Source organism: Magnolia sinica, chromosome 5 (genome assembly GCF_029962835.1).
Source record: "Magnolia sinica isolate HGM2019 chromosome 5, MsV1, whole genome shotgun sequence".
NCBI lineage: Eukaryota > Viridiplantae > Streptophyta > Magnoliopsida > Magnoliales > Magnoliaceae > Magnolia > Magnolia sinica.
This window is the reverse complement of record NC_080577.1, coordinates 93,012,136-93,084,224: the sequence shown is the minus strand read 5'-3', so window position 1 is coordinate 93,084,224 and position 72,089 is coordinate 93,012,136. Positions and strand designations below refer to the sequence as shown.

At 40.7% G+C, this 72,089-nt stretch overlaps 1 protein-coding gene across 1 annotated transcript; it reads right to left on the bottom strand.

Moving 5' to 3' along the window:
- Positions 1–19,698: 19,698 nt before the first annotated feature.
- LOC131246313 (probable inactive leucine-rich repeat receptor-like protein kinase At3g03770) lies at positions 19,699–67,050 on the bottom strand. Its single transcript, XM_058246288.1, has 7 exons — positions 65,098–67,050; positions 59,302–59,435; positions 52,787–53,027; positions 52,075–52,286; positions 51,904–51,956; positions 51,049–51,160; positions 19,699–20,161 (listed from the first exon to the last, which is right to left on the bottom strand). Exons 1-7 carry the CDS (start codon positions 66,446–66,448, stop codon positions 19,928–19,930), a joined length of 2,337 nt encoding a protein of 778 aa, XP_058102271.1. The 5' UTR covers positions 66,449–67,050; the 3' UTR covers positions 19,699–19,927.
- Between the last annotated feature and the right edge of the window lie 5,039 nt (positions 67,051–72,089).

Here is a 72,089-nt window from a genome sequence, read left to right as displayed (position 1 = left end):
CTCATAGTAATCACCAAACCATCCCAACTGTCTGGCAAACTGGACAATATCAATAACGCCCTGACCTCGTCCTAAAAAATAATTTCAACGGATTCCAACTGGCTCGTGATTGTATTGAACTCGTTTAGATGTTTAGCCATGCTCTCACCATCTGACATCTTCATGTTGAATAGCTGTTTCATAAGATGAACCTTGTTGGACGCTGAGGGTTTTTCATACATGGTGGATAGGGCTTCCATTAATTCTTTTGTAGTTTTCATCTTGGATATATTGAAGGCGACGCTCTTAGACAAAGAGAGTTGGATCGTTCTCAAAACCTTCCAATCCAATGAAAACCATTCAGCATTTGTCATCTTTTCTGGTTTCTTCTCTTTTCCTCCTAGAGGAATATAGAGGTCCTTTCGATATAGATAATCCTCCATCTGCATCTTCCAAAAGGTAAAGTTTGAACCATCAAACTTCTCAATTCTAGTCTTCCCTTCTTCCGTCATTGCTCCCAATAGAACTAAACCAATTGCTCTGATACCAGTTGCTGCGTAGCACGCTAACAACGTAGTGAACCGAGATCTAATCTCCGATCTCACCCATAAAAGATAAACAGAAAGAAATATAAACTAAAAAAAGAATCAAAGCATTCCACACAAACCACAAGACAAGATATACGTGGAAAAACCATAACACGGGTAAAAAACCATGGATGCAAACTTCCACTATGAAGAAAAACGAAGATTACAAGGCAATATACTAACCTCTTCCTTGGAAGTACAGAAAAAATCCTTTACCCACACCTTGGAAAAACTCTCATGATACCTAGAAAAGCCCTAGGAACCCCTATTTATAGTTTAGGCAACTCCCCTTTCGCACCTCTGCAAAAACCGACTCAAAAATCCGCAGTCCGCATTAAATCCAGAAATGAATCTGCGTAAGACTGGTCGAGTAGGCTACTCGACTAGTCGAGCGAACCCCTTGACTAGTCGAGCATGGGCCTTGACAGGTCGAGTACCGTAGAACTAAAAAACCTATGCTCACTGGACTTTGAGTCGAGCCAGTCCATGACTAGTCAAGTGCCCTACTCAACCGGTCGAGCAGGGCACTCGACTGGTCGAGCGGCCCCTAGATGTAGCTCCACATCTCAACAACATCATGTTGCCAACCGTACTTGAATAAGGCATATGAAACATATCCTGCTTTTTAAAATCGATTTAGAATATTGTTCAGAAGAAAGCTTAAAATGACCGCGTGAAGAACACTAACCGGCTTTGCCCCGTCCACCCATACTTTACCAATACCTTTTCAAGGTATTCATTATGAGATAACCAAAGCCTGCTCCTTTTCTTGTCTTTGTGTATATCAATGCTAAAAACCCTCATTGCAGCTCTAAGATCTTTCATCTCGAATATCTTTAATAACCGAGTCTTTAGTAAGTCGATCTTAGATATGCTATGACCGGCGATTAACATATCATCAACATATAAAACTAAGATGTAACGCCCTGAAAATCGAGGGTCGAGTAGAAGTCCAACTCACGAGTTCCAACGTATCACTTATGCAACATATATAATGATGATTAAATGTTATCTGTATTAGTGCATAAAACATGAATAAGATTAAGCCAAATCAGCAAAACATAATCCAGGGACAGTTGTAATACGCAAGTAGAAGACTAACTCAAATATGTTGTAACGCCCTGAAAATCAGAGGTCGAGTAGAAGTCCAACTCCCGAGTTCCAACGCATCACTTATGCAACATATATAATGATGATTAAATATTGTCTATATTAGTGCATAAAACATGAATAAGATTAAGCCAAATCAGCACAACATAATCCAGGGACAGTTGTAATACGCAAGCGGAAGACTGACTTAAATATATATAACTTTATAAATCAGTATAGGTCCCCAAAGTATGTATGCATTGCCAGGTCAATAATTACATATATTATTTCAAAATACAAAATGTCAAAAAAATATAATAGTTCACTACAAGTACAACCCTGAAGCCCCGCCGATCAGAACGGTTTATATAAACCCGCCTGAATACTGCATATATGAGAAAACATTCTCATCATCTGCGAAGTCCGCCTCTGCCTCCTCAGTCGGGTCTCCATCTACAACTAAGACAGAGTCTGGTTGGTGTTTAAAACACCGTCCCGTAACGTGGGAGTGAGTGATCAACTCAGTGAAACAAAAAAGCAAAGGCTAACATGTTCTCAATTCAGTCAAGCAGTAATGATAAAACAATATAATCAAACATCCCTAAGTACTCTGATTAATGCAAGAATAGTATGTATAAATGATGCATGCCCTCGCCTGCACTCCCTCTGCGATCTTCATCTAACGGTCGAGCATGTCAGTCACTTCCTCGTGCTCTCCACTCAACGCCAAATGGCACATGCAGTGCGGTGCATGAGCGTGATTACCAAGTTCTTATTAGTCCTTTTCATACAACAGGATTGGAAAGCTAAGGTACCTCCCTTATATCAATTCCCAAACGATGATCCATTCTAGGGTCGTCAATCCTAGTAAATCTCATACGATGTTACGGTTCTAGGTCGCTACAAAGGGCTCGTCACCTTATCATTGTAGGCCTAGTTTATACTCTTGTTGCTACGGAAAGGCTCGTCGCCTCTACGTAGTCTTAGAGTATGCTCGAGGTCACTACAAAGGGCTCGTCACCTTATCAGTGTAGGCCGACAGCTCGAATACAGTCTCCCATACCACCGTATTCGACTCATGAGGCTATGTTGCTCACTGGACACTACGGGGAGGCTCGTCACCCCAACGTAGGCCGACAGCTCGACCACGGTGTCCCGTACCACCATGCCCGGCTCATGGGTCTTAGTGGATCGAGGTACCAAGGTTAAAGGGATTTTCACTGGTGAGTTTGGTATCTTATATTCAAGCAGTAGCGTCCATATATGGTGAACATACATCGGGTCAATCGGGTTACTTGACGAGCTCGACTAGTACGAGCACACCTCGAGTTGATGGACATGAAGGGCGTAACCACTCCGTGTGGCCTAACCACTGCCGACAACTAAAGTGCGACTCAGGTTCATCGAACGCATCTTGTGTGGTGAAAACAACCTCAGCCACCTAATCGAGATCTGTTACCGATTGCCTGGACTACGTCATAGTCCTAATCACACTCAGTTGTAGTTTATATATCACATATGATATGCAAAGCAGCATTACACAACAGGTCAACCATTTCAAGCATTTAGCATTTCATGAAACACATAGTATACATGTTATCTTACCTAGGCATTACTTCCATAAATCACATAGTAGGAAGATAGGTTACATAAAGGAAACTATAGTTATAGAGAAGGGGATTAAGAATCCTATTTCAACACTCTCATTTCAAACATTTAAACAAGCATTTCCTCATATAGGCATTTCATCAAACACTTACACTACACATATCACATACATAGATTAATTTACTTAAAACGTATATTATAGAAAATCCTTTCACATAGGAGTTGCAACACATACAACGATCATGTATTACCAAACATCCATCATAATAAGTACTAATCATAATTCCATATTCAATCAGACATTTCAACAAACACTTAGTCTACACACTTCAACATACATGATGTATGTTGGTTATAATAGGTGTTAGGGCAAACCCTTTCACCATGGAGTTGTCACATATACAACAACCATATATCCACGATGGATAATCATGGCAAGTACGAATCCAAATTTCATACTCATTCAATCATATCAACAAACATAAGAATGCACTATATTTAACATAGTTCGTATATATGTGTAAAGTACGGGAAACATCGTGTCTAAGCATGTGATAGCAATTCAAGTCAGTCATAAATCATTAACTGACATTAAAAGCCTTGAAAACCATAACCTAAACATTTATAGTCTGCACCTTTTGCCGGTAAACCCATAACGGATTCATTTTAGACACTTAGTCTTTGTCAATGACGGATTGACGACCTATAGTATGAAATAGGTTAGCTATTTCATTACTTATAATGTTTGAAATCCTATAACAGGTTAGGGTTAGGTTTTCTTACCTAAGAACGGAATTGGAATCGCCCGTATAGCGATACAGATAGGATGGCTAAGTGCATGGAGCAACGGGATCGAATCCCAGGATGAAATCTCCAACTCTCACTCTCACTTTCTCTCTTTTTCCTTTCCTTTTCCTTTTCTCTCTTCCTTAGGGTTTCAAAATTCGTATGGAATATTAGAGAGGGGGTTTGAGGCCCTTATATAGGCCCAGGTTTGATGAAAATGGCCCCATGGCCAAGGTATACTTAGGTTATATCCAAAAAGCGTCTGTTTCAGCCCAACGGAGCACTTCTAGTGGCCCCTTTTCTGCGTGCGGTCGGACTTAGGCTCCCTGACATTGGATCTAGGTCAGGCTGAGTTTTCGCTCCGATCGGGTTTACAGATCGACCGTGGCGGACCAGTTTCAGTTCAACGGTCACAGGCACTCGATTAGGGCCACAAGTGCATTGCCATGTATGGGACATTTTTCCTGATCCAAGGGTGTATTTGGGTCAGATTCTGACGGTCTGAATCCTTATATTTGGCCCGCAAGCGATACGACTCAGTTTACTTAAATTCAGAATTTACTTCTAAATATATTCACGTTTTTCACACACTTTGCTCCAGGCTCAAGTTGTGTATTTTCACACACAATTAGGACTTGATTTCCAAGGAGGTTGTTAAGTCCAGTAATGCGGTCATAGCTGTATAGTTTTACGGTTATCAGACTTTCGACGTGCGGTCCAGGTCCGATACGAAGTTTCGGTGTGCTTCCGAGAGCAACCGGGTTTAGGGATGGATTCTAGATTTCAGGGTAATGTAGTGTCAATGATTCTGCACGGTTTGGGTCTTGCAGATCATATTTAAAGTGATTAGTACTAATTTCACAAGTACTCTAGTTTAGCACTTGCTAATACTAGCCTAATTTCTAAAGGATTTGGACCCAGTTGATTTCTTCTTGAAGTGGTACTCGGGTCCTTGTACGGATTTTTTTGAGACGTTACAATCTACCACCCTTAAAGAAAAATTTCATCCTCGAAATTAGTACCTTTTCGTACTCCTCAAGAATCTGAGGGTAGTTTTTTTAAACCTCAGCTTTTGTTTCCCAAGTAGCCTCTTCCTCCGTGTGGTGCGTCCACAGTACCTTCACAAGTGGGATAACCTTGCTACGCAGCACATGTTCCTTCCTATCTAGGATACGCGTCGGTCGCAGTATATATGTAGTGTCCTCGCTCAATTGTACCTGCTCCCATCTGATAATGTGGAAAGGATTGGGAACGTATTTCTTCAGCATAGAAACACGAAATACGTTGTGAACGCCTACAAGTGGAGTGGGCAAAGCAAGGCGGTACACTACAGCTCCCACTCGATCAAGTATCTGGAATGGGCCAATGAATCGAGGCGTGAGCTTCCCTTTCTTACCAAACCAAAGGACTCCCTTCATGGGGGAAACTTTAAGGAACACATGGTCCCCAACCTCGAACTTTAACGGTCATCGTCTCGTATCGGCGTAGCTCTTCTATCTGCTCTGTGCTGCCAAAAGTCGGTGCCTGATAATGTTGACTTTCTCTGAAGTTGCCTGAACTAACTCTCGGCTAATCAGGCTCTTCTCGCCAACCTCTGCCCAGCAATGCGGTGCCCTACACGGACGCCCATACAGTGCCTCGTAAGGAGCCATGCCAATACTCGCCTGGAAGCTGTTGTTATAAGCGAACTCTACATAAGGAAGACAATCATCCCAACTGTCCTTGAAATCCAATACACAGGCTCGCAGCATATCCTCCAAAATCTGATTCACCCGTTCCATCTGCCCGTTAGTCTATGGGTGGAACGCGATACTGAACTTCAACTTCACACCCATCACTTCCTGGATACGAGTCCAGAAGATAGATGTGAATCATGTGTCTCGGTCCGACACGATCTCTAAGGGAACTCCATACAGACGTACAACCTCCTTGATGTACAACCTGGCCAACTCGTCTGGAGAGTTCGAAACTCTGATAGGGAAGAAATGAGCCGATTTCGTCAACCGGTCCATGATCACCCATATGGAATCATAACCCTTCCTCGTCTTTAGTAATCATGAGATAAAGTCCATAGAGATGAAATCCCACTTCCATTCAGCTATGGGCATGGGCTGAAGAAGTCCAGGAGGTCGGCGATGATCTGCCTTGACTTACTGGCATGTGAGACAACGGGACACGTAATCTGCTATGTGGGCCTTCATATTGTCCCACCAGTACGTTCTCTTCATATCGCGATACATCTTCGTACTTCCAGGGTGCATCGCCATCTTCGAATTATGCGCAGCCTCGAGAACTTCCTTCCTCAGGTCGTGAAGATTTGGGACGCATAGGCGGCCACGGTAACGCAAGCCCCCATCTGTACCAACTCTCCACTTGGCGTCCTCATTGTCGCTAGCCTGCTCTCGAAACCCAGACAATCGTCCATCGCCCTTCTGGGCCCTGATGATCCTATCATCAATAAGTGGCCGCACATGAACGTACGCGACTCTCTCGAACGGCTCCTTCACGGTGAGCTTCTGCTCGAAGTCTCGCACGAACTCTACCATACCCCATTTTGCCACCATCAGTGGAGAAGCAAACTCTATGGTCTTCTTGCAATGCATCAGCCACAAGGTTGGCCTTACCAGGATGGTAAGAAACCTCGAACTTGAAGTCCTTCAAGGTTTCCATCCATCGCCGCTGCATCATATTCAGGTCCCGCTGAGTGAATATATATCTGAGGCTCTTGTGTTCGTAAAAGAGCTCGAACTCCTCTCTGTAGAGGTAATGTCTCCAGATCTTCAAAGCAAAGATGACAGCAGCTAACTCCAGGTCGTGCATAGGGTAGTTTTCCTCATGTTTCCTCAACTGTCGCGATAGGTAGGCAATAACCCTGTCCTTCTGCATCAAAACACCACCCAAACCAACGCGAGACGCATCCGTGTATATCGTATACTTGATCCCTTGCTCTGGCAATACTAGCACAGGGGCGGACGTCAACTTGTCTTTCAACTCCTGAAAAGCTACCTCTGCCTTTTCATTCCAAGCGAACTTAAGATCTTTTCGAGTCAACTGAGACAAAGGTCTGGCTATCTTGGAGAAGTCCCAAATGAATCGTCGATAATAACCTGTCAGCCCAAGAAAACTCCTTACCTCAGTAACCGAACCAGGCTGCTCCCAGTCTTGAAGTGCGGCTACCTTGGCAAGGTCCACAGCTATCCCTTCCCTAGACACCACATATCCCAGGAACTTGACTTTCTCTTTTCAGAAGTCGCACTTCTTGTACTGGGCGAACAATTGGTTCTTCCTCAGAGTTTCCAAGATTGCCCGCAGGTGCTCCTCGTGATCTTCCCGACTCTTGGAGTATATCAGGATGTCATTAATAAACACAATGACGAATCGGTAAAGAAATGGCCGAAATACCCTGTTCATCAGGTCCATGAACACGGCCGATGCGTTCGTAAGGCCGAACGACATTATGAGAAACTCATAGTGTCCAAAACTGGTCCTGAAGGCCGTCTTCTACACGTCCTCATCCCTGATGCGCAACTGGTGATACCCCGACTGCAAGTCAATCTTCGAGAAATACCTTACCCCCTTCAACTGATCAAACAAGTCATCTATCATGGACAAAGGATACTTATTCTTTATCGTCACTTGGTTCAATCTGCGATAATCAATACATAATCGCAGAGATTCATCCTTCTTCTTTACGAACAACACGGGTGCTCCCTATGGAGACATGCTGAATCGTATAAAGCCTGCATCCAACAGATCATCAATCTATTTTCTCAGCTCCTCCATCTCACACGGAGCCATGCGATAGGTCGGAAGAGACACAGGTGTCGTACCAGGCATTAAATCGATCGTAAAATTGATTTCGCGCTGAGGGGGTAGTTCAGGTATCTTCCTTAACACATCTGAGAACTCTTGGACCATAGGAGTATCCTCAAGTGCTGGACTATGAGCATCCTCCAGCATGGAAGCATAACAATCAATGCGATAGGTCCAACTGACCTGCACTGGGAATTAAAGGTCGTGCCCTCTGGTCCACAGGCTATCACCACTCTAGTATCGCAGTCGATCTCTGCCTTCACCTCTGTGAGCCAATCCATGCTGAGAATGACATCATAGTGATGTAATGGAGTGACAATCAAGTCGAGGAGCACTGTCCCACTCAGTACATCTATCGAACACCCCTTACAGATCTTGGTAACGTCCGAGAAAGTCCCTGTGGTGGTAAGGATTCTCACCCCAACCATAGGACTAGTTTCCAACCCCAGCCGCTTGACTGTTGTGCATTATATGATAGAGACAGTGGACCTGGTATCCACTAATAAAAAGACTAGAGTACCTTGGATATGTGCCGTAACATCAAAAACTATAGGTGGTGTAGGTGCTGCCTCTGATGCTTCAGCTGTAAGTGAGTGCACTCGAGCCTACTGAAAACGGTTGGGCTGAGGTAACATACGCCGTTGAGGCGGCCTAGATCGAGGTACGGGTGACCGGAATGATGGATGAGCTGGTGTCGAGCGTAGAGGTGGTGCTGATATAACCTGGGGAAGCTGGCGGTTGATCCTCTGGGGTGGTGAGAAGCCGCTATCCCTCATCCTGGTGAAGTAGTTCACCTCCGTGTGGCCTGGCCTCTTGCAGTAGGCACACCACACATCAGGTCGCCTCACTAGGGCAGGTGAAGCCATCAGCCTCGGTGGTGAGTCTGCCCGCGGCATCTTCTCAAGGAATGGTCTGCTCGGAATCTCTGGTCGCGGCCTAGGAGCCATCGGTACTCACATACGGGACTGCCTGTCCCCGTCCTGCTCAGCTCTCATGGACATGCTCACTAGCTCAGCATAGCTAGGTATGCTAGTGCAGCACATCTTCGAGTGAATATCGAGTTGCAGGCCCTCAGAAAAATGCCGCATATGCATCGGCTCATCTGCCAAAATCAACGGGGCTTACCTGCCCAACTTCGTAAATCTGTTCTCATACTCTGCCACTGTCATCCCTCCTGTCGGAGGCGAAGGAACTCACTCTTCTTCTCGTGGCGATAGGTGATGGGATAGTATTTCTCGTGGAAGTGGGTCTCAAAGGCTGCCCACGTCCATATGTGTCCGACCGCAATAGTACAGAGGACGTTGTCCCACCATAAGTTGGCCTCTTTCTCGAACATGAAGGTGACCAACTCCACCTGCTCAGGCTCTGTGCAGTGCAGCGGCTTTAGCATCTTAGAGATGCGGTCAAGCTAATACTCGACCTCCTCGGGTCTCTGAGTACCCGCAGAGGTAAGGGGCTGTAAGCGATGAAATTGCTCAAAGTGGCCGCTGGCGCCTGCATTCCTAGCAGGGGGCGTAAATGAAGTAGGCGGAGCCACACCCATGCTCTGGGCAAAAATCCTCGCCATGGTGGTCAAAACTGTTGTTACTGCTGTGCCTGCTGTTGTTGCTGCTATGCCTGCTGTTGCTGCTGCTGTTATACCTGTTGCTGCTGTAGCAACAACATCATCTGTTCCAACCTATCAGTAGGGGGAGCTGACTGAGGTCCAGATGGCGTCAAAGAGGACGCACGGTTCTGCTCTGGAACCGGTGGTACAATAGGTGTAGGCCCATTGGTGGGGCTAGTGGCCGGCTGAGAATCCGGCATGGTGTCAAAGGGAGACGGGCCCGAACTGGGGTCCGTATGGCTATCGCTTAGGGGAGGTGCCCCATCAAACGACTCGCCAATAGTGAGACGTGCCATACTCCGTGCAGCCTTAGGTGGCATTCCCTATCTACAACATAGGGTGCAACCCAGGTCAGATTCTGCATACCCATAAACTCAACCACACAGCATTTACACACAGTTTAAAGAAACTTCATGCATTCCATTTACCCAAAATTATCACGATACATGAGATACACATTACATGAATCATGACAAGAAATGCATATGAGCTATTACAAGCAAGGCTGTAAACATTAAAATAAACTACCAAACACAAACACACTTCCTGCCTACTACACTACTAGGCCTGTCAACATTAAAACACAAACATTTTAAAACAAACTACAGAGTGACGGCAAGGATGACTAGGCATCCGAGTCTGGCGACGGAGGAGAGGCGCCCTTATCCTGCAGGCAACACAGGATAGTTTTCAAGGTGCGGGTCACCTTCTTAAACTTGTGCTTCACGAGAGCCTGGACATCAATGATCTTCTATCGCAGGGCAACCTGACCCTCCTCAAGTCGAGCTAAGCGAGCTTCCCTAGCAGCCCGATCAGTGTCATGCTTCGGTGCTGTAGGAGGGGAGCTCTCATCCGTGTCCTGAGCCTCCACCTCTTCTCCCTGTTTCTCCTCTATCGCTTCCCTGCTTTCTTCCTCGCTCCCATACTCCTCACTAGCCGTCTCGTCCTCACTCTCATCGAGTCGGGCTTGCCACTGCCGTGGCCCAATTTCCGTCTGATTGAGAGTAGTTTCATTGATGAAATGGGTTGCACCGGCATTTTCACCTCCAGTCTATACCCAAACTCACATGCAATCTTGCATATGAGTCGGTTGAATGAGAGCGAATCAGACGCTCTAGTGGAGCGTGCAGTAAGAACTATTTGTCGTAGAAATGTGTAGGCACGTACAACTTCTCTCCCTACCCCACTTGGTATAGGAAATCTACCATCAAACGAGTGCACTCGCTGCGATTGCTCCACCTGGGGTACACGTTGTACGTGAAGATGTGGTGGAGCATGCGGAAGTCGTCCATCATATTGGTCGCTAGGAGGCTGTTGTTTGGATCCAGTGGGCCAGTTGTCCATAAAGGAATCACGTGCGATGGTCCCTTTCACGTGCACTCTTCAAATTCTTCTCGCTTGCATGGGTCTCGCCAAGCGGCATTCTCATGAGTCGGGCTATCAAGCTAGCATCAATTGTGGCCTCCCGATCTCTACCCACTGGGATCTTGAATTGCAAGGGATCCAAAATAGGCTCTCGAATGTGGGCGTAGAAGGCTCGGACTGTGCCCACATTTGCGCGGTACTCACCCTCGAATACAGGACCCCACCCGGCCTCGACCAGGCGGTCCATCACCAGATATTGCCCAAAGAGCCTCTCATCCACATGAGCTTCAAAGAAGATCCTACGACCCTGAAATCTCCCATGAGGCAGATCCGCCAGTAGGGCCCTTTCGAGGGGAGCCCTGGGATCAAGCTCCCGCTTGATCCTTATCTCTCGATTGACGCTTGCACTTGCGGTGGCGCCTCTCGGCCTCCTTGAACAAGTAGGGCGACTAGGCCTAGCTTCATCCACAAGAGCCCTTTTCTTCCCCATGATAGACAGAATGGTGAAAATTGAGAAAATGGCCGTCATAAGCTCGAATAGAGCCATTGGAGTGGAATGATAGGTGGAAATAGGATGGGTTGTTGAACTTGAAGGTATGTGAGATACAAATAAGAGATTTGTGCACTCAAATCGAAGGAAAAGAGAGAGATAGGAGGGGGTTTTGGTGGAAAACGATGGAGGGGTGTGTGTGTTGAAGGAAAATGACGAAATGGGTGGATGGAGGGGAGATTTGAGAGAGAAACAAGAAATTTTTAGAGAAAAAGGAGAGCTTGGAAGGGTATGTTATGAAGAGGGGGCGTGTTAGGAGGGGTTAAAATCGACCCACCCTACATCAGTGGGCCATAAATGCCCTAGAGGCGTCGGCCCGAACCAGCCCGCCCGGCCAGCGAGGCCCTCGCCCACCTCTGGATAAACCGGCGATGGCTCGCCGATGGGATGAGGTCCTCATGCACCCTAGACCTTAAAAACATGTGGGTCTCATCCTGGGTCCCCCTAGAAGTGTCCCCTTTGGCCCCCGACTCCCTCTTGAGTCGTTTTGAGTCATTTTAAGTACTTTCTGATGTACATTCGCATTTATCGATTGTTAAAAGCTGGGATGGGGTAAATCATGGTCTAAACCCAGTGATCGATGGTCTAGGGGTGATCCAGGGTCGTCTTAAGTAATCAAGGATGTGTACAGACCCGATCTCAGCGATCGTTTTCGGTAATTTTCGCCAATTGGCGAAACTGGAAAAACTAAGTTTGTCTCTACATTTTTCTTGCACCCTCCTAGGTCTAAATGCGTCAACGCACGTCGTGTGACCATAACCCAAGTCCAGTTTAATCCAAATCATGCTTTGATACCAACTTGTAACGCCCTGAAAATCGGGGGTCGAGTAGAAGTCCAACTCCCGAGTTCCAACGCATCACTTATGCAACATATATAATGATGATTAAATGTTGTCTGTATTAGTGCATAAAATATGGATAAGATTAAGCCAAATCAGTAAAATATAATTTAGGGACAGTTGTACTACCCAAGCGGAAGACTGACTTAAATATATATAACTTTATAAATCAGTATAGGTTCCCAAAGTATGTATGCATTGCCAGGTCAATAATTACATGTATTGTTTCAAAATACAAAATGTCAAAAAAATGTAATAGTCCACTACAAGTACAACCTTGAAGCCCCGTTGATCAGAACGGTCTATATAAACCCGCCTGAATACTGCATATATGAGAAAGCATCCTCATCGTCTGCGAAGCCCGTCTCTGCCTCATCAGTCGGGTCTCCATCTGCAACTAAGACGGAGTCTGGTTGGTGTTTAAAACACTATCCCGTAACGTGGGAGTGAGTGATCAACTCAGTAGAACAATAACGCAAAGGTTAACATATTCTCAATTCAGTCAAGCAGTAATGATAAAACAATACAATCAAACATCCTTAAGTACTCTGATTAATGCAAGAATGGTATGTATAAATGATGCATGCCCTTGCCTGCACTCCTTCTACGATCTTCATCTAACAGTCGCGCATGTCAGTCACTTCCTCGTGCTCTCTACTCAACGCCAAACGGCATATGCAGTACGGTGCATGAGCATGATTACCAAGTTCTTATTAGTCCTTTTCATACAGCAAGATTGGGAAGCTAAGGCACCTCCCTTATATCAATTCCTAAAAGATGATCCATTCTAGGGTCGTCAGTTCTAGTAAATCTCATACGATGTTACGGTTCTAGGTCATTACAAAGGGCTCGTCACCTTATCAGTGTAGGCCTAGTTTGTACTCTTGTTGTTACGGAAAGGCTCGTCGCCTCTACGCAGTCTTAGAGTACGCTCGAGGTCACTACAAAGGGCTCGTCACCTTATCAGTGTAAGCCGACAGCTTGAATACAATGTCCCATACCACCGTATTCGGGTCACGAGGCTGTGTTTCTCACTGGACACTATGGGAAGGCTTGTCACCCCAGCGTAGGCTGACAGCTCGACCACGGTGTCCCATACCACCATGCCCGGCTTATGAGTCTTAGCGGATCGAGGTACCAAGGTTAAAGAAATTTTTACTGGTGAATTTGGAAGTACGAGCGCACCTCGAGTTGATCGACATGAAGGGCGTAAGCACTCCGTGTGGCCTAACCACTGCCGACAACCAAAGTACGACTCGGGTTCATCGAACATGTCTTGTGTGGCGAAAACAACCTCAGCCACCTAATCGAGATCTGTTACCGATTGCCTGGACTAAGTCATAGTCTCAATCACACTCAGTTGTAGTTTATATATCACATATGATATGCATAGCAGCATTACACAACAGTTCAACCATTTCAAGCATTTAGCATTTCATGAAACACATACTACACATGTTATCTTACCTAGGCATTACTTTCATAAATCACATAGTAGGAAGATAGGTTACATAAAGGAAACTATAGTTATAGAGAAGGGGATTGAGAATCCTAACTCAACACTCTCATTTCAAACATTTAAACAAGCATTTCCTCATACAGGCATTTTATCAAACACTTACACTACACATATCACATACATAGATTAATTTAAAACGTATATTATAGCAAATCCTTTCACATAGGAGTTGCAACACATACAACGATCATGTATTACCAAACATCTATCATAACAAGTTCTAATCATAATTCCATATTCATTCAGACATTTCAACAAACACTTAGTTTACACACTTCAGCATACATGACGTATGCTGGTCATAACAGGTGTTAGGGCAAACCCTTTCACCACGGAGTTGTCACATATACAAAAACCATATATCCACGACGGATAATCATGGCAAGCACGAATCCAAATTCCATACTCATTCAATCATATCAACAAACACAAGAATACACTATATTTAACATAGTTCATATATATGTGCAAAGTGCGGGAAACATCGTATCTAAGCATGTGATAGCAATTCAAGTCAGTCATAAATCATTAAATGACATTGAAAGCCTTGAAAACCATAATCTAAACATTTATAGTCTGCACCTTTCGCCGGTAAACCCGTAACGGATTCGTTTTAGACACTTAGCCTTTGTCAACGGCAGATTGGCGACCTACAGTATGAAATAGGTTAGTTATTCCATTACTTACAATGTTTGAAACCCTATAACAGGTTAGGGTTAGGTTTTCTTACCTAAGAACGGAATTGGAATCGCTCGTATAGCGATACAGATAGGGTAGCTAAGCGCATGGAGCAACGGAATCGAATCCCAGGATGAAATCTCCAACTCTCACTCTCACTCTCTCCTTTTCCTTTCCTTTTTCCTTTTCTCTCTTCCTTAAGGTTTAAAAATTCATATGAGGCGAGAGAAAGAGGGTCTAAGGTCCTTATATAAGCCCAGGTTTGATGGAAATGGCCCCAGGGCCAAGGTATACTTAGGTTATATCCAAAAGGCGTCTGTTTCAGCCCAACGGAGCACTTCTTGTGGCCCACTTTCCACGTACGGTCGGACTTAAGCTCCCTGACATTGGATCTAGGTCAAATTAAGTTTTCGGTCTGATCAGATTTACAGATCGACCATGGCGGACCAGTTTTAGTTCAACGATCATCTTCACTCGATCAGGGCCACAAGTACATTGCCATGTATGGAAAATTTTTCCTGATCCAATGGTGTATTTGGGTTAGATTCTGACAGTCTAAATCCTTGTATTTAGCCCACAAGCGACACGACTCAGTTTACTTAAATTCAGAATTTACTTCTAAATATATTCACGTTTCTCACACACTTTGCTCCAGGCTCAAGTTGTGTATTTTCAGACACAATTAGGACTTGATTTCGGAGGTGGTTGTCAAGTCCAGTAATGCGGTCATAGCTGTATAGTTTTGTGGTTATCGGACTTTTGACGTGCGGTCTAGGTCCGATACGGAGTTTCAGTGTGCTCCCGAGAGCAACCGGGTTTAGGGATGGATTCTAGATTTCAGGGTAATGTAGCGTCAATGATTCTACACGGTTTAGGTCTTGCAGATCATATTTAAAGTGATTAGTGTTAATTTCACAAGTACTCTAGTTTAGCACTTGCTAATACTAGCCTAATTTCTAAAGGATTTGGTCTTGGGTGATTTCTGTCTAAGGTGGTACTCGGGTCCTTATATGGATTTTTTCGAGACGTTACATAAGATAATGAATTTCTTATCACTCAGTGTCTTGTAATAGACACAATGATCATATTTACTATTGGTAAACATCTGACTCACCATGAAAGAATCTAACTTTTTATACCACTGCCTAGATGACTGTTTCAGGTTGTACAATGACCTCTTCAACTTGTAAAACTGGCTCTCTACCCCTTTTATTTTGAAGCCTTCTAGTTGCTTCATGTAGATCTTATTTTTCAATTCTCCATGTAGGAAGGCAGTATTCACATCCATTTGCTCCAGCTCGATATCGTATTGGACAACCAGTGTCAACACGAATATGATAAATACTTATTTCACCACAAGTGTGAATATCTCAGTGAAGTCAACACCTTCTCTCTGAGCATATCACTTTGCTACCAACCTTGTCTTATACCTATCATGTTTCTTCTTAAAGATCCACTTGCACCCGATCACTTTTCAGCCAATGGAAAGCTCCACCAGCTCCCACGTCTCATTCTTATACAATGAGTCCATCTCATCATTCATCGTAGCCCTCTACTTTTCGGCATCCAGCTCATCGAGAGCCTCTTGAAGAGTAGACAGATCTCCCTCATTAATAATGAGGGCATATGCAATATTAGAGTCATTCATGTATCTCGCTGGTAACCTGCGATCCCGCGGCGGATTCCTTCTCATAGGTAACTGCTCCACCTAATCCTATACCTCTGCCTACATCTCTGTATCAGCCTAAGTTTTATTGGTGTCTACTTGGACATCCACAAACAACTTTGCTGTCTCCCCATGTCATCCTTATGGAACAAGGATCCCTCGTCAAATTAGATGTCACGACTAAGGATGATTTTCCATGTGACCCGGTCATACAACCTGTACCCTTTCACACCACCACCATAGTTGACAAAGATGTACTTCTTGGTTCTTTGGTCTAGCTTATCTCTCTCGACTGACGATACGTGAGAGTAAGCATCGCAACCAAATACTTGCCGTCCCGAGTAGTCTACATTCTGATCACACTCCACACTTCCTCTGTAATCTTATAATCAATGGCTGTAGAAGGAGACCGATTCACCGAGTAACAAGTTGTGTTAACGGCATCAGTCCACAGGTCCTTGCCCAATCTAACATTACTAATCATGCATCGAGCCTTCTTTAAAAGAGTCTGATTCATCCACTCAGCCACGTTGTTCTGCTTTGGTGTGTGTTGTACTGTGTTATGCCTCACGATCCATTCATCTTTGCAATATTGATTGAATTCTCCCGAAGTGAATTCCTCATCATTGTTTGTCCTTAGTACCTTCACTTTTCACCCTGACTACTTTTCTACCATTGTCTTCCACTGCTTGAAGTTGGTGAAAATATTGAATTTATGTTGCATAAAAAAAACCCACACTTTCCTGAAATAGTCGTCAATGAACGTGATGCGTGATAAACCATGACGACCCTCAACCGGAAACCACGGGCGCTCGCTCTCATACATCAGAATGCACATAGTTAAGAACACCCTTACATACATGATTACCAAATTTAAAAGACAACCTAGATTGTTTACCATATATACAATGCTTGCATATACTCAAATCAAAACTTTTGAAAGCTGAAATTAAACAACAATCGGAAGGTACCTTCATGCCCCGCTTGCTCATGTGACCTAGACGTGCATGTCACATATGTGCATACGTGGAACCCGCTACAGACGTTGCAGCTCCACCTGATGAAGTGCTCCCGATCAACCTATACAGGTTCCCATTCCTCTGTGCCTTCATGACTAAGAGTGCCTCCTTTGAAATTTTGAGAACATGATCAAAGCCGGTGAATCTATACCCAAGTGCCTCGAGTGCTCCAAGAGATATCAAGTTCTTCCTCATATCAGGAATGTGTCTCACCTCGGTTAAGGTACGCTCAATGCCATCAAACATCTTAATGCGCACCAATCCAACACCCACTGCATTACAAGCATTATTATTGCCCATAAATACCTGGCCACCATCGTACTCTCTATCATTGGTGAACCAACTTCGATGAGGAGTCATGTGATATGATACCCCAGTATCCAAAATCCACTCATCCTTATGATCATCGTATAAGTGTCCAACCATGGACACAGACAACACATCATAACCACTTGTACCTTCATCAGACTCGGCAATATTGGCCTCTTTGGAAGAAGCATTTGAATTCTCTTTTTTTGCTTTAGGATTCTAACAATCCTTAATGTGCCCAAACATCCCACATTTTCAGCACTTTAACTTGTCTTTGCCTTTACCCTTGGATTTGGACCTAGATCGAGAAGATTCATTGTCCCACTCAGAATTTTGTCCCCTTATAACTAACGCATTAATAGAGGTGCCCACGTCACCGCTTTTCTTTCTCACCACTTTTCCATGAAGGGCTGAGATAACAATATCGGCACTAATGGATTAACGTCGATCTATCGGTACATAACGAGTCCTTGAATGACTCATATGAGGTCGGAAGAGAATTCAACAAGATCCATGCCTAATTCTCATCTTTCATCATTTCCTCCACATCTAGTAATTTGCAAATTATCTCATTAAAGTTACGAATGTGAGCCTCAACATCAGCCCCCTCTGCCATCTTCAGACTGAACAGCTGAAGTTTCAAGTAGATGCGATTTTCAAGAGATTTCTTCACATAGATGTCATCTAATTTCGCCCATGTACTTGTTGCAGTTTTCTCTCTCATGACATTATAGAGGATCTCATCCATTAGACACAATTGGAAAGAGGTTCTCACTTTCTTATCCATCTTGTTCCGTTCTTCATATGTTATAGTTTCTGGTCGCTTCGTAAGGAGTGCATCATCTAATCCTTGCTGAATTAGGGTTGTCTTGAGCTTCTATAGTTCAAAATTATTTTTTCCGGAATATTTTTTAACATCGAACTTAGGATTAGAAGCCATTAATATTATGCTTTCATATTCAATCTGTTTCTCAATGTTATGCTTCGATACCACTTGTTGGGGAACTGTGGAAGTACACAAAGATGAATTAAGTAAAGTACTCTAATCGCATAATCAAGTTCAAACACAACCAATCCGATTTTTACGTGGAAAAACCCTTATGGGAAAAAACTACGGCGCAAAGCGACATATATGCATTATGAAAGTAGAAAATTACAAGAGATGGAATTAGAGATTACCCGTTTTGAATAAGCCTCGAATCTCCCTTACAAGCCCTTAAAACCTTTGGAACAAATTAGAAAACTCTAAGATACTCACTATTCCCGATTACACACATATATATAACCTCTATGATAATCACAATCAAAATAGGAAACAAATCCCACACTTACGTAGTTCTGCGGGCGCACTCTCGATGGCACCTTCAATGACAGTTCAATGGCATTGACAGACTGTCAATAGCATCGAGAAAGTTCCAAAACTATCCAGCAATAGAATATGGAATTTATAGAATTTTCCAATGGCATCGAGATCCTTCAATGGCATCAACGGACCTGTTAATTTACAGATTTAAGGCATCAACAACAGTCATGTTTCAATGGTCCGAACCGTTTACGTTATTGGACCTGTAGAGGATGGAGGAAAGGAAAATTCTTAAATTAAACCATTTCAAATGTTTGATTATTTAACTCTTGTTTACAACGCCTGCCCAACGCTGGGGCTTGTGCTTAGGCGATCGAGGCCATGTCAACCCTGGCCCAGCCTAGCCCATGTTGATCAAACCCTAACCGCTGGGAAATGAACTACTTTGCACATCCAATCGTTCGATCAGTGATCGATCAACCACATTTTTCAATATACAGACGGCCCACCTACAACACTAAATTCTACATTGGATCAACACTCACCCCACATTTTTCAATATACAGATGGGCCGCCTATGACACTCTAAATTCTACATTGGATCATCACTCATCCAAAATCCCATTGAGCCGACTCGACGGAGTTTCGAGTAGAATAATGGCACGTATAGCCCGGCGGATGTAGAATGACACACATGACATGCTGTCATACAATTACAAGATCCTTGCCATCCATCAGGGATGCCTCACCGTAGAGATGCCCCAGTGCAATAATCAGACCAGTCCACTCATCAGGTGGTCTAGTGTACAAAATGGACGGCCGAAAAAAATGGTTCAACCATCCATTTTATTCCATAAACTGCCCCACCTGAAGAGTGTATCAAGTTGATTATTGGAAGGGCATCCACATAATGGGGTGTACCTGATTGACAGCTCAGACCTTTTGAGTTTTTCACAATTCAATTCAATTGTGCATCCAAGCAGAAGAAACTGAAGGTGGAAACATGCAAAATCATGTAATAATGTCTTTTATAATACACTTCCAATGAATAAATTTGAAGGAGAAAGGGAGCATACTCGATATGCCCATTTACATGTTTACAAAGGCCCGAAAGCATGCAATGATGTGTAGACTCCGTCGATTTCCTCTCCTTATCTATACCCTCGAAAGGAAGAGATTCCGAAGGCAAGCTCCTACAATTTGGACCCCATTTACAGCTGGGATATGACTTCAGATCTCTGATCGCCATCTGCAGTCGCCTGCACTTGTGCTGCATACTGCAAGTTCCATAGAACGTCTTCTATGGATGGACGAGCCGATGGTTCAGAACATATGCATTTGTTGGTTATGGAGATTACAATTGATAATGATTCTTGCGCAGACGTCATGAGTACAATCGGGTCCACAATGCGCTTCCGCCCATCTTGGCTATTGAATGATGAAGCCTGTAAAAATATAAGAAGTAAAAATAAAATCACAAATTCAAAGATCTAAGGTCGGACAGCCGAAAAAGAAATCAGTATACAAATGAAATTACAACAATAACATGCGGTGAACTGAAAACAGATTTATTTATTTTTATTATTTTTTTTTTCAAGTTCGGAAAACAACCGTAATGATTAAGGGCCCAAAATTACAAAATCACTGTACTATCTGCCCACACAACAAGATATCTCTCCAAGCTTGGAAGAAGAGGAAGAAAAGTGGCCACAGCCATTTGAAATGTGTTCAAGATTAAACAATTCATAGATCTACCAGTTTTTCTTTGTATTAATGCATCTTGCAAGAATTTGAGACCAAACAACTGCCCGCACATTCGACAGCAAGAAGGATACTTGATTGCATTTACAAAAACCAATAAGCTACAGTATCGCCATTTCTCTCCATAAATATTTTAAGGAAAAGAAAGCCATAAGAGAACCAAGGTGAAACAAAACCATATTTTTGACAAGCGGGGAAGAAGGCAATCTATCATTATTATTACAATTGAAAATGTCAATCTTAGCTCCTTTTCTTTTCTTCTTTTCTTTTTCTTATTTAGTAACACATTTCTCTAACAAAAATAAGAAATAAATCATAAATGGCAGACCACTTCAAGGTGGAGAGCTACTTATCGAATACCTTATAGGGAATGGTTTCGAGATGTCTACTCTTAAAGTGTTGGGATTTGTTCTGCGGAATCACACAGAGATGGATCTAGGATAATAATCCAAAAGCACCAAGCAAATACAAGAGAACACAAAGATTTAACGTGGAAAACCCTTTTGGGAAAAAACCACGGCACAAAGCGACAGAAATCCACTATAAAAGCATAAATTACAAAGAGAAAAGACTCATTGATTCTAACAAGCTTGAATCTCACCCTTGCTACACCTTTTACAACCCTAGAACCCCTTCTAGAAACCATTTTGAATACTTTAGAAAGCCTTAGGATGCTTTAGAAAGGCCCTAGGAACTCCTATTTATAGTTTAGGAAACCCCACTTTTGTACCGACTTGGAATAGTCCAGAAACCACCTTAAATTTATGCAGTTCGTGTGCTGTCTGCGTAACCTTCGACGAGTCGAGGATCACGGAAATTCCAATATACTTTGTTGCTAGACTTCGAGCCGAACTTTCTTGGGCTAGTCGAACATTTTCAGATTTAAGACATCTTTTAACAACAATCTCCACCATGTCTTCAATCTTCAAACGTATAACTTCTTGACCTCTTCTCTTATCTCTACATCACATCATAGCTTCAATCAATGCTTTTTATGCACACTCCGTCCTCCTATTACGCCATCGCCAAGCCCAGAGAAGTTGCACAAAACTTGAACTTCTCTGTAGGAACGACCTTGGTGAGCATGTCTGTCGAATTCACGCTGGTGTGAATCTTCTCCAAAGTTACACCTCCTTCTTCAAACACCTATTGGATAAAGTGGTGACGAACATCAATGTGTTTAGTACGTGAGTGGTAAACAAAATTTCTAGCCAAATTGATAACGCTCTCGCTATCACAATTAACCGGCATGGCCTCCTGCTGAAGCCCCAACTGATTTATCATGCTTCTTAACCAAACACCTTCCTTAAACACTTCCGTTACTGCCATATATTCTACTTTGGTTGTGGAAAGAGTCACCACGGACTGAAGCTTCGACATCCAACTAATTGCTCCACCCGCTAGTACAAACGAGTAACATGAAGTCGACTTTCTGGAATCCACACTGCCTGCGTAGTCTGAATCCACATACCCTACCAACTTTGCTCTTGTCTTCTCAAAAGTTAAGACATAGTCTTCTGTACCTCGAATGTATCAAAGTAACCATCTCACTGCCTCCCAATGTTGCTTGCCGGGGTATTTGCTCACAACACCGATTGCCTGTGAAATAACTGGTCTAATATAGACCATGGCATGCACTGCCAACCGCATTCGAATAAGGCTCATAAGACATATCCTGCTTTTCCTCATCTGTTTTGGGACATTTACCTAAGGAAAGCTTGAAGTGAGCTGCGTAGGGAACGCTCACCGGCTTTGTCTGGTCCATCACATACTTGATTAATACCTACTCAAGGTATTCTACCTGTGATAACCAAAGCCTGCTCCTCTTCCAGTCTCTATGAATATCAACACCGAGAATTATCTTTGCAGCCCCTAGATCCTTCATCTCGAATGTCCCTGTTAACTGAGTCTACAGTACATTGATTTCAAACACGTCATGATTGGCGATCTACATGTCATCAACATACAATTCCAGGATGATGAACGTATCATCGCTCAGTGTCTTGCAATAGACACAGTGATCGTATTCACTCCTAGAAAATTTCTGACTCACCATGAAGAATCAAATTTTATACCATTGCCTAGGTGACAAGTTGTACAACGACCTCCTGCAAACCTTGTTCTCTGCCCCTTTAACTTTGAACCGCTCTTGTTGCTCCATGAAGAACAATACTTCCAATTTCCCATGCAGAAGTGCAGTCTTCACATCCATCTGTTCCAGCTTGAGATCGCATTGGGCAACCAATGCCAATACGAATCTAATAGACACCTGCTATACCGCCGGCGCGAATATCTCTGAGAAGTCAATCCCTTCTCTCTGATCATAACCATTCACTACCCGCCTGGCTCTGTATATATGCTGTATCCTTTTGAAGATCCACTTGCATCCAATTGCTTTCCGGCCCACTGGAAGCTCCACCAGCTCCCATGTGTCGATCTGGTACAATGAGTCCATCAAATCGTCCATAGTCACCTTTCACTTCTCAGTGCCAGGCTCACCTAGAGTCATCTGAATAGTAGACAGATCCCCCTCGTCTGTAACGAGAGCGATATTGGAGTCATCCATGTACCTCGCTGATAACTTGCGATTATGCGGTATGATTCTTCTCACAGGTGGCTACTCCACCTACTCCGTATCTTTGTCTGCGGGCCTCAGGCTTCATGCCCAGCCCGCTCATGTGGCCATGCCCAACTACCACACACGTGCAAAGGTGGAATCCGCTACAGCCACTGCAGCTCCACCTGTTGAAGTACTCCCAATTAACGGGTAAATGTTACCGAATCTTTGCGCTTTCATGATTACGAGTGCCCCCTTAGATACTTTAAGGGCATCATCAAATCCGGTAAACCTGCATCCTATTTCCTCAAGTGCACCGAGAGAAATCAGACTTTTTTTCATATCAGGAACGTGCCTAACGTCAGTCAAGGTACGCTCCATCCCATCAAACATCTTGATGTATACCGTACCAACAGCCACAACATTACAAGCATTATCATTACCCATAAACACTTGTCCACCATCGCACTCTTTGTAGCTGGCGAACTAACTCCGATGAGGACATGTGAAAAAATGCTCTCGTATCTAGAATCCACTCGTCCCTATGATCATCGTATAAATGTCTAATCGTAGACACAGACAAGACAGTACCTTCACATCCACTTGTACTTTCATCAGACGTGGCAGCGTTGGCCTCCCTGTATGAAGCCTCAAATTCTTCTCTTAGATTTAGGATTTGTACAATCCTTCTTCATGCGTCTTTCCATCCCACAATTCTAACACTTTAACTTACCTTTGCCTTTGCCCATGGACTTAGATCTTGACCTTGAAGATGTCGTACCATGCCCAAAATTTCTGCCTCTTATAAACAATGTATCAGAAGATGTCCCTACGCACCATTTATCTTTCTCATGGCCTTCCCTTGATGAGATGAGATAACGGCGTCCACACTTAGAGATTTATTTGTTGTGCACAATGAGTCCCTAAATGACTCATATGATACCGGAAGGGAATTCAGCAACATACATGCTGTTCCTCATCTTTGATCACTTCCTCCATATCCAGCAGTTTGGAAACCAATTTATTAAAGTTGATGATGTGGGCCTCCAGATCTCCACCCTCTGTCATCTTGAAGTTACACCACTGTAACTTCAAGTGTAGGCGATTTTCAGAGGATTTTTTCGCATAGATATCCTCTAACTTCGCCCCATAAACTAGCCACAGTTTTCTCCTTCAAAACATTGTAGAGAAGCTCATCCATGAAACATAAACGGATCGAGGATAAGGCCTTCTTATCAAGGGTATTCCAATCACCATCAGTCATAATAGACTTTCGCTCCTTAAGAGCACCGTCTTCACCTTGCTTGGCTAAGGAACTGATCATCTTGATCTTCTATAACTCAAAAGTTATTTTTCCTTGAGTACTTCTCAATATCATACCTAGTGCTTCCCATTGATGCTAATCCTGTAGATCCAGATCCGTGCCCCAACAATAGCTTTGATACCACTAGTTCGGATTCGTTCTGCAGAATCGCACATAGATGGATCTAAGATAGCAATCCAAGAGCACCAAGCAAACACAAGAGAATACAAGGATTTAACGTGGAAAACCCTTTCGGAAAAAAACCACGGCACAAAGCAACAGAAATCCACTATGAAAGCATAAATTACAAAGAAAAAAGACTTACCCGATTCAAACGAGCTTGAATCTCACCCTAGCTACACCCTTTGCTACCCTAGAACCCCTTCTAAAAACCCTTTTGAATACTTTAGAAAGCCTTAGGATGCTTTAGAAAGGCTCTAGGAACTCCTATTTATAGTTTAGGAAACCCCACTTTCGCACCGACTTGGAATAGTCCGGAAACCGCCTCACATTTACGTAGTCTGTGTGCTGTCTGTGTAACCTTCGACGAGTCGAAGCAGATCTTTGACGAGTCGAGGATCACGGAAATTCCAATATACTTTGTTGCTGGACTTCGAGCAGAACTTTCTTGGGCTAGTCAAACTTTTCCATATTTAAGACATCTTTTAACAACATAAAGAGTCGCTTTGACAAGGCTACCTCATGGAAATTTAAATGATTCACCAAACATGTTGTCATCATTGTGCATAAGGTTACTATGAACTTGTCTTTCTAAATTCAAGATGTTAGGTACCTTTACCAATGCACCGAAAGTCCTAGAATGATGGAATGCATCGAGCCTTAAACCATTAGAGTCACATTACCATGCTCCTCAGCCAACGACTGCAACCCTGTAAACCTTGTAGTGGCTCTTACACTGATACAAGTTGCCCTTTCCACTAGTGGTCCCTTTCGGAATTCAAACACTAAATGTGGTGTTTGCTCCGATACTGACTGTTCAATAACCTATGAATACGGCAAAGACCCCAGAAATGATGGTGTTGGCTCCAATACTCAAGGGCTTTTGGTGTATTTGATAGCTACCTAAAATTTGGTATTGGAGCCAACACCATCATTTCTGGGGTCTTTGCCGTATTCATAGGTTATTGAACAGTCAGTATCGGAGCAAACACCACATTTAGTGTTTGAATTCCGAAAGGGACCACTAGTGGAAAGGGCAACTTGTATCAGTGTAAGAGCCACTACAAGGTTTACAGGGTTGCAGTCGTTGGCTGAGGAGCATGGTAATGTGACTCTAATGGTTTAAGGCTCGATGCATTCCATCATTCTAGGACTTTCGGTGCATTGGTAAAGGTACCTAACATCTTGAATTTAGAAAGACAAGTTCATAGTAACCTTATGCACAATGATGACAACATGTTTGGTGAATCATTTAAATTTCCATGAGGTAGCCTTGTCAAAGTAGCTATCAAATACACCAAAAGCCCTTGAATTAATGGCAAGTGTCAAGTTAGGCCCTTAAACCATTGGGGATCATAACACACCACCACGCTCCTCAGCCTACATGTGGCACAGTGTGGCAAAACCGACTCGGGCCTATATCTTAAGTAGCCCTTTCCACTTCTAGATGTGGAGGTGGCTCAATAACCAAATGTTAGGTACCTATCCAACACACCAATTACTAATGGAACACATCAAGCTAGGCCCTTAAAGCTAGGAGTGGCAATGGGTCAGGTCAACCCACAAGTCAATTGGCCCGACCCACTTTTGAGGTGGGTTTGTGCCAAGCTAAATGGATAGTGGGTCACGCTTAGGCTAAAAACATGACCCATTAACAAAATGGGTCGGGCTTGGGTTGAACCCAACCTACCCATATAGATTATCAATGGGTTAAGCAAAACAATCTGAAACAAAATAAAATAGAAAGGTATAGATGAATTTTTTTTCTTTTTTCTTTTTATGCATGTACATATCCATTTTCTAGGCTACGTTGTGCACATCCTTAGTGTCATATTCCATCCTTAAACTTGACTGGGCTCGTGGCGGGTTGGGTCAAGGCAATCGGGCCCAATCAATTTACAATTAAATGGGTCAGGTCGGGCTTGACAATTTTCAAGTGGGTCAGCTCTAGTCAGAGGCTAATGAGTCATGGGTCAGATTTGGGCAAGAATTCTTTGTCCATTTAGTAAATGGGTTGCGCTTTGGCTGACCCTTACCCAGTCTAAACCCTGCCCATTGCCACCCCTACTTAAAACCATTCTTGGTCCATCTAGCTTATGTCCAGGTAACCCTTCTACCTTGTGCTGGCTCCAGTGTTCCAAGTATCGGTATCGTTGCAAGTTTCATTGGCCGGGGATACGGAAACAATATCGATATCGCCGATAATATCACTGATAACTAGAAATGTGGGAAAACATGGGAAAAATGGAAGATTTTTCAGTGAAACTTCAGGAGATGCTAAAATACACATATTTGCATATTTAGGATTAATTTTTTTGCAAAAAGAATGTATACACAATAAGTTTCCATTTAATGGGGGCTTAAAAGCATGTGTCATCGTAAGAAACATTCTAACCATCCCAATCATCTATCCAACCTTCTATCCAAACATCCATCGATATTACAGAATATCGACAACTCACGATATTTTGCCAAGATCAACAACTAGAAAGGAAACAAAAGATCGTGGTCTTGATATAACGCATGTTGCGATAATGATAATATTGAGATATTATCAATATTAGCAACGACAAATTGAAAATTGCCTACAACAATATGCTCATAAAAAATAAATAATAATAATAATAGATTTTATTTTTTTTTAATAAACAAACTTTTGTGATATCTCTACGTTGGTGATATTATTGAAATATCGTCAATACACTTGCGATACAAGTGTCACCTAGAATTTAAACAGTAAAAAATATTGGCGATATCGATACGTTGGCAATACTAAGCGATACATTGTTGATGCCTGGAATTTCTAATACTACCGGTGTTATCAGTATCACTACCAGTGTTATCGGTATCGCCAAGCTGGAGATAACGATAATATCGGAGATATTTCGATACTATCAAAGATAATTCAAACAATGGCTAGCTCTCACTTCTCCAAAGTATCAATGTTCTTGCCAAGGAAAATGAAGGAGCTTAGGATTCTTTGCATTTAGGACCATTGGAGGGTTAGTATACTCCAATCTTGGAGACTTTTTTTAAGGCTTCAGTCCTTCGGAGCCACAATTTAGATCATTGAAGCATGGTCACATATGTGAAAAATAGTACACAATTTCATAGTTCGACTTTTTCATACTTTTATCTTATATAAAATAGTATATATAATTTCATATTTCATATTTATTGTATAAGCCTATCTCAAATTCTAGGAAATCTCACCAAATCCCATCCTAAATAGGTTGATTTTTTGGGACTCGCGAAAGCACACAGAGAGGAATCAAACAAAGTAATCACAATCGCACAAGCAAATCCAACAGAGAACACTCCGAATTTATGTGGAAAAACCTTTTGCGGAAAAAAAACCACGGCACAAAGCAATAATGCACTATGAAAAACAAAGTTACATGAAATGAAACCTTACCGATTCAAAGCCCCCAAAAGAAAAGCCCTAGCATCTTCTCTCTCCAAAACCCTCTCAAACCCTTAAGCACGTTTAGCATCAATCCTAATCCCGATTAAACCCATATAAATAATATAAACCGGAAATAGAAACACACCGCACAAAAATGTGCGAAACTGTGCAATCCGTCAACCAGTCGAGTCGACCGGTCGAAACGCTTTGATCGATCAAGATGACCTGTCGACTAGATTTTTCAACTTGTCGAAAACTCCAAAAATTGTCCAGAGAGTTTTGCCAAAAAACCGAATATTTTTTATATCCTTCGACCTATCGACTAGACTATTGACAGGTCAATGGTCCCTGTTTCAACATAGATCTGACACATCCGATTTTCAACATGATTTTCTCCAAATCTCCATTATTTTGTCAAAGGGAACCCGTATGCACCCAAATCAAGCTCACATCCATCCAATCCATGCCTCTCCTCTTGGAATGACACCAAGGCAATTATTCAAGCCGATTTGCCCACCCCCCTATATGGAAGGCCCCAAAGCCTCCATGTTGGGACCCAAATACCTCCCTCACAACTTCTCAACTCAAAATCCAACTTGAAAGTCTCAAGACCATCAACTTTTTTTCTTTTTCTTTTTTTACTTCGTTTCAAATCTCCTTGCCATCTTATCTAATTTTCATCATCGCAAAACAATAATACACAGTAGCACCATCAAACAGTCTTCACATAGGACCTCCATAGAAGGCCCCAAAGCCTCCATGTTCGGACCCAAATACCTCCCTCACAACTTCTCAACTCGAAATCCAACTCAAAAGTCTCAAGACCATCAACATTTTTTATTTTTTTTACTTCGTTTCAAATCTCCTTACCATCTTATCTAATTTTCATCATCCCAAAACAATACACAGCAGCACCATCAAACAGTCTTCACATAGGACCTCCATAGCCCACTAAATTTTATCACATAACCACCTGATAATAGCCATTGTAACAACACCAAAAAAAAAAAACCACCCATCATCAAAGTGCCTTCCATGATTGAGAAGCAGAGACAGCAGATTTCAATTCGACAATTCTAGGAAGCTTTCAAGCTCAATTATATTGATCCATTTATTTATGGAGCTTTGCTAAGCACACATGTATATGCAATTAAGCGCATGTATGTTCCACAAATGTGCTAGAATGGCACATAGGTGTCACATCCATTCCATCTAGCAGGTTTGCCAACCTTGTACATGTTTTCCCAAAAATAAATCTGGTCCACTCAGCCTGTTGGCCCCATTACTGGAAACAGGTGGATGTGTTAGAAAACTTACAGCCAAGATTTTCATAGCCATACATTTGTTTTGCAAACTGAGGTCCCCCTGACCAGTGGATCAGTCTCATTCTTGGGCAATGCAATCAATATAGTAGTACCTTTCTGATGGATGGATTGGATCTCGGACCTATCGTGACATGCTGGCACATGAGCTTTATTGCACATGTGTGCGTGTGCTTAGCAGAGCTCTTATTTATGTTATTGCTATTAGTATCCACAAAGTTATTTCAAGCTAGGAGAGTCATTTGATGTTATCCAAATTACTGGAAATTAGTTTCTGATTCAAAACTCATCGTAAGCAACTTTTTTATTTTAATCTAGTTCAGATTTGGATTCAGTTGAAAAGTTTCAATCCAACCTCAAATCCAGAATTAACCACTGAATTGTCCTTTTGTTTCTGAACTCTGGTCTTCTCTGATTACGGATTTTTAATCTATCTTTATAGTCAGATTTAATCGCTCTCTTGAGAATTAGATGTAACCAACTGATTTCAGTTGCTAACCCCTAAGATGTTCCGATTCAAATTCAAATTGTAGATTTTGGGTCTATTAGGTATGAGTTCAATTTCTGATATTTTTAGTTTTAAATTCTTAATTTGTTGAGATTCGTTCTAATCCATTTTCATATTTGAATTTAACCACAGTATACCCAAAACCTAAACTGAATTTCTGACCCTTTTATTTGCCAGATTCTTCATCAATTAAGACTTGAATTCGACTGCTGTTCTTAATTTATTTATATTTGAAATTAGCTGCTAGTTTCAGTCGCTGTTTCATCCAATTGGAGTCTGAACAAAGTTGTTATTTTTCTTTTCAAATTCTCTTTATACAATCTGCATTTTAGCTTCATATTCATTGCACATCTTTGCCATCAATTTCTTTGTTATTCATATAGCACACTCCAGTTGTACTGGGCTGATGCGGGGCCCATGCGATGCATGCATGGCATCCAACCCATCCATCAAATGCAGCAGTGCATATTAACCCCAGGTGACAAAATTCAGGCCAATCCATAAGTTAGATGGACACGCCACAAGAAACGAGTTCAAAGGAGACGCCCACCCTTGATTTATGTGGGGATCTAACTGTGTTGTTTATATAGAGGCCAGACCATTTGGATACTTCATCTGGCATGGATGAAGGGTCAGACCAAAAATCAGGCCAGTTAGCAATCAGATGAGCCACATTGAAAATCAAGGTGGATGTTCCCTCCAATTTGTTCCCTATGCTGTGGCCCACCTCAGTTTTGGATCAATCTGATTTTCAGGACCTAGGTTTAACATAAGGTCACACATCTAATGGACAGGTAAGATGTAGTGAATACATCCCATGTGCCCCACATTTTCCCGGTACCACTAAAGCTTATAGTAAAGGTATTCAATAATGGAAATGGTGGCCGTAACGGCTGTTATGGCCATTTTTTTTGTCTTCTTTTAATAGTATTGACCCCATAATGCTTCCCACCATTACTATTATGTAACCATTTTTTAATACCTTGCTCACAATTGTACTGGTACCACTAGAGTGCACCCATATTCATATTCCAATTTATAATTTTCTCGTTTAAATCTATCCAACAGAATCATTTTAGATTAATTTCAGTTATACTACCTCCAAATTATAATTCAACTTATGTTGAAAATCTGCAGAAGCAAACCCCGAATTCAAATCACACAAGATTAAACAAATGTAAACAAAGTAATCACAAGTGCACGCAATTTTTACATGGAAAACCCTCGCAAGGAAAAACCACAGTACAAAACGACAACGAATCAACTATGAAAGCAAAAGGTACAAGAGATGGAATAACTTACAATGCTGGGAAAACCCTCGTTTTCACCTCCCCAAACCCTAGATTTGATTAGCCCATGATTGGAATAGCTTAGCATACCCTAATCCTGTAATTACACCCATATATATATATATATAGTGTTGCACCCATAATAGGAAACAATCTGCACACTTACGCAGTTCCACACGCGTCGTCGATCAATCAACCCGATAGTTCGATTGATCGAGCACCCATGTTTGATCGATCGAGTAGACCATCGATCGATCGAGCACCCATGTTCGATTGATCGAACATGCTCAAAACAGTCCAGAGAGTTTACACACATTTCTGAATTTGCCTATCAATCGACTTGACAGTTCAATTGATCTAGACTGTCCAAAATTGTCCAGAGACCAATATGGATAATTCAAGGCTGCTGGCTCGATTGATCGACTAGGACGGTCGATTGATCGAACCCCTATTTCATGTAGAAATTTAAGACATCTCATAACAACTTATTCATTATAGGCTTACTTTTAACTGCCAAAATCTTTGTAGTTTGTTGTGAGTTGTGAATTATTTGATCAATTCATTGTAATATGCTTTCTAGTCTATACATAATCCAATACTCAGATTCATCCTTGTGATTTCCAAGTTCCAATTTAATATTCCGCTGAAATTTTAGATCCTTAAAATGGTATAACCTATATTTTAACCATAATTCCTTGTTTCCCAAGTTAGTACAAATATTGGCTTCGTTATCTCAAATACTTCATTGACTTCCCTTAATTTTAGGCACGATTTTCCTCCTATAAAATTTAATTCCCTAGTTAGTACAAATATTGGCTTCCTAGGAACAATTTTCCTTTTTCTTTTGTTTTCTTTTTTGATTTTTTTTTTTGGGGGGGGGAGGGGGGAGGTTTCTAGATGCAATATATTGCTTATTTATATCCTATATGCATGTGAGCATCACAGTTTTTCACAACAAAAAAAAAAAAAAGAAAAAAAAAGAAAAGAAAAAAAGAAAAGAAAAAAAGAAAAAAAGAAAAGAAAGAAAAAAAAAAGAAAGAAGAAGAAGAAGAAGAAGAAGAAGAAGAAGAAGAAGAAGATACTTTTGTAGAACCTTAAGAATTACAACATCGGTCATATGTTTACTATGATTTTAAGAAATTCCAATGTTCTATAGAAGTGTAGCACTTAATAATTAGAATGTATTCATTTTACAATACAAATTTTAAGAAACATTACCATGAAATTGTTGGTTGGCTCTTTCGTTAAGAGTGTCACCTCTTGGGGGGGAGGTTGTGGGTTCAACTCCCACCTTGTTATTTATACTTCTAAACTCATTGACTATAATCAACCTATGTAATAGACAATTAGAAAGCGCTTGATTGTGATAAACCTATGTAATAGCCTATTACATTGCCCATGTGGGAGTTTTGTGCTCTCATTGCCGGTCCCGAGCCTGGATAAACGAGGGTTGCATTAGGTTGGAAGCCGGTGTCAAAATTATGCCATAACTTCCATCACATGAATTCGAACAAAATGACATTATAAACTCATGTTAGGGCGTACCGAAGTTATGGCCCTTGATAGAGTGTGATGGTGGGATAGGATTCATGGAACCGACTCTAATTAATTAGCATAGTGATGAGGACATCAGAGCAACATACCATAGGAGGGATGAGCCAGTCTCCTTATGGCAAAATGACCATTACATGGGGCCCAATTCGCATTCTTAGCCACGTTGAAGACCCCACGTGCATGTTCGTGCATTTTTGAAGACCCCACACTAGGAAGATGCACATGGACTGCATATAGGAGCTTGATGGAACATTGGACGGTTGAATCAAGTGGACACGATGATCAAACCGTTGGATCATCATCATCAGACATCTTGATCATGAACCCCTATGGGCCACGCAATAGTTTAGGTTAGTTTGTTTACATGTTTCATTATGTTTTATATAGATCATATTTGTGTTGAGATTAAGGAGTTAGGAACAACTTTTAATTCATTAAGCGTCTTTATGTTGAGAATTTTAGTTGAGAGCACTTTTTTATAGAAGGTCTTTTTTGAGATTATAAAGGGTTGGACATCCCCACCCTAGCCATGATACATGTTATAAATGAAAGAGATTTCTCTCCTTTTGCTTTGAGATTGAGCAAAAAAAAAAAATCATCCTGTGATTGGATTGGTGATGCGAAATCATGGGGAGTGATTCCCTAGTTATCTTTTCTACTTTTCTCTCTTCTCAATAAGGTATTATCTCTCTCTCTCTCTCTCTCTCTCTCTCTCTCTCTCTCTCTCTCTACTTTCCCCAATCTCTCTTCTTTGATTTTTCTTGTCTCCCTAGAACCCACATACACTCAAACCTTAGCCCATCCAAATCCCTACCCAACCAAACTCTAGCCCATCCACCCCAACCCAAACTACCCCAGGCCCAAACCCGTGTCCGTACGGCCATACGAACACACGTGTGGGGTTGTCCGTATGGACGATTCCCTTCCCCCTTGTCCCTCTTGCTTCGTCACCTCCATTCCCCTCTATTCATTGTCCCTTATTTCAATCTTAACTAGATTTTAGAATCCACAAACCCTAATTTTCAAAATCCTAATTCTCCACCCCTTGATTATCAAAACCTTAGATATCCAATTCCAAAATCCCCAATTTTTCCAAACCCAAATCCCCAAAATATGAAAATCTCTTGTCCCAATCATAAATTCCTAATTCCCACAACCTAAAACCTATAGTCCCAATTCTAGAAACCCTGTGTCCATTAACCTTTAACCCAAAATCTGAAATCCTAACCGAAAACCTTCCAAAACCTCAACCCTAATGTTCCAACCTTAATATCTCTAAGCCTACATATCCCGAACCCATTCCTCACATTCCGTAGCCTTTAACCGCCCTAACATGTCAAAACTCGTAGAAGACACATAATTTCCATTGAATTCATATTTAACCCTGTGCTAGGATGGGGTTCTATCTCCCATATGTCCTAGTTAATCAGTAATTTATGAGATTCGCATTGCGGGACTGTCATAGGCTTGAATTTGGACATGTCATGAATATGAAATTTCTAAATTTATGATAAATTAGCTTTATTTTGTCGTTCCATTGCTCCAACTAATCTGTCTTTTAATTTCATGGCATAATATTAAGTTAGATCATTCTGTCCCACATCACATAGGGCCTAATTGGTAGTGGTGGAGGTGAATACAAAGTTTATAACATTATACATATATAGCAGACATATAGATATTACGAACAATTACTAAACACTTTGAACTTCCAACTTCTCAAAAACGTGTTTCCCAGCTCCTGTTTCGTATAACTAAGCCCATACATATTGATGAGGACATATGAGCAACATACCAGAAGAGGAGGGCTGAGCCAGTCTCCTTATGGCTAGACAACCATTACATGAGGCCCACTTGGCCGAATTCACATTCCTAGCCACATTGAAGACCCCACATGCATGTTCGTACATCTTTGAAGACCCCACACTGGGAAGATGAACGTAGGTTGCATATAGGAGCTTGAGGGACACATCGGATCGTTGGATTGGGTAGACACAATGATCGGACATTGGATCACCATCATCAGATATCCTGATCGTGGACCACGAAATAGTTTAGTTGTTTAGATTGTTTATATGCTTGTTATTTTTTGTATACCTTATATTTGTGTTGAGATTATGGAGTTGGAACAACTTTTAATTTATTAAGTGTCTTTATATTGAGAATCTAATCTGAGAGCGTCTTTTTGTAAAAGGTCTTTTCTAAGACTATAAAAGAGAGATGGGTGTGTGAAGCCCTAATGCCATTATTTTGAAAAAAAAAAAAAAGCTTTGTGTTTTCTCTTCTTCATGTGATTTGAAGAATACTCCATATGATTTGGAGCTTGGGTGTGGTGTGATTTCATTCCCCATTAAATGGAAGTGTGATGCTTCCATCTATCATCTTCCTTCTCTATTCCTTTATATCCAAAAGAGGTATTTTCCCAAAAAAAATCTCTCTTCTTCCCTCCCTATCCAAGACCATCCAAATCATTTTTTCTTCAACTTTTCATCATCCAACTTTAACCCCAACCGAAATCGACCTTTGAAAACCCAAAAACCCTAGCCAACGACCTACACGTGCGAGCTTTTAAGCTAACCGTATGGACAACCGCTCAATCATTTGATTTTCCCTTGCTTCCCCATCATCCATTACCCTACCCTAAACCCCAAATCCCCAATTTCTTATTTTCCTCAATTTCTAAAAACCCTAATTCTAAAATCTTCAATTTACATGAACCCTAATTTTCCAAATTTCATATTTTCCCCTTCCTAACCTTAATCATAAAACCTACAAATTTGTCCCTTGAGTGTGGGACGTGCTTATGATAAATTGGAAGTTATATCATTCCATCGAGCCTAGTTTTAATTGATTTATGTGATTTCTTAGCATGTAGGTATGTGATTTAAGTTAAATTAAATTTTATTTTCTATTGTTTACTCTTAATTACTTGGTGAGTAAGCATCTTTTGTTAATTGAATTATTTTATGGACCCTTTCATAATCTCCACATTGCATGCTAGCATTAAATCATGTGTCATGCATCACATATCCACACTTTTACAAAAGAATTAATCACCTAATACTCAAGAGAAGCTTCCATCATGTATGTGGTTTATAGATGATGTGGTACTAGTAGATAAGACTGGTGGGGGAAAATGCTAAATTGGAGGCTTGGAGGACTATTCCAAGTATAGAGGCTTAAAAATAGCCGAACCCCAAACCATATTTGGAAGGCAACTTTAATAAGACAGTTTCTTTTGAATTGTTAATGTGAATAATTATAAACGAAAGGATTTAATTAAAATCGATTGCAAAGAGATTCCTCACAGTCACTTGTTTCATTACCTTGGCTCTATAATTTAATGGGTTGAGAGATTGATAAGGATGTTCTAATATAATTAAGTGGAGAGGTGCCTCTGGAATTCTTTGTGATTGTTTCATGGTAGTGATACTCAAGGAGTTGATTTATAAGACTATTATCTGATTGGCTATCATTGTTGTCATGTGCGGCCGCACATGCAAATATGCAATCGCATTTGCACATATTTATGTATTGATCGCATATGCGATCATATATATTGCAAAGGATCGCATACAACATATGCATTTTTTTTTTTTCAAAATCCGAACTTTTTGCCTATAAAAAAGGCATTCATACCCCTCTATTTGCATTCTACATTCACTTAAACTCCCCCTCTACTCTCATACTTTCAAATATTCAAATCCCTCATTCTCTCTTATATAATTACATTCTCTATCTCAACTCTCAAGTTCCAAATCTCCAAGGCCCAAGGAAGATTCAAGTTCAACACTCAAGCACTCTCATACATACATTCTTCATTTCTTCTAATTCTATTCTTTCTTTTCAAGGAAGATTCAAGTTCAATCATGTGTTCAAATTTCCAGTTTCAACAATTTGATTCAAGCACTCTCTCTTACATACATATGAGTATTTCTACACTTCTACATTTCTATTTCATTCTCTCTCTATTCTCTCTGCATACATTACATATGTTACATAAAGTCATAAACATTCTACATTTCCCCCCTCTTTCTCTTACATTTTGTTTCAAGTGTAGACTATAAGCTACAAACCTACCTACAAGTTACAAGTACAAGACAATAGTGACTCAGGAGTCAAGACTAGAGTGAAGAAAGTCTCAACTCTCAACTACAAGTCTACAAGACAAGTGAAGATTGAAGAAAGTCTCTAATCTCTATTCTCCTTCTCCCTCTCTCTCTAATTCTCTTTCCTTTTTTTCCTTTCTTTTATTTTGTCGTAACTTATAAGTGTGTAAGCGACCAAGTGTAACTCTCCCTATTTCCCACTCTCTCTCTCTATTCATTATCTCTCTCTCTCTCTCTCTCTCTCTCTCTCTCTCTCTCTCTCTCTCTCTCTTCTTTCATTTGTTTTATTCTCTTCTCTCTCTCTTTCCCTATCTCTACATTCTATCTCTTTCTATTTTTCTTCTCTCCATTTCTTCTCTTCTACAAGAGTACTAGTGGAAGTGTCAAGTGTGCAAGTGTAGCTCCATCTCTCTCTCTCCAACTTTCATCTCTAATCTTTACTCATCTTTACTTTAGTCTTTAGTTTTTAGCCTTTACTTTTGGTTTTTAGTTTTTAATTACAAGTTTTCTTCCGAATTTTCCCCTTTGAAACAAATCGAATGACCCGGGTTGGAAGTATGGGCATTATCGTAGTACTATGGATAGGATTCATATAGTATGTGAGTTATATGGGTATTTGGGTTCCGGTGGCATTATGCGGCACAAGCAATACCTTGCACATTTACCGGGGTCAAATGCAAAAGCATGCGATAAAATTACTCTAGAAATCCGAAGGGAGCATGTAGTATATGAATAAACAATTGAGAAAGAGAGGCGATAGTGCTTTATGTCAAAAGGAATATATGGAACGAGATGTGTACGAGGATATAAACATAGTTGATGTAGAGGAAGCTAGCCCTACCCTCCTACGTCGACAAGCTGATCTAAACCACCACCTATCTTGAAAAGAGCTCGTGGGCATGGGCTCATGGATAGATGGCGTGGACCACACCGCGAGGATATAGTTGACAAAAGAGGTCAGAGCAAAGGGCCGGCTAAAATAACTTTAAAAAACCGGTATAAACAAAAAGATAGGAAAACCACTATTCAATACATCACTAAGTGCTTTTAGCAAACCAGCATTGCTTTCAATGCAATTAAATAAAAAAACCTTTAAAGTTATGATTGAGGCAATAGGTCGATTTAGACTTGGGCTTAAACCCCCTTCATATCATGAAATGAGGGAAACATACCTCGAAGTCAAAGTTAATTGCACACGATCCTTCATAGCCAAATAGATATGGTTGTTCACTCATGGCTGACAGATGGACCGATAGATCCGATCGGTCTCTCATAAATTTTTTGGTGAATTGTCCAGCTAGGACAATGTTTTAAAGTCCGTATATGCGTCGGCCCATTCTCATACTACTTATTACTTATTTCATTTACTACATAGTATAGTTGAGGAAATGGGGGAGGAATACGTTGTCTAGGTAATTACAGATAACGCAACCTCGTATGTAGCTATCGATCATCGTCTTATGGAGAAGATGTGTCGTTTATTTTGGACCTCTTGTGCGGCCCATTGTGTAGATCTTATGTTAGAAGATATATGTATGTTATTTTAAAATGTGATTGCAAGGGCAAGAAGAATCACGGTCTTTATGTACAAACACACCCTTCTTCTCAGTTGAATGAGAAAACACATTGGGGGTAAGTCCAGCAGTCAGCCGTTTTGCTACATCCTTCTTAACACTACAAAAATTAAATAGAACATATATATATATATATATATATATATATATATCTATATATATATATATATATATATATATATATATATCAGAACTTAGAAGCTTTGTATTGTCGACTGATTTTACAAATGGGCCTTGGTCAAAGAAAGCTAAAGGGAAACAGGTTCAAAAAACAATCCTTTTGCAAAAAAAAATTGACACAAGTGGTGAAGGCGCCAAAAGCATTTGAGCCCTTAGTCACTATGTTGCAATCAGTGGACGGGGATGAGAAGCCAACAACGGGTTACATTTATGATACAATGGAGAGGGCGAGAAATAAGATTCTGGACTACTTTAATTATAGAGGGCATGATTACAAGCTCATTATAGATGTTATAGATAAAAGATGAGGTAGCCAAATGTCATCTCCATTGTATTCGGCTACCTACATTATCAACCCAACTTGTTTATTCACTTCACCCGATCCAACAGAAGCATAGACTATACATATAGTTGGTTTTATTGACGTGATGAAAGAATGGTTCCAGATAGAGAAGAACAGGACGAATTCAGCTCTGTTGGACTTCTATACAAAGAGTGAGGGCATATTCTTAAGGGAGATCGTCATTAGGCATCGAACAATGAAATTGCCCTGTAAGTAGTATAAATTTCTTGGCTCTCTTACAAATAGTTTGTTCACAACATGATCTACAAAGTTTAACCTACTTAAACAGTTTTTTCAGCTGATTGGTGGGCTGCTTATGGAGTGGACCCGAATAGGAAGGATCCAGCTCTAAAGAAGCTGGCCTTGAGGATTCTTAGACTCACATGTTCTACTAGCAGTTGCGAGCGCAGCTAGAGCACGTTTGAGGTGACAAGTTTGGTAAAAAAATGAAAATGTTAATATGTTATAGTTTGGGATAATTGTAACTTATAAGTGTAAGCTAAGATAATGCCTAATACACTTTCTTTCATACAAATTCACACTAAGAAAATGAATTGCCTTGAATAAAAGAAGCTCAACGACTTGGTATTCATCTAATACAATCAGAAATTGTTAGAACGATTCCAGACTAGGACAGAAAAGCTTGGTTTCTTTGACGTTATCTGCTTAGATGAGCTGAATGCAGATAATGAGTGGCTCCTAAAGATGAAGGAGCTGGAGAGAACCTAACATGGGCCCAAGTTGAAGATGTTGCATATGTATAGACACTTGAAGAAGCTACTTCTACTTCCACTCGAAAGCGAAGAGGGGGCGTGTAGTAGCAGTCATCTCGTGGAAGAGATTGATGAGATAAAAGAATGAGATGATATGATCAAGCTGAAGATCCACCGTTGGATGTTTATGAAGTATTAGTACATATAGATGATGAAGAAACAGAAGAAGAAAAAGTATAAGTGGAAGAATGAGATGACTCCAATGATGATAGTGATGACGACGATGGTGGTGATCAAATGCCACAATGGTAAATAGATCAATGTATATAGCATTTAGTATTATCTTGTTAATGATTTAGTGTATGACTTGTAATTTATAAATTATATTTCCATTTTCTACAATCAATAATAAATAAATGGCTTCTTCATTTTGTTGTTATTGTTAGTTACTTGTTATTTCTTAGTTCTTACTTATCAAGTTTAATTGTTAACTATATTGTTGAATGTTGATGACTTGATGTTTTAATCCACTATTTAATTGATTTTATTTCACTCAAATGTATTTTAAATATGTAAAATTAGTTATCTATTTACATAGGAAAGTTTCCCCTACTTTCTTTTATATATATATATAACATTTTTTCTGATTTTTTCACTATTTTTCCGATTTTATTTTATTTTTTTGAAAAAAAAATGCGACTGCATGTGCGATTGGGCGATCGCATTTGTGCACGGGCATATGCGATCGCACACGATCGCATCGCATTTCGACAACATCGTCGGCTATGCTACATGAAGAGGTGTTGAACAATTAGGAAGTAATGCAAGCAAAGAAAAGGCATTATAGAGATGAGTATGTTTAGATGGATGTACATAAAGACTATGATGCAGGACATGAAATTAAATATGACATGCAAGATTTCAAGCTTTAGATCATACTAATTTCAAACAATCACAAAATTCCACGTCCCACATATGATCAAACATTCAACAAGGGGAATCTACGAGGTCCAAGCTCACACAAGTTTAGGACTGGATTAAATAAAATTATAAACTAAACAATACCCAAAGGAGTGTAAGATTCATCCAATCTTGCAAAGGATTGTTCTCCAATTTAAGAGATTCACCATGTTTCAATTCGGAGGAAAATCTAGGGTTTGCAAAAGTTGGAAATACTTGGAATTTGGGATTATCTAGGGTTAGGGTTGGGGATTTAAGGTGAGAGATGAGAAAAAGAAAAATAAAATCTAGAACCTGAGACGATCCATGCGTGTGGACAGCAACCTGGCCCAGGCGCACGTGCTTGAGTCCCTGTCTGCACGTGTGTGCAGCCCACAGAATCGGAAAACAACTCCTAGAGTTTGGTCGGCCAAGGGAGGCCCACTCTCACACCAATTTTCGTGTCGATCCGCTGTCCAGTGTGTGCGTGGTGCTCCGCCGAAGTTTTAGCCCCTCTGGTGGGCTAGAATATGAAAATCTGTTGTGGAGGAGAACTTGGGCATAAAAACAAAGGTGAATCTGAAGATGGGAGGGCTATGGAAGATGATGGAAGTGGAGAGTAGGAGGTGGGGAGATTTGGGATGGTTGTGGCTTCGCACCATGGTAGTTAGCCCTTCGAAAAAGGGAGGGTTTCGCACACAATTAACTTCTTCAACTCAGAGGGATAGAGAAGAAGAAAAAACGCAGGATTTTATTCATAAACTTCAATGAAAAATACCTACATGGGGTTGCCTATTTATAAGAAAACCCTAAACCCCCAAAGCCGCGCCATGTGCACACACTAATATTTAGAGATGAAGTAACAAAAATAACAATTAATCTATGTAATCAAAACCGTTCATGATGTTTCTAATAATGATAATAACCAAAACTCAAAATCCTAGATCATCTAGGGTAGTGGGCCACGATCATGAGATCCAATGGTGGAATCCACATGATGATCGGGTCCACTCCAATGCTCCATAGCATAGCCCCCTAACTAAGAGGTCCTCCATAGATGTCGTCGTCGATCCAGATCAATAGTAGGGCCTTCCTCCTCCTTGAGTACGTGCGTAGGGTAGGGGGCGTGTGCGTGCGCATGATGTCCCCATCAACTCTCCCCAACTGCAAAGGTTTCGCCACTAACGAAGCAAAATTCTTGAACCGCTCCAAGATGTCAAGATCAAGTTTCTAAAGCTCTTCCTCAGTGAGTCACGTACTGTCTGAAGCTGGGCGTGACTTCCACTTGACCAGGAACTTTTAAAATCCACCGTCCAATGTCGATACTATCTGATGGTCCAGAATATCCTCTATCTCCTTTCTGGGTGTGGGAAGGGTCAGTATGGGAGGTAGAGGCTGGGACGATGGGTCGGGAAGGGGCCATGGATCAAGGGAAAGGTCTAGGGAATCAAGATGGTTAGGTGAGAGGTTGGACAATGTATCAGTGGTCCCCTTAAATGCAACTATCCTCCACATTGAATGTGGAACTAATTCCCATGAAAGGTGGAAGATCTACCACATACGCATTGAGACTGTTTCGTTTTATAATTTTGAATGGTCCAGCACTACGCGCGTGCAATTTACGAACGGCTGCTCAAGGGTACCTCTTTGGCCTGATGCGGACCATCACAAAGTCCCCTACATTGAATTCCTTGAATCGTTTATGTTGGTCTGCAGAAATTTTGTAATGTTCATTACTAGTATTGATCTTTCGCCTGATTTCTTGATGCAATGAATGAATGTGATGAGCAAAGGACTCTGTAAACACTGATGGCCTATAGGACAGGGACATAGGGACAAGATCAATAGGCTTCATAGGTTTATAACCAGTAATGACTTCAAAAGGACTTAAACTTGTGGATCTATTAACAAAACTATTAAACACAAACTCGGCGATAGGTAGTGCAGTGTCCCACGTCCTGGTGTGCTCCCCCACTAAACACCTGAGCAAATTTCCTAGGCTCCTGTTGACCACCTCATTCTGACCATCAGTCTGAGGGTGGTACGCAGAAGAAAATTAGAGCTTAGTATTCATCATATGCCAGAGTGTCTTCCAAAAATAACTCATGAATCGCATGTTATGGTCAGACACTATGGTTTTGGGTAACCCATGAAATTTGACAACCTCACTAAAGAACAACTTGGCAACATGAGATGCGTCAGAGGTCTTCGAACACGGAATGAAGGGGGCCATTTTAGAAAAATGGTTCATGATAACAAATATAGAATCGTGTTTCCAAGTAGTCTTGGAGAGCCCAAGCACGAAATCCATACTGACGTCTTGCCAAGGGGCGAATGGAACTGGCAAAGGTGTGTATAGCCCCGTATTATGTTTTTTTTATTTTGCCAGTTGAGACAAGTATGACACTGCCTTATAATTTTGGCCACATCTCGCTTGAGGCTTGGACAATAGAATTTATTCTCCCCTAGGGCAATGGTATTGTCTCGACTAAAATGACTCGCAACACCTCCTGAATATAACTCCCAGACAACAAAATCACTGAGGGAGGTGCAAGGTATGCACAAACGGTCACTCCTAAACAAATATCCGTCCACTATCAAGTACTCACTGCTAGCTCCTGACGGACTCTCTAACAACGACGCGTACACAACTCCAAAATCTGGGCACTCAGAATAATCCTCTCTGACACGCTCGAGCCCCGTGACTTCGACACTCATGGAATTGAGTAACGCGACTCGACGACTCAACGCATTGGCAGACTTATTCTCTACACTGGCCTTGTGCTTAAGCACAAAAGTATACTCTTGAAGGAACTGGACCCACTTGGCGTGCCTAGGGTTTAATTTCTTCTGAGAATTCAGATATCTCAAGGCCTCATGGTCTGAGAACAAAACGAATTCTTGCGGCAATAGATAATGACGCCAGTGGCGCAACGACTGCACTACCACATAGAATTCTTTGTCATAGGTGGAGTATTTTTGCTTCGCCTCATTCAGTTTCTCACTAAAAAAGGCGACAGGGTGCCCTTCCTGACTAAGTACTCTTCCTATGCCGACTCCTGACGCGTCACATGTGACTTCAAAAACTTTCGAAAAATCCGAAAGTCGCGTAATTAGAGCTTCGGTCATCCTGACTTTATCTCTTTGAAGGCCTTCGAGGCTGCCTTCGTCCATTGAAACTCTCCTTTTTTTTTATGCAATCCGTGATGGGAGCCATAATGGAACTGAAGCCTTGAATGAACTGTCTATAAAAGGTGGCCAAGCCGTGAAAGTTGCGCACCTCGTGAATATTGTGGGGTTCAAGCCAATTGACAATGGCTTTGACCTTCTCGGGATTCGCCGACACACCCTCAGCTGACACAACAAAACTTAAGAAGATAACACTACTAGACATAAACGCACACTTCTTTAGGTTAGCATACAATTTCTCGGCTCTAAGGATCCTACAAACCTGCCTCGAATGGTTGAGATGTTGTTCCTTGGTCATGCTGTAAATCAAGATATCATCAAAATAGACGACCAGGAACTTCCCCATGAAGGGCCTTAACACTTGGGTCATCACACGCATGAAGGTACTTGGGGCATTAGTCAGCCCGAAAGGCATGACTAGCCACTCTTATAGCACATCCTTCGTCTTAAAGGCCGTCTTCCACTCATCACTTGGGCATACACGGATTTGGTGATAACCACTTTTGAGGTCAATTTTCAAGAAGATAATAGCATTGGCCATTATATCCAACATGTCATCAAGACGCAGTATGCGAAACCAATACTTGACTGTGATTTTGTTGATGGCCCTACTATCAACACACATCCTCCATGCATCATCCTTCTTAGGTGAGGGCGGGCACGACACACTGGCTCATGCTCTCTCCAATTAAACCCTTTTCTAGGAGCTCATCAATTTGTCTTTTCAACTCTGCATGCTCCTTTGGATTCATTTTGTAATGAGGGAGGTTTGGTAGAGTCGCCCCAGGGACTAAATCAATGGCATGTTGTATATCCCTCATAGGAGGAAGCTCATTCGGTAGATCCTCAGGAAAGACATCATGGAGCTCATCTACTACCGGATGTTAGACAGGCCACGTGGCCACATGCTTTGTATAGCCACATGCCTTATATAGCCACAAGCCTTGTATATCTAATTTCCATAGATAGATGATTCTGTCTTTATCATTTACCTTGTATAGATGACTGTAAATCTCTATATATTCAACCTCTTTGGGTTGTCTCAAATACATAGAACACCAAAGGAGAATCGTTTCTCTTTGCTTTCATATTGTTTTCTTTTTGCTTTCACCGAAATGGCCTCAGTGGGTAACTCTACTCTAGCCTTTGGTGCACTCTCCCTAGCCACAAGGGCTTGTGGCTACACTATCGAGTCTGACTCAGTGTCTCGCTCAAAATCTTTGGCATTTAGAATATGGAAAGGCTTAGACTTGAACTTCACTTCCTTCAATTCTTTTGAGCCGCTCACACCACTCTTTGTGGTGGACTCTTTTCCAGTCGTGTTCTTAGGTGGAAGTGGATTTAGCTTGACCTTCTTGCCCTCAAACTAGAATGTACACACATTCGAACGACCAAATATGGTGACATCCCTGTTATAGAGGCAAGGCCTACCCAAAATGATATGGCCAACACCATGGGAACAACATCACACCAAAGTGTGTCTTTATATGATCCAAACTGAATAGGAATAAGACAACGGTGCGAGACTGGAATGGAAGTTACATCAACCCAAGACACTCTGTAGGGTTGAGGATGGGCTTCGAGCTTTAAGCCCAAACGGCTCACAGTGCTAGTTAATGCCACGTTGACACGACTACCACTATCCACGATCATCTTGCAGCTCTTATCACCACATTTTGCGTAAGTATAGAAGATCGTGTTGCGGCGTCAATCGTCGATATTCTTGGCTTGTGCAAAGGCGCAACGCACAATTACAAGGGTCACAAACTCTTGCGCTCCCTCTTCCTCATCACTAGGGGTTTCTACTGGCTTATATTCTTCCTCCTCATCGTCACTTTCTGAGGGCACTACTTCTACTTGCCCATCAATAAGGAACACCTTGGTGCCCTCTTTCGTGCCACACTAGTGGGAAAAGTGACCAAACCCCTGACATCAAAAACACCTAGTCGCATCACTTTTGCCCGAGCTATACCCCACAACTCATTTACCCTTAATCATCCTTGGGCCTAGAATGAGAATTACTGAAAGACTTATATTAATATCCAATGTTGGGCTTAGCCCCAGAAGGGTTGGCCTTAGCACCAGAATCACGAAACTCAAACCACCTTCCCACAGATGCATTGAGGTATTGCTCGACCTCCAACACTACTTGATACATCTGTTCAAGAGTGTCTATATCCTCAGTGAGTAACTCTCCTAATGTCAAAACGGAGGCCCATCTTAAATCGAGCAAGAGTGAGTACGAGATCCTCTTCAACCTAACATCGGGACAAGTACTCTTCGAACTTCTCAATGTATTCAGCTACTCTCATAGAACCTTGTCGAAGAGATTACCATTCCTCAATAAACCTCAAGTGATAAGAGAAAGGAAGGTACTTTTCCTTAAGAGTTTCTTTCATTTCTCCCTAATGGACTATTGGGGGCTCCCTCGACCTTTCTTTCGCTCCACAGTAGCCCAAAACCTCTTTGCTTGGCCCACAAGTTTCATCTTAGCAAATCGGACTCGACGAGCATCCGACATATCATACCACTTAAAATAGTGGTCCATATCAGCCAACCAATCTAGAAAAGCTTTAGGGTCCAAGTGGCCATCAAATGTAGGGGCCTCTGCTCTAACTCCCTTAAGGTGTTGCGCATCTGGGTCATAATGATCATGATACCCATCGCAGCGTGGGTGCACGGGCGCACGCCCATGACCCATTCCTTGGCCACCCCCATTCCTTTGTCTATCCTCCTGACCACCTGCCTGAGATTGGGCATCTTCCCCAATGGTGGGGTTTGCCCAGGTGGAGGTCTCTAGTTGGGTAACGCGCACATTAAGCTGTTCAAAGCGTTGGTCAATACGTTGTTCCAAGCGCCTACCCAAAGACTCAAACTATCGGGTTATGTTGTTCATTGACTCTTTCATTTGCTCCATGTTTAGCGTAGGGTGCAAACCAAAACCACGACCAGTACGTGTGGGCATACAACCACTCACTCAACTCAAAGACCCTCTAATACAACTATATGCATCTAAATAGGACTAAATGATCCTAGAGGACTCTATATGAGGGAAACCACACAACGCTACTAAAATTCCAGCAATATAACTACCTAAATAATTTGTTAACAGAAAATTCAGCCACGAAAGTTGGGGATTTTCTGACAACAGAAAATTCAGCAGCCCATATCGTGAATGATGGGTCCTAAACAACCCTATATGATGAAACTTGATGCAAAATAGACATAAATAAACTAAACCCTAAACATGCAATGCATTCCCCTATGAAAAACCTAAGCTCTAATACCAAATTTGATGCAGGACATGAAATTAAATATGACATGCAAGATTTCAAGCTTTAGATCATACTAATTTCAAACAACCACAAAATTCCACTTCCCACATACAATCAAACATTCAACAGGGGGAATCTACAGGGTCCAAGCCTACACAAGTTTAGGGCTGGATCAAATAAAATTATAAACCAAATAATTCCCAAAGGAGTGTAAGATGCATCCAATCTTGCAAAGGATTGTTCTCCAATTCAAGAGATTCACCATGTTTCAATTCAGGGAAAAATCTAGGGTTTGCAAAAGTTGGAAATACTTGGAATTTGGGATTATCTAGGGTTAGGGTTGGGGATTTAAGGCGAGAGATGAGAAAAAGAAAAAAAAAATCTAGAACCTGAGACGATCCATGCGTGAGGACAGTAACCTGGCCCAGGCGCACGTGCGTGAGTCCCTGTCCGCACGTGTGTGGGGCCCACAGAATCGGAAAACGACTCCTAGAGTTTGGTCGGCCAAGGGAGGCCCACTCTCACACCAATTTTCGTGTCGATCCGCTGCCCAGTGTGTGCGTGGTGCTCCGCCGAAGTTTCAGCCCCTCTGGTGGGCTAGAATATGAAAATCTACTGTGGAGGAGAACTTGAGCACAAAACAAAGGTGAATCTGAAGATGGGAGGGCAATGGAAGATGATGGAAGTGGAGAGTAGGAGGTGGAGCGATTTGGGATGGTTGTGGCTTTGCACCACGGTAGTTAGCCCTTCGAGAAAGGGAGGGTTTCGCACCCAATTAGCTTCTTCAACTCAGAGGGATAGAGAAGAAGAAAAAATGCAGGATTTTATTCATAAACTTCAATGAAAAATACCTACATGGGGTTGCCTATTTATAAGAAAACCCTAAACCCCGAAAGTCACGCTATGTGCACATGCTTGGAGATGAAGTAACAAAAATAACAACTAATCTACGTAATCAAAACCATTCATGATGTTTCCAATAATGATAATAACCAAAACTCAAAATCCTAGATCATCTAGGGTAGTGGGCCACGATCATGAGATCCAATGGCGGAATCCACATGATGATTGGGTCCACTCCAATGCCCCATAGCATAGCCCCCTAACTAAGAGGTCCTCCATAGATGTCGTCGTCGATCAAGATCGATAGTAGGGCCCTCCTCCTCCTTGACTATGTGCGTAGGGTGGGGAGTGTGTACGTGCGCATGATGTCCCCATCAGACTAGCAAGGATAGGACCATGAATGAGATCATCCAAAGCAGCCTATGAGTAGCTCCAATGGGAGATAAAATGATGTAGAGTAGCTTGAGATGGCTTGATTATGTGCTAAGCAATAGACATGGACCAAGAAGTAGGTGAAGTTTGATTATGCTCGAAGTCCCGAACGGAGGATGAGGAGAAGATGTAGAAGGACTTGGGTCGAGGTGGTAGATGAGATATGAATGCTTGTTCACTTAGCAAAGCTAGGGCCTTTGTAGGATCCATAAAGCCAAAAAAAAAAAAAATTGTGGTGAAAAGGCTATGATAATAATGATGATGATTAAAACGGACTAGTTCTTATGTTTATATGAGTTTTTCATTTGCATTAAATATTGCCATCTACAAATTTTTATTTTTTATTTTTTTTATAAGTGATAATTTTATTGATAAGAGGCTGAAGCCTAAAGAATTACAACACCAACGAAGAAATTGGAAACACAAATTTTTTTCCCGATACATTAGACACCCAAGACCAGATGTTATAGTGAGAACACGTAAGATAATGAAAAAGACAAAGTCGTTCGGTTCAATTTGATGGAATAACATATATTCCCTCTTGTTTCGACCGAATCAATAAAAACTCTCCGGATCCCCTTTAGGTTGATATTTATGTACAAAGAATAAGTCAATCTTCCATAATCCAAAATAGATACTATATTTGGACTTTAGTATCTATCAATCTATTATTTTATTTATAATATACAAAGAAAGTACATATGCTAGAATTCTAACAGAGACTGAAACTCTATCTTATGTGCAACCCCATACCTAACATGGTGTGCCAAAACGGTTACGTATCGGCCGTTACGGTCGATACGTAACGGTAACGGTGGGAACCGTTACCCGTTTCGGGGTCGTATCGGCCGATACCCGATTTTGTACCCGTATCGGCCGATACGGGCCCGTTACAGGGTGTAACGGCCGTAACGGCCCGTAACGGTAACCTTTTTTTTTTCATTTAAAGCTCTGTTTTTGCTGTTTTTTTGAAACCTTTTGCTTCCAAACTGTTTCTCACTCCTACTACTACTAATTTCGACCAACCTTGGCTAGGTATTTGAGATAAAAACACATTATATTACAGATTTTTTTGAATCAAAGCTCGGTGAGCCATTTTTCAGAAATTCGTCAAAAATAGGTATTTATACTTTTTTTAATATGTTTTGCTGTTTTAATCATGTCATATGATGTGTTAATCATAGTAGAACATGTTAATGTGCATTTTACAGATTTGGGGTGCCATTTAATAATTTTTTTATATTTTTTTCTATTTACGCATGAATTTTGGCCCCTTTTTTAAAATTCGAAAAATCAATTTTTAATGGTTGTTTTGCTGTTTTAATCATGTCACTTGATGTGTTAATCATAGTAGAACATGTTAATGTGCATTTTACAGATTTGGGGTGCCATTTTATATATATTTTTTATTTTTTTCTATTTACGCATTTATTTTCGCCCTTTTTTTGAAAATTCGAAAATTCATTTTTTAATGATTCTTTTGTTGTTTTAATGATGCCATATGATGTGTTAATCATAGTAGAACATGTTAATGTGCATTTTACAGATTTGGGGTGCCATTTTATATATATTTTATATTTTTTTCTATTTACGCATTTATTTCGGCCCTTTTTTTGAAAATTCGAAAAATCATTTTTCAATGATTCTTTTGCTGTTTTAATGATGCCATATGATGTGTTAATCATAGTAGAACATGTTAATGTGCATTTTAAAGATTTGGGGTGCCATTTTATATATATTTTATATTTTTTTCTATTTACGCATTTATTTCGGCCCTTTTTTTGAAAATTCGAAAAATCATTTTTTAATGATTCTTTTGCTGTTTTAATGATGTCATATGATGTGTTAATCATAGTTGAACATGTTAATGTGCATTTTACATATTTGGGGTGCCATTTTATATTTTTTTTATATTTTTTTCTATTTACGCATTTATTTCGGCCCTTTTTTTGAAAATTCGAAAAATCATTTTTTAATGATTCTTTTGCTGTTCTAATGATGCCATATGATGTGTTAATCATAGTAGAACATGTTAATGTACATTTTACATATTTAGGGTACCATTTTATATTTTTTTAATATATTTTTTTCTATTTACGCATGAATTTTGGCCCTCAAAAATAATTGCAAACACCTAAATGTAAGATATTTTCATATTACATTCATTCTAATATATCTATCATTGATAGTAGATAGTTAGAAAATTAAATATATGAATTTTGTAGTTAAATTCAGGTTATCTGGTTCATAAATTCATCAGACAGTCCGATACAACTTCTCACCAAAGAGTGGACTGTTACACCACCATAAACATGTTCCAATTTATAAATGAATGCATATTTGGAATGCTTGGAATATTCCGGATTTAATCCATATTTTTTCATTTTTTTTTTGGCAAAAAAAAAGTCACCGTTACGCCAACCGATACCGATACGGGACACCTTGATACCTAATTGGTTTGGAAAATCCTCACATGAATTCTCCGGTAGCATCTAGGGTTCCTAAAACAATTGTGATATCTCACACCACGTAATTGCTCCTCTTACTCAGACTAAAGAATCTTCTTGTAAACATCTTGATCGGAAAAGAGTCAATAGAAAAGAAAGAATTGGAACGGATTGATATGCATTTAGCTATGAAGAATGGGAGTTCCAAACATTGAATTTCATTGACTGATTTTATATTCAATTTGCAAGGAAGGACAAGTAAAATAACTTTTTGATAAATAATTTACCAAGAAGATATTATGCACACTAAGTTTCTTTACTTTTTCCCACCCACCAAAAAGAAGGGGATGGAAGTATTTCAATAAGATCTAAATGTAAGATTAGAATTCAGATAAATTTTTGGCATACCATTTCATTAAGAAGAAATGCCTCTTCTCTTTCTGATACTATAGATCCAATAAGTGTCTCAAGTAGTATGAAACCAAAGCTATAAACATCATCCTCTAATTTTGTTGTTTGCCTGCAAAGATGAATACCAAAATCAAAAATAGATGAAAGTTCCAACCCGCCGAACTTGTACCATGGTTACAAAGTTGTAAAACCCATAAACCGATCACAGAGAGAAAATGTTCCTCTTATCATGAAATGGTATCATGTTTAGAAGAGTTATTAGTGATGAGTTAAGGCCATTACCCTTTAAGGCATTTAACATCGGAGTATCTCAAAATTTCATGTGCAATTTCATTGAGTTGAATCCTAATATGATGAAGTCCCTTTTTTTTTTCTGCCGAATTTGCAGAAAAAAAAAAAGAAAAAAAGGCTGTGCATGCATATTACCATATCCTTTTAGTTCAAGAGATTTTTTCAGGAAATATAGAATTGAAGGACCAAGAACTTACTCAGCCCAACAAACTGTACATGTAGGGCCCACATTTTGGTGATCCAACAGTTCATAAGGTGGGACCCATGGTGAAACGGAGATACCCAAAAAATCTCTCCTACTGGACAATCCTAACCATCCAATTGGGTCCTCATTGCATGTGGACTACTGGTAATTTCCATTTTCATCGGATAGCCAGGATCATCTTATGGTAGAGATATTAGGCAAAGGCCTGCCCAAAGAAGAGATATATCAGAACAATGGAATTTGGATCCACCTAACCCATAAGCTAATCTATACAACACAATCCCCAAAGTTATGAAATAAGCACACATCATGAACTTCCTTAGACCACAAACTTTGAAACAAGAAAGGACCCTTACCATGAACGAGATTTACTTTCAAGAAAAGATGATTTATGTCCATCACCCCTCATCTACAAATCAAGCAGAATAACGCTATTAAAAGATGCAATCATATTATAGTTGCACAAAGCATGAAGCCAAGTGGCAATTGTTTGAAGGATATTGATTATTTGGACCTTCAATACCCACCTCACGTTTGTCGATTTCTTCAGTAATAATGGAAAGTCCGTAATCACTCAATTTTGCAATGCGATGCTCATCTAACAAAATGTTATTGATCTTCAAACGATTATTGAAGAAACCAGGAATTACCCCCATATGTAGGAAGTGGACAGCCTTCGCAGCACCTATCAGAACTGCCAATCTCTCTGACCATTTAAGAACATTCTCAGGATCCTGATCTGCAGAAATAAGTGAAGTTAAAAGGACAGAAATCCCATTTAAAGACTATATAAATGTATATACAGTATCCACCATATCTCATAAAACTTTGCTAATCCCACACATACTTGCAATAAAGCTGATCTACACACCACACATGTGCCAGCATGGCACATTAGGTCCAAGAACCAATCCATCCATCAGAACAATACCTCTATATTGCAGCCCTAGCCCAAGAACAGGTCAATCCACTGGTCAGGTGGACTACAGTTTGCAAAACAAATGTATGGCTCCGAAAAACTTAGCTGTAAGTTTTCCAACCCATCCACATGTTTCCAATATTGGGGCCCACATGCTAGTTGGACCAGATTTTATTTTTGGAAAAAACATGTACAAGATCAGACCACCCTGATGGATGATTAGGTCACACGTATGTGCCATGATGGCACATGTGTGGCATGTACACAAGCTCTATTGCACATGCATGTGCCCTTAGCAAAGCTCTATCTCACATACGTACCAGAAAGATGAGAACGGAGATTCCCATTGGGTATATACTCATAAATAAGAAAGACTCTGTTGATGGTTGAATCATCTTGGGGACAATCAATGCAGTGCCCCAAAAGAAAGACCAAATGTGGGTGTTGAAGCTTTGAGAGTAAATCCAACCGAAGTTTAAGATTTTGAAAAGGATATCTCCTAAAGAATGCCAAACACCGTATTACGACATAGCTCCCATTATCCAATCTTCCCTTATAGAGCTGAAAAGGGAAGAGTTTACTGGGTAAGTTTGAGCTAACCATTCAAACAAACAGCTGTACACAATCATTTGCATTGCTAAGAGTACAACAGCAAGATGTTTCAAGTAAAAATTAACTAAATTGGCACATTTTGGGTACACTCGTTTTCAAAACTGCTTATCACACAGGCCTATGTGACTGAACTGCATCTTTTGTGAATCATGTTGATCTCGATGAGATCTCATCTAGGGCTGCAACTTAGGTTCAGGAGGGTCAACCTGAACCCGACTGACGCAACCCGAGTTCAGGTCAGATTGGGTCGGGTTCTCTGGGTGCTCAGGTTGGGTTCAGGTTGAGTAAATTCAGAATGGGTTATGTAGATTGGGAATAATCATATGTATTTGGGTTGGATTGGGTTGGGGTTGAGTATAGAGGAATTTGGGTTGGGTTCGGCTCAATCACCACAGGTTGGAATTTGATCAGGTCAAGTTGCAGGTTGGCTCCTCTTCAGGTGGGATCAAGCTCAGGTTGACACTCAAACCAACCCGACCCGGTATGTTGCACCCCTAATCTCATCCAGGTTGGCTCAACAATCAAAGCTGGAGGTATGTATCAATGCAGTTGTAAAAATCCAAGGTACTCAAGCCAATACTGCTGCCTTTGCCCAATGCTACTGCACAGGAATATGTGATGATTTTCTGCTTCTTGTTGGATCAAGATGTCAGATTATTATTATTATATTTATTTTTTTGAAATGTCACGACAATTATATTAAAAAAGAAAAAGGAAAACATAAGGAGAGAACGGGGCCACTGAGAGGGTGGACCACCTAAGCTACCAAGAAAAGAAAATTACATCCCCTTAGGGAATCTACATTAGCAACCCATTCAGACATAGATTTTATAGCTCTGCTCACAACAGACTCAACCGAATTAGAGTCATCTCTAAAACATCTACCATTCCTTTCTTCCCAAACTATCCACCAAATAGCAAGAAGGGCTATTCTCCATATTGGAGTCCGTTGTTTACCAAGTTTAACCCCATGCCATGCCTTCAAGAGCTGGCCTGAAGTGTCTGGGAAGCACCATGAAACTCCGAAGGGATTTAAGAGGAGACCAGATCTGATAAATATACGGACAGTGTAGGATCAGGTGATCAACCGTTTCTTCGGCAGCCATGCAGCGAAGACAAACAAGATCATGACTAGTACCTTCCTAATACACTAGTTCAACACTAATTGCACATTTGGATTGATTGTCCTTCTGACAGTTTATAACTGATGCTTGAACTAGCAAGCTCGATTTACAAATTTAAAACATATCTAACATTTTGTCTGGTGGTGTCACCAAACAATATTCTTGTAAGTGCTATTATGTTTAAAGCACATTTTACACCTGGTTTGTCAAATTTCATCTTGTCAAAACAACTTAGCAAAGTGATCTTCAAGTCAAAGCTCATGTTCAAGTTGAAGTCAAGTTCATGTTCAGGCTCAAGTTCAAGCTCAAGTTCAAACTCAAGCTTAAGTTGAAAACCAAGCTAGATCTACTGAAAGTTCTAGTAGAAGATCAAGCTTCTTGAAGACCTAGCTCGATCTACTGAAAGTTCTAGTAGAAGATCAAGCTTCTTGAAGACCTAGCTCGATCTACTGAAAGTTCTAGTAGAAGATCAAGCTCCTTGAAGACCTAGCTCGATCCACTGAAAGTTCTAGTAGAAGATCAAGCTCCTGTGTGAAGTTCTAGTCCTATGAAATTCAGTCCTTACAGGTATTATAAACCCTAGAAAGACCTTAGGTTTAGGTGCTTTCAAAACTGATTTAAATTTGGGCTTTTATACTTATTGTAGGTTGAGTTTCGACTAGCCTAAGTTCTGCCTCGACCAGTCTAAAAATTTCTCGACTAAGTCTAAGCAACGGCCGAAGTATAACAGAATTTCTGTTGCATCTTCAACCAGTCGAAGGACCACCTTCGAATAGTCGAAGGTTCCTCGACTCGAAGTCCAGCAACCAAAATTAGTTCGGATTCAACTTGTTCGACCAATCGAAGAGGCTGTTCGACCTGTCGAAGATCACCTTCGACCAGTCAAATAGGTCCTTCGACCAATCGAAGATCTGTTAGATCTTATCCCGCTCGAATTTGAAAATTTGTTGGAACTGAATCCGATGCTTCGACTAGTCGAAGACTGCCTCAGACCAGTCAAAGGAACAAACTTTCTGCCTATAAATAGAGGTTCTTTCTCAATCCGAAAATAGAATTCAAGCCTATCAAAGTCCTTATTCAAGAGAGAGAAACCTCATTTATTGTCAAGCTATTAAGCGATATTTATAATCTTTTTATAGCTTTTTCATTAATTCTTTCATCTCAAAACTCGGCCATTCTGATTCTAAAAAAAGAGTGTTTACTCTTACTGAGATTTAAGGGAATTAATGCAAGTAGCCTGTGGTTTAAACTTAATTAAAGTCAAATAAAACCTTGGACCTTTTCTATTGGACTAAACATTGAACATTCGTCATTCAAGAAATGCGTTCTACAACTACAGCATCTTCTACGGTGAAGATAAGTATCAATTTACTTTCTGTATTTGTTTTTTTATGAGATAGCTAGAAAATCTCATTATAGGTTTTGTCTGAGATTGCCTAAAAATCACATAGAGGGGTTTCTTTGTTTGTGATAGCCCGTTAAAATCACAATTGTATCAGGTTTTTAAGGCGACCCTGTGAAAACCTTATTCATAGTGAAAGCCAAGATTACGTGATTAGTAATCTTGAGAGTGGAGTAGGTGTGGCTGGTTAAGAATAGTTGTTGACACACCGAACCACTATAATTCTTGGTGTTGTGGTGAATGTTTTTATTACTTTTGTGGTGAATGGTTGTAATTTCTTTTATGCAAAAGTAGTGAATGTTTGTAATAGATAGTTTTATTTACTCTTGCTCAGTTTGAGATTTTGATTCTTATCATATTTGTGAAATAAGGTTCTCCTTCCTAATTTGTTTGGGTGAAAGTTGTCCTACGAATCAGTTTGAATTAACGCTTCAATACTAGTGCGATTGAGATCTCTGATTTATTTATTATTCCGCACTTTATATGATTATTTGACATAGTCCTATTCCCCCCCCCCCCCCCCCAAAGGACTTCTTAAGCTCGCCTTTTCAATTCTTACATATAGTTAAATGTTCTAAAGCAGAACATAAATAGTATTTATCTTGTTAGTACAGCAATGCTAAATGTACATGGAGCGAGGAGAGGATAGAGAGAGATGGGAGGCAGATTCCCGGCAAAGAGAAAAAAGGAGAGAAGCAGAAGCAAAGGTGGGAGCTATACATAGGCCATAGAGAGAGAAGGGAATGGGAGGTGATCCATCTCACGGTTTCCCTAGCTATGGCCAAGGTGCTTCATAACGGTAATGGTGGCCGTAACGGCCATCACCGTTACCTTTACGATACAAGGCATAACAGTTGTTACGGCCCTATAACGGCCATTACGATCTTCTTTTTTTTCTTTTAATTGAAAAAAACCTGTATCTGCCCTGTAATGTTGATTAAAAAGTATGAAAAACTTGTATCTGCCCCGTAATAGACAATTACGGGGCTATTTTGGCCTTTATATGGGACGTAGCGTGCTGTTAACGGCAATTATGGGTCATTTTTTCCATAGTAACTGTTACGGCCGTTATGACCCCGTAACGCGTAACGGTTGCCACCGTTACCCTTACGTAACGGCCTTTACAGCACACCATGGCTATGACCCTCTCTAGTCCCTCATCTACCTATTTTTTTGGGCTGAAATCCTAATACAAGCCTGCATAATAGATGTATGAAGTGGATGTCACATAGTTATCAAGTTGGGCGCCACAGAGCCTTTGTCACAAGGTCTCATAATTAGACACTTCAGGTAGCTATCGGCTACACAAGGAGAGGTCCATGAGGGCTATACGCAAGTGAAAGGAAGTGAGTGAAATCTATGATGTCGCTTCTGAGGTAAAATCTCAAAGGATCCTTGCTAAGCAGCTACATTTTTATGACGAACTTACCCTCCCCTAATCAATGCTGTGAAGACTAACTGTGAGGGCAAAAATGTCCAGAGGTATTGGTGTTATACATAGTAGAGATAACTTTATCTTAGGACAGAATAGTGTCTATCGAGTCAGGCCATGGATACCTTTTTAACCCATAAACAGAATTCTTTCGCAAGCAACATGAACTAAAGTTCTCATTTGTATAGAAAAGCATTTCTTTACCTCCATCTGATTCATTAATTTATAACATGTGCATGCATGATCGAAACTTGCCTTATGGTAGTTGGTTTTATGATGACACTCAAGGTTATGATGGATCAAAATCCAATCCCTGAAACTCAATTGAAGCTCTTTGCAACCACCCAAATCCTCATCCAGTCCCTTCCCATGTTTCCTTGGGCCTTACAACTGACTCCATCTTGCAAACAACAACGTCACCATCAGTAGTCAGCAGACTTTGGCACCAATGTCCAAGTTTTTTTTTTCTTTTCTTTTCTTTTTGATGTAAATTTCGAAGTTCCTCACCTTTCACATCTTCCTAGTTCTTGCATATTAATTCTTGTTAATAGTATCAGGTTCCTGAGTGCGAGCTTATTTCCTTCAGAAACAACTGGTGCTTGGGGATTGCTCGGATGCATGGAACTCTAGGTTCATGTGTTTGGATCCCATGTTCACTTAAGAACTCTGTTCCACAAAACTCACTTTCACAGAGAAGTCCAAAATGAGTGCTTTCACAGAAGTAAATAAATATCTTCTGTGGAATTATCATGATCTCATCCATGTTCAAGATTGATGCTCCAACCCCTGATAGAAGAATATTCGCATGAAATGAATATTTCAAAAGATTTTTGGGTTATCTTTCAGTAATCCCATTCCCACATCAGTATCCAATATTAAAGCATGATTTCTTGTTGTAGCTTTCCAGTGTCAGGTGTGAACCTCCAATTGCTCAACACTAGTTCAGATTTGGAGACATTACTTCAAATTGTATTGCAGAGTGGTCGCAAGTAAGTGGACTTCAGAACCAATCTGAAAAAAAGGACTTTAGGGATATTGAAGATGTTTATTTACACTGCTTATTTGAAAGATAAAGGGAACTTACAAGAAGAAGAAAACAAGATCAAGATAGCACATCAGACTGGGGAAAAACAGAAGGTAAATAATAATAATAATAAACCCAGATATTGGCATATTGCTAAGGTGACAGCTCTCCTCCAAAGCCAAAACTTCGACTGGATGCCACCAGACTACTACACTAATCACCTACCGAATAGAACTGATAGAGTCTCTCTCAACAATAGGAGAGCACCATAAATGACCAAACAATTCTCTGCAGTTTCTAACATGGCATGAACCTCAACTTGATTTTGGTAACACCATTTGGATCTCTTCCAACCTACTTATGGGTCTTGAAGGAAAGAAATCGGTCATCACAACCTCCCCCTACTCCCTGACCAGGCCAACTGTTTTGATGCCATTATTGCTCCCTCTAATTGAAGCTGAATAGATAATTGCACTATTCATAAATTTATCAATTACTCACCTTCATTCTTCTAGGAATCTCGCATAACCCACAGTTTGAAATAGGTCCCCAAAGTGATCATGAAAAAGGTGGCTTACCATTCCCTCTCCCTACAAACACACAAAACAAACATGGTTTGTAGACTCAGAGAAGGATTGACTCATTCGGTTTTGAATAAGGTTGTGCCCAAGTCTAGGGGTGTATTGGCCCGACTCACGGAGGGGGAGCTGCTTGTGGTATCGAACCAGATTGGGTAGTACCAAATCCAAGTCAACTTGTCCAGGTTGGACCTAACTTGAACCATTAAAGCAAATGTTCATCAACTAGATCTCTCAAAAAAATAAAACAAAATAAAATAAAATAAAATAAAAAATTCATGAACTAGAACCCCCTTGGATGAAGGTAATGACAGGTGTAGTTAGATCTTGTCTGAAGTTGCAGCCTGCCTTAAAGCCTGTACCATAAGAGAAACGGACACATTCCCCATGCAGTGCAACAGAAGCAAGTTGGAATTTTCCTACTCCAAGGAAGTAATATAGATGCAGATCTTCTTTATTCAATCCCTACCCAACAACTAAATACTGGATAAGGATCTTCCTCTAGAGTGCTGTAAGTTGTAGGTATCTTCTTTGAAAAAAAAATTTTCAGCTGTAACTTGTAACGAGAAAGATGGTCATTTAGAACAAGGAAAAAGTCCATATCCGACAACTAACATTTTGATGACATGTTAAAAAGCATACTTTTTAGTTAGTGATTGGTACCTTCCCAATTGAACCATCACCCATATACGTTGACTCATGGAAGTTGTTCGTCGCTTCTTTTAACTCTTCTAAAGAAAACATTCGGAACAGCGGGGAACCCTGCGTCCCTAGCTTCATTGCTTGAGAAATAAATCCTGATATAAACAAGAACCAGAAAATTCTCATCAAATCCCATTGACCTTTGTCTATTACAAACACGTAAAGTTCTTTTCCAATGTCAAAAACTAGAAACAAAGGCCACTATGAGTGTCAATGTAGCGTTCTTCGCATATCAGAAAGTTGAATCAAGCAAGTAAACAAAAGGCATAAAGAATCTGCATTAAATTCCATCCACTTCAAAAGAGAGGTTTGATCAAATACACCCTAATGCATTGCAATGTGATACATCAGGACTTTAGCCTTTGAATTTGGGTTGTCTTCCAATGATCCTAACTATTTATATGATGAATCTCAACTAGTATGATGGAGATACAACAAATAAAATCTCTTCTATTGGATTATTACAACCATTTGAAATTTGGGTCTTTTGCACGGAAAACGGGCAGTCACCATAACCATTGTGCAATCAAAGGATTGAAATATCCGATCTGATAAAATTTTCAGGCATCCAGGTTCAAGGCGAGACCTACCACATAAACAGTTTGGGTCATTGATACGAAAACCCAATCCAATGGCTAAAGTCCCAGCATATCACTTTGCAATATGTAGGGATGTAATCAAGCAAACCTCTTCATAAGATATAGAAATCATAGAATGTGACAGATGCACCAAGAGACCCCAAAACAATAATCTTACAGATAAAGAAATTACTGTTAGACAACTTGACAAACATCTAGAATAGCCAAAAAGAAACATGACATGAACTATTGAAAATAATGGTGAAATGGGTAAAGAAGGAGACAGCTTCATTGTGTAATCTCATAACCCCATGTGAAAACAAAAACTGATAATATTCATAACATTCCTCAAGCTGGAGAGTGAAGTCCAACCATTATCAACTTCCAACTCTCTCCATATTCTGCAATACAATATTCCAAGGAAATATAGATGAGATTTGCTATGCCCTCGTGCGTTTATAGCCTTGCCCATCTGTATACCAGAGCATGTGCAAGATCCAAGTAGTTCATCTGGTGATCACCTTGTGTAGATTGCCTTGCCCAAAAATATGGCAGGTCAAGTCATCAGGTGGGCCCTGATGTGTAAATGGATAGCCAGAAAAAGAATTTGTTTTATTCATCCATTAGTTTGGACATTGCGGCTAACCTGATGCCTGAACTGGCCTGTTTTTTGGGTCATGCAACCTACATGTTGTGGCTCACCAATGGATCGCTCAGATCATGTGCACATGTGCCACATCAGCATGTCTGCTGCAACTGGAAGGGCAGGGCCATACATGTACATGAGATAAACAAACCTGAACTTAGATAATAGTGCAGGTATTAAGAGACAAACTAAAATTTTTACAACATTGTAGGATAAAGATTGAAGATACTATATAATTGATTTGTTGTTGGTGGTGTGGGTATACATGTATGCCCATACTACTTCAAGGAATTATAGGATCCTCAACCCCGAGGATCTGCACAGTATACTCAGGTTATCAGTTTGACAATTACAGCCCCTTGTTCAGTGCTCTGGACCACCGGTCTACCGGGTCCCGCCGTGGATGTATTAAGACCCAAAATATTCGACAGGATAACTAATCTTTCAATTCGTGGCCAAATAGACAGTTAAGAAAAGAAATACAGAAAGACTGAAAGAATCCACACTCAATTGAATCAATGGGCAAGGATCAGTAGCTATGATCTTTTAAAATCCGCAAGATTTTTGGGGCATGGTCCATCCATTCTGGGGCCAAACAGACCATGGTCTGGATATCCAAATCATTAGCCTCCCTTGTCCAAACTGAAAACTCAATTATACTGTGCATATCCTTCGGCCGAGGATTTGTGAAATTCCTCTTACTTCAAGACCAGACCTGTAACTTTATTGTTTTTCTGGCTAGTCATTACATTTAAACATTGACACACAAACACACACGTACAGGTTCACAACTTTTGGTCTAGGAACCCTGAAATATCATTGGAGCAGGTTTGACTGTTCCCTGTGGTTATGTCTCTACCCATCGCAATTTCTGTGAAACTGCAGACAAAATCTTCTTGTATCTCCATTTATTGAGAGCAATGAAAATATCACAATCTTCTTGATGGGGACATCACGCGCACATGCGCACGCACGCCGCCCCCTACGCACGTACGCCAGAAGAAAGAGGACCCCACCGTCGATCTGAATTGATGACGACGTCCAGGGAGGGCCTCCTAATTAGAAGACGAAGTTTGGTTCAAAAGAGTAGGCCCAATAGTTAAGAAAAGTCCATCATGAGATCTCATGATCGTGGCCCACCAGTCGGATTGATTTCATATTTTAGGTTTTGCTTATTGTTATTATTTAGAACATCATGAACGCTTTAAATTTCTTTGTTTGGTTTTTATTTTAGTTTATTTCATCGTCAATTAATATGTTGCGCACATGGCGTGAGTTTTGGGGTGTAGGGTTTTCCTATAATTAGGCACCCCTTGTAGCTCTTTTGATTCATTGAAGATTAATAAAAATTCTGTGTTTTCCTATTCTCTGAGTTGTGAAGCCTAATTGGGTGTGAAGCCCTCCCTTCATCGAAGGGTTAACTACCATGGTACGAAGCCACATCTATCCCAATTCGCCCCCATCCATCGTCATCTCTACTACCCATCTTCTACCATCCATTCTTCTCATCTCACTCCATCATCTACACTTCGAATCAATCATCTATTGCAGCAATTCTCCTCCCCACAACAGAATTTCAGAATCTGACCCTACAGGAGGGCTGAAACTTTGGCGAAGCACCACGCACAAACTGTACATCGGATCGAGCTGAGATTTGGGAGTTTTAGAGTCCATCCCTGGCCGACCAAGGCCAAGGTAGCCTTTTTCTTAATAGTGGGCCCCACACACGTGTGGCCGGATCACACGCACGTGCATTTGGGCCATTATTGTTGTCCACACGTGCGGTACTTCTCTGGTTCGTCTCTCTCCTCTCTTTCACTCCGCTTTCACCCAAAATCCCTAAACCTAATCCTAAATTACTCAAATCTCTAATTTTATGCCCCTTTTCTTACCCTAGGGTTCCCCGAATTGGAATTTCTAAATCCCTTGGATTATGGACTAATTACTATGCATGTGTGGATGATTATTTCTTATCTTTGAGTATCATTTGGTTCATAATTTTTATTGATCCAGCCCTATCATGTGTAAGCCTGGACCCGCATAGATTCCTCTTAATTAAATGTTTGGACTTTCATGTGGGATATGGAATTTGTGTAATTGTTTCTGAACTAACGTGATCTTAAGCCTGAAATCTCGCATATCATATTTAATTTCCATGTCCTGCATCACTTCTTCCATGCAATATATGTATTGCATCTGTAGCCAATGTTTATGAAGTTTAAAGATTATTCAATTATCGCCAAATTTACTACTCAAGATACTTTCTCTGATCACATTAGCTCGTCAGCTTACTTTCTCCTCTTTCTAGACAGTGCATCTTTTCATCTCTGAAAGTTAATTGTCCATCTAAATTCCACCTTCATCTTTAGTCTAAATCAAGCCAGACACACCATAACATGTTAGAACCTAAATGGTGGGCCATATGCAATACATGGAATTTCACCTTTTCCTAAAACGTGGGCTTTAAACAAACTAACTCCCATCGATTTCTTCATCCTTTATGGACTAACATTTAAGAGGGCAAAAGAATGAGAATACGGTTCTTGGTTTTTATGATGAGAAAGAAACCAATGGCTATAAATAAAGGAAGCTCATTGGCCCTCACATGCCCTACATCATGTGTGGCTGCCCATCCTTAGCACACACATTAAGAAGAGAAATAAGAAAGTGGGCCCAGATGCATTGGCTGCAAATCAAGACCGTTCATCTTCAAGACCAATCATCTTCAAGTGTTGTTGTGTGCCTTGTCACATCACAGTTCACATGGCTCAAGGTACGCTTTAGATATCTAATCCTCTTATTCTATTTGATAAACTTGTGTATGTATACTAAATCTGGAACCCTAATCACTAATCAAGTTCCAGTTATGCTTTACATAACATCATTGCCAAAATTTTGGAGTAAAATTAAAGAAAAAGGTGCTTTGCTAAATAATCTCTAGCCATAAGAAATTTTAACTTCTACACATTTTCCATTTTCTAAGTTTCTATGCTTTATTTCTAATTTTCTTATTTTCTGCAATATGAAAAGAAATATGGGCTCGAGGCATCTGGCTTGGTTCCTGTGAACAGGAATAAATACAATTAGCCTTGATGAGGTTGTTGCTTCTATGAGTGCTCATAAACATGAACAGCAATAACAAGAAACAGCATTTTGTAAATAGATTACCATGTTCAAATGAGGTTTGCCTGGCTTGAATACATCCCAACATATTACACTAAGATATGTCAGGAATCTAGCCATTGGATATGGTTCTTTTTAAATGACGCAGCTGCTTATTTGATTGGGATCCCCTTGGATGGGGCATGCACATGAAAAAACTCAGATTGAATTTTTCAACCCAATGACTATACAAAGGTTATGGTGATTGTTCATGTTCAAAGCAAAAAAATTCAAATTATTAAGGGTTGAAATAATCCAATTGAGATCTTTTATTTGTTGTCTTTCCACCATACAAAGTGAAACTTAGTCATATAAACAATTTAGATCATTGGAAGATGACCAGAATTCAAAGGCTAAAGTCCCTACGGATAGTATTTCAATATGTCGGGATGTATTCCAGCAAACCTCTGTTCAAATAGCGAATCCCATTCAATTGTTACCCCATGTTCCAAATCAGACCTCACTATAGAAAGGTTAGCTTTGTTAATGTATTGGGTTTATTGGGGGCTTATTGTTCTGGGCATGTGGTCTTAGGCCGATTGCGTTTGTAGTGCTATTTATCTTCAGTGGTCCCCATACTACTGTATTTTTTTTCTCAATAAAATCGTTGTTAGAGAACCACTGTTCTCTAATTTATCTTTTTGCCCCAATAACAAGCTTTATGTGAAATTTACAAAAAGGGAGGGGGGGGGGGGCAGGGCATGGATAACGGTTAACTACCCACACAATGACCAAACATCATAGCCACTGTGGGATGGCCACATGTAATCGAACTTGCTTCATTTCGAGAGTAGGAAAGAGCCTCTTAAGAAGAGTTTGGCAAGGTCAGACTGAGAAAAAGAGGAGTATAAAAGAAAAAACAGTAAAAAGATTCTTCTCGGATTTTGCCAAATAAAAAGCAGACAAGAGCATTGTTTGTGTCTGCTACGACATTTAAGTGGCGATCGCTTACCCACCATAAACACCACATACACATACATCAATCTCAAGTGTAGACTGTCCAAATTGGGTGGTCCAATTGGATTGAGGTTAGGCTGAAAATTATGCCCATTCAATGACCTTAACCGTCCAATCAGCAACCATCCAATGGGTGGCTAAAATAAACTGGTCAGCAGTCCAAACTCAATGGGCATAATCAGATAGTTAAGATCATCTGACTAGTCCAATCTTCAGGTTAGATCCATCCAGACAGTCTGGATTGCCCAACATATATGCCACCCGTACGGTGCATGAATCACCACCATTTAGAAAATGGTCATTAAAGGCCATAGTCTGCCTAACCATAAAACAAACAACCAATGACTCTTGAAGACTGTTTAAGTGAAAAATACACAATAAATCAAGCTGAAAAGGCAGAAGTATGCTCCCTACTTGCATTTGCAAGAACTTCAGAGGATAATCCCATCGATCTGTTTTCCAGAACAGGCTTTGGCAATAGATGCTGTTCTGACTTCCCTCGCAGACGATACCTTCTGTAGAAAACCAGAAATCCAAGGCCGAGTAGTAACAAAACAACAGCAACTCCCCCAATGACACCAACCAACACCCCTATCCTGTTGGCACCAGACATCTTTTTTACACCGATTTCTTCGCAATATGATTCGTTATGCTGATGCTGAGGATCGACAGACAGACAATTCCCATCATATTTGACAAACAGCTTGTTCGAATTAGAACTCAAGCACAAAGGCAATCCACCCGTCAATCTATTAGTGGAAATATCAACAAACCCAAGTTCACCGCTGCAGCTTAGACTGCCAGGCAGTGACCCACTTAGCATATTGGACGCTAAATTGAAATAACTGATGTTCGGTAAAGAGAACAGTGCTGCAGGCAGCTTTCCTCGGAGAAAATTGAATGAGAGATCGAGGCGTTGAAGCTGATTCAGTTCACCAAATTGCTGAGGAATTTCACTGGAAAATGAATTCCTACTCAACAGAACGGTGATGAGCCCCTTGGGCATGAGCGGTAATGCAGAATCTAATCTGTTCTCTCTCAAATCCAATACCTTAAGGCTAGTTAAGCTGCTCAAGTCAGGTAATCCACCGGATATATGATTGTGCGACATAGCAAGATCAGTAAGAGTCCTGATTCTTCCGATTGATGGTGGGAATGGCCCATTCAAATGATTGTTCTTCAAGCTCAACATCGTCAAATTCGAGAACGAATCTAACCAATCTGGGACCGTGTCATTAAAGAAATTGCCATCCAGTGTCAAAGACTGAAGCTTTACCATTGCAGCAATCTTGGGAGGAATCGAACCGTACAGAAAATTCGAACTCAAATCAAGAACTTCAAGCGAATACAAACGATGGATTTTATCAGGAAGCGGGCCCCATATCCCCATTGAGACCAAGCTGACTACTCTCAAGTTGGTTAGCCTCGTCAGAGTAGTGACGAAAGAATCTATTGAGAAATCCTGTGATAGAGTCTGATTTGGGACTGAAGAGCCATCGTCGAATGTACTAACCTTGGCGGACCTTTCGCCCATGATATGGAGCTCCGTGACAGAATTCCCGACGCATGCAATGCGTAAAGCTGGAGAGGAAGTCGTGTTGCAGAGGTCCCCCATGTAATTCCAAGTTTCCAACGGTTTTGGGTATTCCAACTGCTTCCTAAGCTGCTGAAGAACCTCGGTTTGGGAGGATTGCAATTGATGTGTATCGGAAATTAAGAGAAACCATGAAAGGGCAACGATTAGAAATGCTCCAGAATATGCCATTGATAGGAAAGAAGATGGCTTTTGAGGTGATTTCAATGGAAATACTGAGCCTTTTCAGTCAGAGAAAAGCCATGAAAAAGACAGAATCATATGAAAAAAAAGAAGATTCGATGCTTCAGCTGAGGATTTTTTATTTTTTTACTCTAGAGAAGAACCCAGAAGGAAATACAGAGCATATGCTGGAAATTTCAGCTTTAGATGACTAAGAAGCGATTTTATTTTTTTTTTCAAATTGGAGAAAACCCAAGAAAGAGCAACAGAAGAAATGCACAAAAACAGTTCTTTTTGAGGAGTAAAGATCTGTTTTAGCAGGAAAATTTGAATTTTTCAGCAAGCTAGAGAAACCCCATGAAGGAGAAATGTGAAATTCATGATTTTTCTAATAATGAGAGCGTTTTCAATGGAAATCTTTGGATTTGTGAAGTGGGTTTTCATGGAGGATGTTAGAGCTATAACATGTTCTTCTTCGTTGAAGACTTTGGTCCTTTTTCCCAGCATTAATGGAGATAGGTATGTAACACTACCACTACCAGTAGCAGTACCAGCAGCCGCAGCAACAGCAATCTCTCTCGTAAGCGGATTGGCTGGTGTACCACACACCAGCTCTATCGCTGCTGTAGGTACGTGTCATGCGAAGAAGAGCACTGACGCTCCTTGAGCTCCGAGTTGTACCAACGGTTCAAAGGAGATCAAAATTACATGGGCTCTAAGTGATCTATTTATTATATCTATACCGTTCATCTATTTTTAGAGATCATTTTAGAGCATTATTCAAAAAGTGAATCATATGCAAAGATCATATGGACCACACCACAAATTGCAGCGGAGATAATGATTTTCACCTTTAAATAATTCTTAGGCCCAATATAACATTCATTTTCCATCTAATCTGCTCGTAAGGTCACGATGACTGAATGAAGAGAAAAAACAAATTTCATATTGATCCAGAGCTTCCATGACTTAGAAAGGTTTTAATGGTCAACGGTTAATCCCTCACTACTTTTTGCAATGTGGTCCACTTGATAGTTATATATGTTTTACTTTTCGTCTCAAGTCTTAAGCCATGCTCGGCTTGTATATAACACATACTTGAGGATCAGACCCATAGAACTTAACGATGTCAATACAGCAGTGATAAAAAGGAGGTGTACCAGTCAATCCACTTCCTTCCGGGAGAGAGAGAGAGAGAGAGGAGAAGCAGATCAACTGGTGTACCTTGCGCAGGTTACGTAGCTGCTATATTAATGTCAGTCTTTGAGTTTGATAATGAGGTATGTATTATATCCAAATCATCCGTACAATTGGCATGCTCGTCTTAAAGCTTGAGACGAAAAATAAGGCAAATCTAGCTATCAAATATAACACACTGCAAAAAGAAGTGGCGATTGTCTCTCTCTCTCTCTCTCTTTCACGGTGGAGATGGGCCTGTAGCAGTAGCTCTCTCTATCTGTATATCCAACGGAGCTAGACTCTCTCTCAATGTAAGAATAATACGTGGCACTGTATCTCTGCATGTTACACATGCGTTTTAGTTCTGACGAATGATTCACATGATTTTATAATCCAAGCCGTTGGTATTTTGATACCTTCTGTCAATGATGATTTTAACGGAAAAGATCTTATATTTGAAGATTTCATAAACCAATATCAAGACCGATTATATTTCACCGCTGATGCAGTTCTCCGTAACAGTTTATTATGGGTGACTAATCGAACGGTTAAAATTTTTACAAAGGAAATTTCACTCTAAATCGGTCTACGGTGGGATACAACAGACCAACGGTTTGGATTACTGAACCATGGCCCCAAGTGCAAAAAATCCGCGCATAAGGTGCAAACACGTGTCATATCACTCTCGAAATGAAATGAGAAATCCTCTGCGTGCACATTAATGAGCCGTTTTCGCATTCGCATCTCACACGTGGCAACTTCCACGCCGCTCATCATCAGGCACGCTCCAATGGTTTAGATGGTATTTCTATAGCACGATGGGTGTTCTGATCATTAGGTGGGGTGGGGGACTGGACAACCAAGCCTGTGGAGCCACCAAGTTGTAATACGTAAGATCCACACCGTCCATCAAGTTCTATCCCAAATGTTAGGTCTGAAGGAAATAAAAAATAAAAAATCAGATAGATACACAACTCAATGGGCCACATCATATGGAAAAATGGAGATGCGATGCCAACCATAGGTTTATATGTGGGGCTAACATGGCTTATAACTTTCATCAAAACCATAAATCAGATTTAACTGAAGAGGATGAAGCCAATATACAAAAATCAACTGATTCAAAACTCACGCGAGCCACACCGTTTCGATTCTGTGATTCTTAGTGCAATTTCACATTGTTCCCATTTGTGTGGTCTTAAAAGCATCTAATCAAACTATCTTTCACATATACGGTCCAATAATGCTTCTCACCTGAATGGACCGATTAGATTTGACATATAAAACGTGATGGACCCTAGCAACCTTGGGCGTTTTACACACTACTTAAAATAAGTGTTGTAGACATTCCGTGGGATATGCAGGTGCACAAAATAACCAGATGGGTAAGAGCCATTGACAGTCGTCCACATCCAACATTGATGTATGGGCCCCACCAGATGAGGTGGCCGATCTGACATTACACGGAGCATCTAGGTTGTGTGTCCCACCTGATTTGTTTGCGCATCTGATTATAATTATAACAAACAAGTAAATAAAGCGCTCGAGTACACTTTCACGGCAATCGCCAGGACTCAGGAGGCGAAAAGGCGAACGGTCTATCGTCTTGTTTTGTTTGTATTAGGGATGGACGTAAAATGCCCTTGTTCTTGTCCTAAATTACATCAGTGGCTTTTGCTTTAACCATCTTGAAATGACGGAATTACCCCTATTTCGACTCTAGTATTTACCAAAATACGGCATATTTCGATGAAAGAAATGAGGTGGCCTGTTTCTTTTAATTCGATAAGAAATATTGCCCTTTGGTCTGATTATTACAGCCACTCGAGCAGAGAAACTTCGGTCCGTACTTCTGATTCATAACTTCATTAACGGTTTCCATGCGCGAGAAATGCTCCAGTGCTCTCATGGCACTATAAGTTACAGTGCTCCAACTTGCATTGGGACACTTTAGATAATCCAATCCATTCATTTAGATAGGTCGGGCGCACATTTCATGGGCTACCATGCGAAGATTATATCGGTTTGATGGATATTAACCATTTGATCAATGGTTTTTTAATATGAATGGTCAAGATTGTTTACAAAAAATATGTTTGTTCGATTATATTTTTGTTTTTAATCATCCAAGCATTTTATTTCACAGTTTCCGTTGAAGTGGAGATGGCTGAAAAATCTATGGAATTGGACATTTTACCATATTTGTTGGAATAATCCAATAATCCAATCATAGGCCTGCATTCGTTGCCGTGCCGAAAACCTAAACACTAAAGTCTAATAATCCAATTATGGGCCTGCACTTGTTGCCGTACCTTAGTGGTAAATTCTCACGAGTATCAGGAGAGGTCACGGGTTTAAGTATCTCTTGTGGTGTGAGTGGACAAGAGTGTTTGGTAGCGCGAGCGCGTGAGTGCGTGTAACAAATAGGCAGAACATAAAAATAAACAAAAATCAATTGTGGGCTTTATTTGAACTTTCCACAGTATAAAGTAGGATTCATCTTATAAACAGTTTGAATCATTGAGAGGCTATTGAATTCTAAAGGCATGTTTGTCTGTTTAGGAAGCCGTCTACACCCTTATCCACGAGAAGCTTTATGGGCCCAATGTAATGTAAGGGTTTTATCCATGCTATTCATTCATTTTTCATTTTAAATATTTGAGGCAAATCCAAAGTTTAAATGAACCACACCATAGGAAGAAAATATGATAATGATGTCAATGTTGAAATCGTCCTAGATTCATTTTGGTGGTTGACAATTGATGCGATTGTAGAATCATCTCTAAGTTGGTGTACTACCATATATAAACTGATTTGATTCTGTAAATATTTAATTTCATGATTTGATTTTGTAAATATTTGATTTCATTCTGTAAATATTTTCCCTGATTAGAGATATACGTTCCTAGCTTAAAGATACTAGATCCTAAACTTCAGGATCTAAACTTTGTATAGTGACTATTTATGCCTGTCATCTTGTAGAGGAAATATATGATTGTGATACTTTTTTAACTTGGTATCAGAGTCTCCCGTATTGTCCAAACCCCCACCATCGAAGAACCCATATGGCTCATGACAAACCCGAATCCTCTACTCCTGAATCATCTACCCCAATTAGTCATATCCAATCTGAAAACTCTGGCCTCCATGCTGGTGTTATCCTCACTAAAGTTAACTATGACGTATGGTCCCAAATATTGGAGATGCAGATCGCAGGACGTGAGAAGCTCGAATATATTATGGGTCATACTGACCCCCCGAAGAAAACCGACCCCACTTATACAAAGTAGTATGCTGAAAATTCAAAAGTCAAAGGCTGGTTGTTGACCTCTATGTCGCCGGAAATAATGAAGCGTTACTTACGACTGCGCAATGCACGGGAGATCTGGAGTGCTCTTGCGAAAGCATTTTATGATGGATCGCATGAGACACAACTCTTTGCACTGAATCAGCATGTCTTCTCTATCAAACAAGTTGGTCGCCCCCTATCAACCTATTACGATGAGCTCGTCGAAATTTTTCAAGAATTAGATTATCGCGATAAAACCATCATGAAGGATCCCGATGATATTATCACCTATAAGAAATCAGTTGATCGCTTGCATGTGCACATCTTCTTTAGTGGACTTAATGCAGATTTGAACAGATCTGGGGTGAAGTTCTTCAGAAGGACCCCCCGGTGGATCTCGAAGACACCTACGCCTATGTACGTCGGGATGTTGTACGCCGAGCTACCTTGAATGTTGAACCTGACAACCTTGAGTCTTCCGCTCTGATGGTTTGTCGAGCCAAGCCTCAGCCTCGGCAACCTACTTCAAAATCCGAATCTGACCAAACACGATCTCAGAAGAGCAGTTAAGAAATAGGTGCTGCCAAACCCGAATGCATGTGTACTCACTGCGGTGAAACGGACCATACAAAATCATGGTGTTATGACCTGATTGGCTATTCAGATTGGTGGGATCCAGCGAAGGCACCGCGTAAGCGCAATTCGAAACTGAATCACCAGGCCTCTGTTGCCGTGGCCAAACCTCCCAGTGACACTCCTACAGAAGCTTCCTCTTTAATTGCTACTTCAGGTAACACTAGTAAGGTTCTACATATTTCTGCACCTAGTAGCAGTAGTACATGGATAATTGATTCTGGAGCTACAGATCACATGACCTTTGACATTCACCATATTCATTCTATGAAACCATCCACAGAACATATAGTGTATACAGCTAATGGCATTCCCTCACTTGTGATTGGAGAATGTTCAATTGCTCTTCCAAAAAATTTAAATCTCGATTCTGTTTTAGTCGTACCTTCCCTCAACCATAACTTATTGTCCATTGCTCAAATAATTGCATTGTGTTGTGATTTTCTGGCCTAACCTTTGTGTCTTTAAGGACATCCGGACTCGGAAGATAATTGGTTGTGGTATTAGAAGGGGAAAGCTATACTACCTGGATCTGAAGCCTGCTAGCTC

Excerpts from the sequence above, each read along its gene's own strand:
- LOC131246313 (XM_058246288.1), bottom strand. The coding sequence starts at position 66,448 with ATGGCATATTCTGGAGCATTTCTAATCGTTGCCCTTTCATGGTTTCTC. Across the intron at positions 53,028-59,301 it reads GTGATGGTTCAATTGGGAAG|CTCTATAAGGGAAGATTGGA; the intron begins GTACCAATCACT and ends TTCCCTTTTCAG. Across the intron at positions 52,287-52,786 it reads TCTCCGTTCTCATCTTTCTG|ATCAGGATCCTGAGAATGTT; the intron begins GTACGTATGTGA and ends TTATTTCTGCAG.